The following is a 72,089-nucleotide window of genomic DNA, read 5'->3' as shown; positions in this document are numbered from 1 at the left end:
GTATGTCTCTTGCAGGCTAATCTTGTTGAGCGTTTATCTTAAGAACCCTATGTAATCTTCAATTTTGAACAAATGTCCATTCTCACTCAAGGAAGAACTGGTTAGATTTTAGAAGATAAGGGTCATCAGGTAAATTGTTCATCCCTTGCTCTTTAACTATATAAGAATTTTCTTCAAACAGATTAGATTTTAAAGTTCAAAGGCCAGAATCATTTGGCTGTATCGTTCATCCTTTGCTTATAAAAGTTTCACAAATCACAGAACCATAAAAAAGACCCCAGCCCTTCCTCTATATCTACCACTGTACTTTTAGCAATTTTATCACTTATTGAGACATATAAAGCCAGGCGGTAGTTGCATCCATTTTCCTGTCATCTCTGTGTTTTTCTCTGGGCTGGCCATGCTCTGATCTCCTCTACTGCTGACCTGCTTATCATCATAACATCAGCTTATAGTGCATATACCCCAGGCATTCACTGCCAGATCATTCAGTCTACTTATGATGTCCAGGTGCTTCAAAATGTGTTCTTGTGTTCTTGGTATTGTGTGTTATCTCCTTCCAGCCTGATTATAGAATCAGAGATAGTCAGCTTTATTAGCCAAATCACACAAAAGAGGTTTGACTCCAGTTAGCTTTGCACTCATAGTTCAGGAATTTAACGTCAAATATAATAATGATAAAAAATTGGAAGAAAAATTTCCAAGAAAATATATACAAGCTCTTGTTTGACACTCTAACTTACATACAGTTGCATCTTCTTCCTTGCAAGTAGCAAAATTTTCTTCATGCATGACAATGCACCATCTCGTGCTGCAAAGAATACCTCTGTGTCATTGGCTGTTATGGGCATAAAAGGAGAGAAACTCAGTGTTTGGCCCCATCCTCCCCTGACCTTAACCCTGTTGAGAACCTTTGGAGCATCCTCAAGCTAAAGATCTATGAAGGTGGGAGGCAGTTTCCATCAAAACAGCAGCTCTGGGAGGATATTCTGACATCCTGCAAAGAAATTCAAGCAGAAACTCCAAAAACTCACAAGTTCAATGGATGCAAGAATAGTGAAGGAATATCAAAGAAGGGCACCTATGTTAACATGTAACTTTGCCTGTTAAGATGTTTTTGATTGATAAAGCTTTTGATTTCAGTAAATATGACCTCCTAATGCAGCAAATTCAATGAGTGACCATTTTCAGTTCTTTACAACCTATAAAATCTTTTAAAACTCTGTTTTGCATAATAATGTGGAGCAGTGCATTTTAAGGTTTTGCTTTTAAAACAATAATGGTTATCATTATGAAGTTTGTTCAAAAACATTTGGATTATGCTCTAACGGCTGATGATTTAAAAAATATTCTGACTGACATTTGCATTGATATTTAGGAAGATAAGAGAAAAATGTCATTTGCATAATAATGTGGAAAGCGGTGTATTTCAGGCTGAAGTAGTTTTTAAAGACGGGCTCATTTAAAGTGGAAAAATAAATTAACATAGATTTTTACAGCTGATTTTTGGGGAGCGTACAATGTCCTTAGGACCGTGAGTGTGAGTTACTGCCCACACTGTTAAATAGATATTTTATCATGATAAGCTAATGAACCCCGATCATATCAGTCAGAAGTCCCTTAAACTGACATAATTCCTGGTGTGGATTTGCCAGAAACTGATGACCCCCTTCAGGATGAGACAAGACTCCCTCCTGTTATTGTGTTTTTGCTTTAACCTGCTCACTGTACATTATCTCTTGCTTATCCAACTCACATAGTGTTTTTTAAATGGAAAATGGGATGTTTAATCCCAGCACATTTCATCTTTAAGGTTCATCCAGTGAGAGTGACTTGGCAGCTCCCAAAATACACAGAGTGTCTGGCGCCCATCTGGAGTCCAATATCAGAGAACATCACTACTGACAAACTGCAGATCGGTCTCACAGGGCACTGTGTGTGAGTGGGTGTCATATAGTGTTATTTTATGAAAAAAATCTGTCTTCTCTTGGATTCTAGCTTTCATTTTCTCCAGTGGGAATGATATGTTTCCCTCCCTTCCAATACAACCTTTATCTTCCTCTTAAAATTGCACATAAACAGCGCTCTCTGAAAAGCGGTGGAAATTTCTCTCAATATGCAAAACTGTGTTCACAGGCCCCTTTATGGCTGTCCTGTGATGTATTTTTGAGATATGCAAATATGACATTTCTCCTCTGTGATTGCTCTTCAGTCCTTGCTCTCCCTCCCTTCAGCTCTCTCTTTCTTTTTCTCTCCCAGCCCGCCAGAGGTGAGACATCACCTGTTCAGCTGTTCAAAACATTACAGCAGATTGCAGCATCTGTTTGGTATAACTAAAAATAAATTTACTGTCACTGTCCCTTTTTCATGTGTTAGGCTTCATCTGCCCATTTCCATGAATGCAATATCAACTTCCACATACTATATACATGTGTATCATTAATGGTTTGATATGCAAGGCCCTCTTGTGGTGGGAACAGCCAGTCTTATTCATCCATATTAACATCACATCAAAAGACCAAAGTGCTGCTATTTTTGCCATCAGGTACCATGCTGACCGTGAAGCACGGTGGTGGCAGCATCATGCTTTGGGGATGCTTCTCAGCAGCTGGCCCTGGAAAGCTTGTAAGAATAGAGGGTAAAATGAATATGGCAAAATATGAGATAATCCTGGAGGACAATTTTATTCAGTCTGCAAGAGAACTAGGGGCTTGGGAGAAGATTTATTTTCCAGCAAGGCAATGATCAGTGAAAGCTGCACAGAAATGTTTTAAAGACAACAAGGTTACTGTTCTGGAGTTGCAAAGTCAAAGCCCAGACCTTAATCCAAAAGAAAATTTGTGGCTGGACTTGAACAGAGATGTTCATGTCTGATCCCCTGTTGATTTTTTTTTCCAGATGAACCAGACCCACACTGAATTGTGGCCCTAAAACTGAGGAAAAGACCAAACAGGGACCTCCGTCAACTACACTCCTAGGACCAACGCAGGAGGGAAAAATTTTCAGGGATAGACACCATGACTTACATACTTGGGTGTTAGATAATTAACAATTGTTAATTAAGGATATATTTTGTATTTAAGGGGTGTCATTTCAAGAAAAGCTTGGAAAGAGTCAGTATTGACCATACAGTTGAGAAGACTTTCCTACACAAAAAGCCATACCAGTGTCTAATGAAAAACTAGTTAGTTTTCTCGTCTGGATGTTTTAAAAAATCCAGGAGGAGACCATTAATCCTCTGACTTAAAGACTGCAGTTTCCTAAATGACTGACAAATTGCCCTGTCTTGAACAGTGCAGACTTCTGCTCCATTGTGATAAGAAAAGTGACCAAAAGACTGACTTGTTCAGCCTTTGTCTTCTTCAGCCTTAATAAAGAGAACCATATGGATGTCTGCTTGGGCTTGGACAGAGGGGAAAACAGAATGAGGAAATGAACAGATATAACACAGACACTGGGATGAAAGATTGGAGGAAGTAGAAAAACAAGCCCAAAACAGCAGCAGTGCCGCGGCTGTGTTCCGGCTCGCCTTCCTGAGCTCTCTCTCACACGCACACACATAAATCACAGGCAGGACTGTCCCTGCATGATAGAACCAAATTATTATGGCTAAACACACAAGAATACAGAATGATTAAAGTGTCTGCAGCCTTCTAAGAGGAGATGGAGACATGATTTATTACCCTCTACACTGCAGCAGACTGAAATGTAAAAAAACACTGAATACTTGGTGTTGCCTGGTGGCTCTCTGACTTCTTCAGTGAAAACAGTACAGTAGGAGGACAGTTGTATGGACAGGCGGCGACTGTTTGTGAGTGCTCCTGGGATTTTAATAACATTTACGTCACGCCGCCACACTTCACTCCATCTTCAGAGTTTTCTGTCTCATTCAGAGGTCTGAACAAAGTAGAAAAGTATTGTACTTTTGGAGGACATCAGTCAAATGAAGGCAAACAAGTCAAGATTAAAAGTCAGAAAACAAATGAGTCAAGGAGGACAAAGGCAAAAAAAGAAAATCACTGGAAAAAGCTTCAAGGTTTGGCATTTGGTACAGCGGGACACCAAAACGACACTCTGGGAAGGTGAGAGTAATTATATTCAGGTGAAACTAATCAGGCACGGGGACAGCTAATCAGGCACAGGTGAGGACAATCAGGGCGGGAAACACGCTATGGCAGAAAGTAAAGCCTCAGAGGGGAGATGAGTCAAAAAAATCAAACATGAAATGAGTTAAACATGAAAAAGAGCAGGCCAAGAGATCTAATGAGACTGGTATGTGGACAGGAAGTAACTGTGAGCACAGATAACACTCATGCCATCCATAAAAACTTCACTCAGGCTTCATGGCTCATCAGAAGAGGACTGTTTAATGTAACTCCAGCACATATTGGCAATTTCACAATTTATTAATTTAACAAACAAGCCTCGGTAGTCTATGGAAGAACCATACACAGCTGCAACCGCCTGGCACCTCCTCTTCATGCTAGTCACCAGTCTGGCCACACACTGCTGTGCAACCAATTTGTCGCAAGTCAGGCAATGCGTTTGTTTTGGTCACTCCACCTAAGCTGATCCCACAAGATGGTTAAAACTGATTAAAACTGATAAAACTGGTTATAGAAACATCTGAATTTCGAAAAACCTCTCAAATATCGCTAAAAAGTTTTACACTCTCATGAGGTTTTTCAGATATTTTGATGTAAAATTATATCACAAAAATGCAATGGAAACACTTTTTCTGCATTTACACATCACAGGACGTGACGTACGGTGACCAGTTCACTCCGAGAAACTATGGCGAGGTACGTGAGGACAGAAGACAAGACTTTTCTTAACATCATACTTACACCCTTATACGTGGCTTTTGTCACACGTACGGACTTTGTCTCTGAACTATCAACTATTGCCTTCGTCTTTTGATCAGAATTATGAAGGCAAGTGCTGTAGATGTAATCATAACTGTACTAACACGCAACAGGTTTTGAACATCCAGCTTGCAGTGGAGTCATGCGTGATGAGATTTTACAAGAACTACAAGACTCATGCCCAAAACTCCCTTCAATGGAAACATATTCAAAGCACACTTAGTCGAAATTTAAGAGATATGGCTTCTGATAAACCCCGCGCTGTGGGGGCAAGCGTTGTCATCTCGGAGGACAGAGTTCCCGTCTCAGACTGTGGAGATATGAGATTGTCACTGGTTCCAGAATTTCATCTGGATATCTCTCTACATTGAAATTGTCTCCAATGATGACAAGCCTTGTTTTCCCGTGAGGGAGATGCCGCCCCACACCATCACACTGCTTCCACCAAAACGTTACTCTATTGGTAAAGCAATCAGCATAGCGTTCTCCGCGTCTTCTCCAAACTTTGACCCCACAATCCAAATCGAGGAGAATCAGGAGAGCCACAACCATTTCCTGAGAGGGGCGGAGTCAGGGGCAGAGTCAGACAGCTCAGTAACATTTAAAGCCACAGACACAGAAGCAGCTCATTCTGAAACAGAGGGGTTTTTAGACATGCAAAAATCCAATACTGGAGTATTTTCCAGCAACAAACGTCACAGGCATGTTTTTTTTTTCTGTGGTAAAGCTAACGTTTCAACTTCTGATAAACGTAAATTCCCTTTTCTTCTTCTCCAGGTTTCTCTCAGAACAGGAAATATCCTTAGCTTAAAACAGTCAAGTTTACAAAGTAAAAGCACAACATGGAACAGTTTCTTGACAAAATCCCTTATGTTATGATGTTTTTGACTGGGTCACTTACACATTCAGCTCCTGAAAAGTGTGTAGTAGTCACATAAAGTTGGTGTAATTCCACTTCAGTGAGTGATTTTGTACATGCATTCCTGCATTTCTTAATATAGAACAGTGTTTACATAGTATTTCCCATGATGAGCATTTCTCCTAATTCTAAAGCTGTGTTACAAAGGATATACAACACAATGAGCCTGTTTTAGAAGCTGGTGGCACTGCATGCAATTTAGTTCATCTAATCACCAACAGCAGGTTTTTGAAAGGCTATAAACTCTAACAAAAATCTACTGAATATAAGATAAATTTGTTAAAAACAATCATGCAGGAAATTTAGGAAATAATATTGTTTTAGGATAACTTCAGCCTGACACTCTTTTTTCCTTCATTATTTTTAAAGAGCACACACAGGGCGACATGTAAGCTGATACACGAGTTTTGTCATGAGTGTGTCCATGGGCATACAGTAGCTTCAAATTAATAAGAAAATGTCACTAAAACAGACTAGCTTTAAATGTAGCTTCTACAAGACAGACTTATGGTGAGCTCTGCCAATATTCCCCACAACAAAAAGCACAGAAAGAAAAATTAATACCATGCTGTTATGAGGTACGCCCTGTTAATGCTGTATGAAAGTAATAATGAACAGGTTAAAGTTAGAAAAAAAAGACCTGAGGTCAGGGATATTTCATATCATCTGAATCTCAGCTGGAGTCTTTCATTATTCTAATGAGACCACAGCATGACAACAGGAGCCATCAAAGACAGAAGTCTGGAGTATGTACCTCGACTGTAGACGATAGTATGGTCTCAAAAAGCAGCACAAACACTCATTTTATCCCAGTGGCTTCAAAACTGTGCCTTTAGTCTAATTGAGAAATAGCAGTGTTCACGCTCCTGTAGGTGCTGGGCATTTTTCTCTATCTGTACTCTGGGTGTACTGACGCTCTGCCCTTTTAAGGCTATAAATTGTGATTACTCTTCACACTGCTAATCTGTGAACAAAGCTTTTTCCACATAAATTATCAATAAGTGAAATGTCACAGGACAATAAGAGAAATGGGATCTGGTTAACCCATCGGTGTGGCCTATTGGAGAAACACTCCCTGAGTCGTAAATAATCCATGCATCACTGCAGCTTGTGAAGATTTATGGAACGTTACAATGGCATCAGCTACAGTCATGGATGTGGGACAAACTCAGAGCCATTTTATGCCACTTTAAATCTTAACAGCAACAACATTATTACACTGTAAAATCCTGTATAAAAAACAAGTTTTATACCATTTTTTTCTTCATAAGAGTTTGCTGCTTCCTCTATACTGGTGTAACCAATACACCAGTATAAATGCTAATACACAAATTGTCATGACCACAGGTGCAGTTGCCACCATCACTCACTGCACACAACCTAACACAATTTGAAATTTTGCACCATTCATCATGGGGTTGTCATGATGAGCAGAGATGCAGTGCAGCAGAGCTGGTGGAAGCAGACCTGCTTCGTTGCCGTGCTGGAGCAGAGACAGACCAAACACGTATCAACTGTTTTTGAGGGGTTACTTCTTTAACCGCTGTGAAAAAATAAGAAGAAAATGTCTTCTCTCTTCATATCACCGCTCTCTTAAAGCAACAGGTATCTGCCACTTGATCTTTTTTTGATTGCCCACTGCCGCTCTTCCTCTCTACCTTTGCTTGCAGCAGCTTTGGGTTGATTTAAAAACACATGTCTGTTTATTGTTGCTTCAATAATCTTGTAGCTACAGTACTGAGAAAATAACAGATACTGTATTGTTAAAAGCACGTGGAAAAGTAAAAAAAAGGGAAAAGTATTAAATTATTGAAAATTCTGACAGCCTTGATTAACTGAACATTGCTGCCTCGCCACACAGAATATGTCACTAATTAGGCCTGCATTACCCAGGAGAGGCATCATAACCAGGATGTCCACATCTATGTTACTCATCTTTAAGTAAGAAGAGGCAATCCACGTCACTCTGTGTCTGAGTATATATTAAAGTAGAATGGAAACTAAGTCTGCTGATGCATGTGTGGACTGAGGTACCAAAGAAGAACCTTAAAGGACCTTCGAGCTGAGATGATCTTATCTCATTGCAGCCTCTGCTAAGCTGCTGAGGGATGATGCTTTTTGCAGGCTGCATGCGGGCAAAGGTGCCCAGAGTTCACTTGGATAAGAGTCGAGTCAATCGATCAACTTGCATGAACCAAAGCTCTGCATAACAATTTGGTGGATGTTTATAACATCACTCCCTGCCTGGATTACACAAACATGCCCTACAGGAAACTTCTGAGGAGAATATTTCATGTCCTGTTTACTAACTGAGATTACGGCAACATTTAATTAAATGGTGTAGTACTCTTTACCAGTCTTCCAGCTGTTCAACTTCATGTCACTTCAGCATAAGGAAAAACCTCCTCCTTTTTGACTAAAAATGACTAAATACCACTGAGAAACAGCTACCCCACAGCACAGGTTATCAGGTAAAATTCTATAAGGTAAATTTCAAGAAAATTTCCTGAAGTGAAGTTCTAGAACAGCTTCCGTATTTGGCATTAGGCGGCTCCCAAACTTCCGGTCTGGAGATGGTGATGGAGATGGTGAGTTAAAACAGATTCGATGCAGTTTACTCGCTGTTTACATGAGTTACCCAAGCTGACGGTCAGTGACGACTAAAATTTATCTCAAGATGTACATTGCAGCACACAGCAATGATATCCAGAAGTGCTACCGACCCATTTTTGAAACATAATTTTAGCATGTTTTGATTGCCATAATGTTAAAGAGTCCCATCTCAGCTGCTGAATCTTGTAACTCCTTCAGAATAGTCATAGGTTTCTTTGTGGCCTCTCCCACTAGTCTCCATCTTGCACGCTATTGGCCCAGTTTGTGAGGACGGTTTGATCTAGACAGATTTCTTGGAGTGTTCTTTTGTCTTCATGATGTAATGGTAGCCAAGATACTGATTAACCAGTGATTGAACTTTACAGACACAGGTGTTTCACTACATTCACTACACTCAGGTGATCCCCATTTCTCTAACTGTGAGACTACTAGCACCAATTCAGACCTCTGTTGAGTTAGGTCAGTCACTTTAGAGGGGGTGAATATTTATGCAGTTACTTATTTTACACATTTATGTATAGTTGGCATTTCTTTGTATAAATCTATTTTTCTGGTGGCATTAAAGATGTTTATTTGTCCAATTTTTGCTTTTTAAAAAGCCAGATTATATTGACCATGATTGATTGATAAAATCAATAGACTGTCAAACATCCAAGGGGTTGAATACTTTTAATAGCATTGTAAGTGGCCATTTCCAAAATCTGGATCTGAATGTGAAAAATATTGACACCAGGTGCTGCAAAGACTAACAGATAGATTCTATCTGAAGGCTGTTCCAGTGTTGGAGACATATGTTAAGCTCTGCCTGGTCATTAGTACAGGCTTTAAAAACGCAATGGTACCAGAACTTAGAAAATGTAATAAACAACTTAAAATGCAACTTAATAAATGTTTGACCCAAAAATGAAAAAGTATTTGTTTCATTGAGGGTGAATCCCTTCTGCCACTGAGAGAAAAGTGTTTTTCCTGCTTCTGCTGAATCTCTAGAAGTTCCAGCCATAATCATATCTACAGTTAGGCCTCCAGGAATAAAGTGGATAGAGGATTTAAACTTCTCTTTAGTTGATGAGTCAGTACTTCTACTTTTTTGATTTTTTTTGCCCTGTTTTTGCATGAATGCAAAAGCAGCCTTGATGTCAAGGAGTTAACTCTGATGAATGTAAGATTAGAAATGAGAGACATTTGAAAAGAGTGTTGTGATGTTGACTTCTAGTTCATACCTGCGGCAGAACACACTCTGAACTAAAGAGATCACGGACCAATCAAAGACTCAGCTTTTAGTGCCCAAACAGTGTGTTTCAAGGCAGCGTTTAGAGCAGAATTTACACCTTTGACCGGTGTAATGGTGTGCAGGTGTGAAGAGTTAGCCTTGGGAGACTGTAGAAGGAAGTAAGAGTGCTGTACAAGACAAGATTTGTTTTGTAAAGAGTGCTTAATGGCAGCAGCTGGAGGAACACAGAGTGCTGGCGGCGGCGGCGGCGGCGTGCCACACGCCTGCTTCTGCGCCGGGATTTGCATGTGGCTCCTTCCAAATTCAGACGAAGCAGCACCAGGCAGAATGGATTTAAATAAATAAATAAAGCATCACCCTTGGGTGGAAACACAAATTGCACTTTAGAAGACTTTCATTGTGCAGGCTCACTTGCCTCTGAACAGATCGCCTTGCTATCTTTAATTTTCTTTATGGCAAAAACAGTGCAGAGAGGGGAGCACAAATATCACTTTAGCTGTGGCTTGTGGAGCAATTGTCCTTACAGTGTGTTCTCTATTAGAATATATTACATTTAAAGACGAGCCAATAGCACTGAGGGTGCTCAGGATGATTTCCAGTGCTCTGAAATGTTTATGCATGACCATTTCTGCCCCGCTCCTCCGCTCACCATGTCTGATACCTCGGGAATTCTTTTTGGCATTATCCAATTTTACCCTTCACCTCTCATTAACGTATGGCACTCTGTACATCCAGGAATTCAAACCTCCAATTTGCAGTTGCACTGATGATTTCTCAATTGACTTTCGGATGCACCTGCATAGAAAACACATGCTAATGGGCTTAATGATTATTAATGTGGTGTGTGCATGTGTGACATTCATCCCAGCTCTCACACTGTTAAGTGTTGGATGGATGGGTTTGAAAAGGAGAAGCTAAGACTCTCCCAGGATTCAGTGAGGAGAGTTGAGCGTGATCAAATTGAATTATGAGAGTATATTGGCTATCTCACTGTACAGCCCAGTCTCCCTTTTATCACTGTTACAAGTAATCGAATAATGAAGACTGTGCGGCGGTAAAAAGTGTGCTGACACACCGGCTCCAGATGAAAACCCACTCAAAGAGGATAATAAGCTAAAATACACAGAAAATGTCATTATAGAGCCTTTCCTGAAAGAGTCTGCCAACCCCGGCAACTCAAACATAAGAGACACTTTAAGTGAGACTGTGATGCTAAGTCAGTCAGCGTTTGATTAAATATTGGATTGTCAATAAGCCCGGCTCGTAATAAAACTCAGATATGAGAGAGTAAGTGACATTCACCGCTAATATGATGGATATGATGACCTTTGCTTAATAATATTGTATATTTACTTTAGGATTCACAAATACAGCAGTGCTGTAACTATAGAAAGTGATCCAATAATGAAGTGAATAAATTACAGACACAGCAGGGAAGAAGGGAAGATCTCATATAGTTTTATTTGAACTGTAGAGGGGTCCAAAACAACTCAAATGAAATATTGTAAAGAAAAATGTCATATCTGGGATCAAAAGTAGGAAAACTTAAAGACTTAATCAACCTGAAGCAGGAGTAAAATGATGGGAAAGGTAGATTTGAAATAGGTTCCTGATTAATGATTCACTCACCTTAAGCTGCTCACTGAGCAACTTGTAAAGATGTTAAAGTTGCAATCGGGTTTTTTTTATTCTCGAAATAAGTCGCCGCTTATATAAATATACCTCTGATAGATTATTGGCTGTTTCATATGAAAACAGAAGTTTACATACACTCAACTCAACTTTATTTGTAATGCATCTTTCATGTAGCCCAAAGTGCTTTACAGGAAACAGGCAGACAGCAAAGATAAAAAACAACCAAAAAAAAAAAAAAACAATAGACAGATGAATAGAATAAAACAAAATGAGGAAAGAAATTCAAAAGAGACTAAAATATTAAAAAGCAAGTAAAATACAAAACCATACATTAAACAATGATAACACTAAGTTAAAAATATAAAAGAGCAGTAAACTTACCTCATGTTAAAAGTCAAATAAAAAGATGTGTCTTCAGTTTTCTTTAAAAAACATCAATGGAGATGGTTCATCTAATATCCATTTTTTCTCACTGACATGCATTACTTTCTTCAAAGTCTGGAACAGGCCCAGGTAATGTATATACAATGTTGACCAAACATAAACTTTGCCTGGCAGTCACACATTAGAAAATTAACTCTACAGATATCTATTTTTGGAGATCGGTGCCATCTGTGATCAATTGAGTGCTTGCAGTGCCCACCCCCCGATACTTGCTGCACAGAAACTCTCATCCACCCGTTATTATGCAACCTCTCTTGTCAAACATTAACTTCTACCATTGTTTGGTTTGTGAATTAGTGATAAAACTCCATAATGTTCCTGTGGAGTTCCTGGTTCTGATCAGGAATTAATTAGCAGGAATTAAGAGTGGAGCCTGTCGCAAGCTATTATTTGTCTGAATAATCCTCAAGTATGTGGTGCCAACACGATAGTTTTACTTCTGGGAGCCGTCCCAGACCCACAGTCGTAAATATCAAACACATTTGATATTTACGATTCTAGGTTGTAGTGCCTTTGATGGAGCACCCACAACAACCAAGCAAGCAGACAGGGTAGCATCACCACCCGGATCATACTTTAACTGCTCACAACCATAAACACAACTGTAGCAGCCGGGATTTCATCCTGGGTCTTTCCCATGTTTGTTGCTGCAACTTTAACACATGCCAGGGCAGCCTGTTGTGGACGGACAGCAAGAGAGTATCGACAGACTTCTGTGTTTGTTTTTTCCTGAAGTCAAGTGAACACACAAAGTCGGCGACAGGTGTGTGATCTTGAGTGATCTGATAGTCTGGCTGAGTTGTAAACTGTGTGGTTCAGAGGATTAAAGATAAAAAATAGTTTTAAATTTTCCTCATACCCATGGTCGTCCACGGTTTTGAAATTGTTTCAAATTTAAAAATCATCTAGAGTGTGGTTGGCCCAAGACTCTCAAAGACTCTTGTCTTCCTTCATCTGGATAGCAAGTAGTAGTAGGTAGGACTGAGTCATACGTGACATCGATCACCTCTTTGCCAGGTTAATCAGTTAATCAAGGGGAAAAATCACTTTCTGTAAAGGATAATACCTTTATATTATATACTACTATTAAATAGCCTACTCAAAATGCTCTTTCTTACCAAATTGTAGTATTGTATTAGGATGTGAATACAACCTCATGAATCATCAAAAGCTGAGATTCTGACCTTAATTGTTCAGCAGCATATTGAGATATTTAGGAATCTGTAGCAGTCTCACTGGAACAGATACACATCCAGCTTCCATCACTGATTTTTAGAGTGTAAAAGATTTAGTGATGTATGTGCATCAGTGTGTGGACATGTGCTTGCAACTGTTTGACGTGCAGAGGGCAGCTGCATTTCATATTCCTCCTGTCTCTTTTTTATTAGGTTGTTTACCAGTGGAGCTGAATACTGAGCGGTCGGAGGTACTGAATGAAAAACGGGGGAGGGTGACTTGGGGTTGTGGTGCGTTCAGAGCCATTTTTCAAAATTTGATCCAATTTCTATAATTCTCAAGGCTCCAGTTTTCAAAGGTCCCTCCACTCTCCTTTCCAGTCGGCGTCAGGAAGCTGGAGCACAGAGGCTTATCGAGTAATATAATCAACCAACCACCCACCTACCGCCCATCCCGCCCAAACTGCTACCTCACACACTGGTGTGGGGCCCATTTGCACAATATTGGCACAGCTGCAGCACCCCACCTAGGATGCCTTATGATTATGAAGATGAGGGGAAATGTAGAGCTGCAAGCTGCTAGAAGCTAAAGGGCTAATCTGCCAATGGCATTAAAGTATAATGGAACCAGACAGGAAGCAAACAAAAGCTACATTAAAAACAAAAAACAACATAAGAATTACAGAGATATTTGATACACAAAATACCTGTGGACATCAAGCAATGACAAAGCAACTGAGTGACAATCACAGAGTTCTACATACTGGTTTTCACTATTAATGAACCGTTTTTTATTAACACAACAGAACTGAACTCACAGAAAACATGTTCAGTGGCTGCATGAATTGTATTTTCTGTCAGGAGCACTCTTGTCATACATACCATTTATTTTTATTTGCAAAGTGGATATACAGTTTTACTTGATGTATAAGGTCCTGCTTAAGATTTTCCCTGCTGCAGCATGCTTTGATTTTCCAGGAAGCGCAAGGCTAGAAACCCCCACATGGATGCATGCATTCATGACAGTGCATTAATAACACAATAAACTTAGTTAAAAATTCATTCATCCATAGTAGAATATGAAAATGCAACAAGCTATATGCTATAAAAGAGGAGGCTGGGCTGGAGGAGGTGAAACTGTAGTCTATAAAGGAGGAGGCTGGGCTGGAGGAGGTAGTCTATTAATACAAGCAGGGATTAGTGAGAAGTATGTCACATTTCAATACACCATTGTAGGGTGCAAATTGCTTGGGGGGGGGGGGGGGGTCAGATAATGGCATACTCCTGTTAGCTTATAAAGCACTGAATGGTTTAGGCCCAACATACATCAGAGACCTTCTAGTCTAGTATGAACCATCCAGACCGCTCAGGTCGTCTGGTGCAGGTCTGCTCTGTGTCCCTAGAGTCAGAACTAAACATGGAGAATCAGCCTTCAGTTTCGATGCTCCATATATCTAAAACAAACTCCCAGAAATCATCAGATCTGCAGAAAGTCTGAGCTCTTTTAAATCAAGGTTTAAGACACACCTGTTTACTGCTGCCTTTGATTAAAACACTGTCTCACTTTTTAAATTTTCTATTTTCACTCCAACTCTGCACTGTAACTTTTACTTTAATATCTGTGTTTTTATCCTACATGTTAAAGTGTTTCATTTAAAATGTTTTTTAACGAAACATGTAAAAAACGAAGCATGTGTTTCTTTTTCCCTTTGTCATTGTATCTTAATGTCCTGTGTGAAGCATTTTGAATTGCCTTGTTGCTGAAATGTGCTATACAAATAAACTTGCCTTACCTTAATATAAGGTATATCTAAACAATAAGACTGCAGCATTAAGTACCACCTTATTAGCCTTTGGTTAGGGCATTTCAGTGAATGTCGATGACGTGGCTTGTGTCTACCTGCAACTTGAATGGTTTCTTAAGACAAGGAGCAGCCAACACTGTTGCACTGCAAAGGAGGGCCTTGACATTCTGGAAAGCCTGATGACAAACAGAAGATTATTCAAATTTAACATTTGACCTTAAAAGGTTAGTTAGGGGAGCAAGAGCAGAGGAAAAATTCCTACAAAACTTGTAGTATCCTACTATCCCCCCAAAAATGCATAAGCCCTTTCTTCATTTCAGGAGCAGACAAACGTTCAATAGCTGTCAATTTCGCCTGAACTGGCTGAACTAAACCCTGTCCCACAACATGACCAAGATAAGTGACTGTGGCACGAGCAAACTCACATTTTGCCAGATTAACAGTAAGTTTTGCGGCAGCAAAACGCTCAAAAAGAGAGTGAATACTTTTAACACGGCTGTCCCAACTGTCGCTGTAAATAACCACATCATTCAAGTATACGACACAACCCTCCAAATCCCCACCACCATCTTCATTAAACGCTGGAAAGTGGCAGGAGTGTTTCACAAGCCAAATGGCATAACTTTACATGACTACAGGCCAGATGGAGTGATAAATGAAGAAATTTGTTGTGCTTTTTTAGTTAGTGGCACTTGCCAACAGCCTTTTAGCAGGTTAAATTTGCTCACAAACTTGGCAGCACCCACCACATCAATGCAGTCATCCATCCTGGGGAGGGAAAATTCATCAGGTTTGGTGACTCCATTTACCTTTCGAAAATCTGTGCAAAATCTTGGAGTATTATCAGATTTGGGAACAGGCAAACAGGAGGAAGCCCAACCAGAAAAAGATGGCTCAGCTATGTTGTTTTCTAGCATGTACTTTATTTCACTGTCTAAATACTTGCGCTTATCGACTGAAATGCAATAAAACGCTGCTTGATGGGCTTTACATCCCCTATATCTATGTCATTTTCTATTACATGCCTATGTGAAGGTGTGTCACCGAACAAACTTGGGAGTGACTCAATCAGCTGTGCCAAGTCTTCACTTATAGAGTTATCCAGCAATCCAAGTTATTTAGAGCCTCTGAGTTTTTAAGACGTCCACACAAAAGTGCCGCATCAACAAACCCCCCCATCTGCCCCTACCACTGACTGAGTGGGAGAAACAGTATTGGCAAGTGCAACAGGTTGGACACACTCATAATTGCTGTCAGTTGAGGCATTCTCTTGAGAATAATAATGTTTCAGCAAATTAGCACTGCGAAGCTGTGACTATTTCCTACGTTCTGGCATAGATATTAAGTAGTTTTCATCTGAAATTTGCCTCAACACAGTGTGGGGACCTGTAAACTTTGACTGAAAAGGTGACCCCACAATCAGTAGGAGAGCCAAAACTTGATCCCCCGGCCCGAATTTACTACTCTCAGCATGTTGATCATAAAGTTTTTCATTTTGTCTTGTGCTGTGGTCAAGACACATTGACCACATTGGCATAATCGATCAGGTTTTTAGGAGGCTCACTGTTCTTAAAACTGTCTGTCAGAACTGCCAAGGGACCACGTACAGAGTGTGCAAAAACTAAATCATTTGGACTAAACCCTGTACTCTCCTGAGTGACCTCCCTGGCTGCCAACAACAGCCAAGGCAACCCCTCCTCCCAATCTTTGCCAAGCTCTGTGCAATACACACGCAGCAATGATTTAAGGGTTTGATGGAAACGTTCTAGCGCCCCCTGGCTCTCTGCATGGTATGCTGAGAACTGAGAGTGCTTTACCTGGAGTTGTTTTAACACCTGGGAAAACATATGAGAGGAAAAGTTGGAGCCTAGATCACTCTGGAGAACCCGTACGATGTCAAGAACAGACTTGAACAGGGACAGAGCCTTAACCACAGACTTGGAGGTTATTGACCTTAACGGGTACACAGCTGGGTATCTGGTGGCCTGACACATCACTGTCAGAAGGTACTTGACCTAAAAGGAGGAAGAGAACCAACACAGCCAATGATAATGTGTTCAAAAGGTTCACCAATGGCAGGTATTGGATGCAGTGCAGTTAATAGTTTGGTTTGGTTTACCAGTTACCTGACATGTGTGGCAAGTTCTAATGTACTCTGAGACATCCTTCTTTAACCTAGGCCAAAAGAAGTATCTAAAAATGTGGTCATAAGTCTTTCTGACACCCATATGCTCTGACTGGTCATAACACAACTGCAAAACTAGTTTAGGAAACTTAGCTGGAACAACAATCTGATACACAGGATTTTCAACACAAGCTTCAAAACAGGGTACCCACCTCGTCACCAATAAACCATCGTCCAAGCAGTAGCACTGTGCTTTTTCCTTTGCCTCTGCTTCCCACATCTCCTTCATAGATGAATCTGACTGCTGCTCTGCAATCAATTCTGAAAGGGCAATCAATTCTGAAAGGGAAACAGACAATGGAAAGTTAATCAACTTTACACAAGGACCATCAGTGTCACTCACTTCCTTAAGTTCTCCACCAGTATGAGCCACAGAACGTGTCATGGCACAGGCTGCAAACACTTCCCGGAATTCACGCTCACTGTCTTCAAGTGCACTTTACACCACAGGGATTGGATTCACAATTAGGGCTAGAGGAGAAACATCCGACCACACCCGTCTACCAGTCAACCCATTCCTCAGAATAACATGCACTCCTTCCATTGGTAATGCTGGCTGCATGACAATATACACCCTTCCCCGCACCAGATCTGAAAAAAGATGGATCTTATGAACAGGAGCAGACAAAATACAGCCCCATACCCAATTCTAGCTCCCAATCACCTGTGTCAGACTGGTTTGAAAAGGTAAGAACCGATGCCAGGATATAGGAACCTAATGCACCTGTGTCTCTAAGGATTTTAACCGGCACCTTTTCACCCTCAGCTGTCAACGAAACAAAACCATCTGAAATGAAAGGCAGATATGTTTCGTGACAACGAATAGGGTCAAACTTTATAGCCACTGGAAAGTCTGACGTAACATGCCCAACTGGCGCAGCTAAGGCTACAGACTTAACATTTACTTGTTTGTTTCCTTTTTTAAAGGCAAAGCAGTCAGCTTTAATATGGCCCTTTTATGGCAGAAACAACTGCTTTTTCTGCATCCCATTGTGCTACATTTCCATCCTGCTTAGCTGACCCCGTTCTGGAAAACAGCTGCATAACAGGACTATCCCAATGACCGTCACTGACACGCACAAACCCAAAATCATTGCGGTGAGTCAAAACATATTGATCTGCCAAGGCAGCTGCCTCACCAACAGTCCTCACCTGCTGCTCAGGTAGCAATACGACCAGGTACAGCATTCTTAAACTGCTCCAACACTAAAAGGTGACCCAAATCATCAAATTTTTCTACATCAGAAGCATCACGCCAACGATTAAAAGAATTTACCAAGTCACGAAAAAAGCTCCAGGTAAGACTGCGAGTCACTCTTCCTACTGTTCTTAAACTGCTGACAGTAAGCTTCGGTGGCGATCTCATATGCTTTGAGAACAGCTGATTTAACTGACGAATAACTTAAGCTATCAGTCACAGATAACGCATAGTACGCCTCCTGAGCCCTGCCAGTTAAAACACACTGCAGCATCATAGTACGCTCTGTCTCAGGTCAAGCCCTTGCATCAGTTCTCTCAAAAAAAGAGAGAAAAAAACATGACACACCTGTCGTGGTTCACCTGGTAAAATATCCATTTTGTACAGGTTAGCTTTCAAAATAGATTTTACTGTGTCCTTCGGTCTTTTATCACTGCTCTCTATTTCGTAGTGATTCGCAATCTTCAACAGCTGTTCTTCGGTGAAGCCTTCTAAAAATACGTCTGACAGAGACTCAAAAAAAACTCCTCAACTCGAGTCATTACACCACAGCAGACCCACAGAAGGAGAAGCACTAAACACACCAGCTCTAATACGGCCAACAGGAGCGCCCCCTCTATCTGCCTGACCGAGACACTAACTAACTCAACCCTCTCTTCATGGAGTTACTCACTCCAGGTACTGATGCACTAGAGACTGCTGGTATGGATAAAGCAACTAGCAATGCTAGCAACCCCCCAAAACTACGGACATGGTCCTACTTCTTTCTCCCCAACACTACTAAAAAAAAAACAAACCAGTGAAACCCAAAGGGGTAACACTGGTATGCTTAGCAAGAGGAATATAGCGTTAGCTACTCAAACTCAAAATTTACACCGAAATGTGTCAACACTCACCTTCCACGGCCAACAAAACTTGCAAATCCACTGCTCCAGTTCTGCTTCATCAGACACAAACTTTCTCCTCACCCAGGTGCCTCCGTGACCTAATTCACATCTGATAGGCACATATCGATCACTCAGGCGATCCCCGCAACTGCCCACCCTCAATGATACACCACCTACGTCACCTCAAACCAGCCAGACTGCCAAGGGAAACCCTCCGCAACACGAGCACCTGGCTGCACCTGAACAGAAAAGAAACACAGGATTAAACACATATAGACACCAAATTTAAATTACAATTTGACAAGCCCCACGGCTGGCTCGAAGCCATTGACACATAACGGGAGGAGGAACAGATAAATAATATGACAATAATATTAAAGAAAGTCAAGTGTTGCCAAAGCAACCTAACAAAAGTATAACTAAGGTGGGGAGCGGGGGCCAATGAGGAGCAGGGTCCCTCAGCCTCTCCTTCCTAGCTCCCACCGGAGGCACTGACGAGCCTGCTTTTATACACTGGGCCCAGGTGTTCTCAATCCGCATTCTTATCCCCGATTGCCCGCCAGACCACACCCACTGGTTCCTGAAAACAAAAAAAACATACCACAGCCAGCAAACAGGCAACCAGTAGGATCGTCACATTTTCCATTTGAGTGCCAGTTACCTTTACTCTATCCTTGTCATTATTTAATACACATTTTAAAAGCCCAACTGGTACCAAATGAAGAGCCGTTTGAGAGCCAAACAACCTGCTCCACTGAGCTGAGCTAAATGATCTAGATCTTTTAAGCGACCGATTCCCCTTCACATTAAGTGAGACTGGACAGACTTCAGCTGAGAAACTACAGGCAAGATCAGAGTTTAATGTGATAAATGATGACAAAACTGTACTGAAAAAAACTGGACTGTTTGTAGAGAAGCATTGTGTGACACTGCATGCCCAGGCTTTTAACAGATGGGTTTTTATTCACATCTGCTGCCATTTCTCTGAGTTTTCCATTACTTCTTCAACATTTGCCTGAAATTTTCTGTACTTTTGGGACACAAAAGTAGCTTAAGAATTAAGGATGTTTTCATTTTCACATTTTGAGCACTTGGCATAGTCATAAACAGCTCAAGTCATGGCCTTTTCGGTAATGTTTCTCTATGCAGAAGTCACCCCCCCCCCCCAGTCTCATCCAGCTTGATAACTTTCAGTTCACTTGTAGAACAGATTTCATCACATCATTAATAACACGAAGTTTATGAAAAAAGGCCTCACTGGAGGGGGGATTCCACCTACAGTTTGGATGTTTGTGATCTTATGAAAGCCTACAGAACATTTAAGACAGTGGAGATATTTTCTATCCGTATCCAGCTTCATCAGGAGACCCTCTCTCTCATCATGGACTCTCAACACACAGCCTTGTGTTATATCTACCAACAGATGCACATTGCATATTCTCTCTGTGTGTCTTACTGTGAACTTTTGCTCACTCCCTGGAAAATATCTCATGCAGTCTTGTCAATGTGTTCAGCTCTTTCATAACATTATGAAAATAAATAGTTTCTTCATATTTCAACATACATTTATGGTTTATTATATGAATATTCCTTGGCTCTGGGAGTACTTTGATGTAATTTTATAATGCATGTTATAAGACACAAAACAATTTGTTTCTCTGTTAACGTACTTTGCAATAAATCTGGTCCTGATACTGTGAATGTTTTACCCTTTAATTGATTTTATAACATTTCTTTCACCTTTTCTCTGAGTTGCTTGGAGTGTTCTTTTGTCTTCATGGTGTAATGGTAACCAGGAATACTGATAACCATTGGCTAGACCTCCCAGACACAGGTGTCTTTATACTCCAATCCCTTGTGACACATTTTAATAAAAGACAAGTGGAATGAGTAGTTAAAAGCGTTAAAATTTTTAGTAATGCAAAAGTTCTGTATTCTCAGTATGTAGCGCAGTAATCTCGCAAGTTTTAAAAGTAACGTAACCCAACACTTGGAATACCATACCAGAGGAAAGTGAGGAGAAAAGGCACTGCTGTGAGATGGTGTCCAGGTTGAAAACTATCAACAGAAGGAGAGAATAGAGACTGTGTTGTAATTATCATCATAAGATCATTATTTGTTATCAAAATCTGTCAAACCCCAGGATGCCAGCATTACATCAGATCTTTTGCCTTGGTAAGGCACATTCAATTTCCTCTGGCTGCAGTAGAATAACTCCTGGAAAAGCCTGTCTGCACACCAGGCTCCATGGATTACAAAGACTGCTGAGGCTCGTTCTGCCCCAGGGGGTCCACTATCACAGGAAACCTAGGGAGTCTCAGCAGGAGCCTGCAGGCTCAATGATCAACACACTGGGAGCTCACCTGTCACATGGCTCTGTCTGCTTCTGAGTCTTTTGGTGTATACATGTGGGGTTGTGTTTGTGAGTGTCATGTGTTACTCTCTTTAGCTCTACTGAGAGTTTAGCAGTTTGAATATTCATTTTTAAAGTTTCATAACCATTCAGGCGTCTCTGTTCATCAGTATAATGGCAGAGCAACCTGTGTTAGCATCTCTAAGACCTACTTCACACAAGTTTAGCCATGTCAGGTCAAAATGTGTTTTCACCCTGGAAGGAGTTTCAGTAACATAAAATACTATTTGCATGTGTATGAAAGGCAAAAAGAAAAACACAGAAACACAAACTGAGGACAATTCTGGCTTATATGGCTTAAGAATGGGATGTCACTTAAGTTCATATCTAAGTCAAGGAAGGTGAGCAAATACTTTTGGTAATATAGTGTAGCACTGAGTCTGTGTGAGTAGGGCTCAATCATAATTGCACGCCTGGACATTGTAATTTTACTTCATTCAACTGCTCAATACTCTACTGGATGAGGCCAGGGCCTGCCTGCACAGTGGTGGCAGCATCATGCTGTGGAGATGCTTCTTAGCAGCTGGCTAAGAGAGCAGCAGCTTGGGAGATGATTTATTTTCCAACAAGAGAATGACCCAAAGCATACAGAAGAAACTACATGGTTTAAAGAAAGAAATGGTTAGTTAGAAATGGTTTAAAGACAACAAGGTGAACATTCTGGAGTGGCTCATGGGTTTCTAAATTTCTGTCTGATCCTGCAGCAGCTAAAAGTAAAAACCCCCCCTACTGTCTCCTGATTCGTCATTAACTACCTAGAGCTCACACATGGATCACATGAGTAATTCAAGAGTGCCTTTATCCCCCAGGTCTGGAGAAATTAAAATAATAGAGCCAGTGTTTGGATCTTTATAGATAACTCAACCCAACAAATTAGATTGAGAAGTATAACTGCTGCTGATTGTGAAACTTGTTTGCCAGTCACTGGGTTAGCGGCCAGCCATCAGACAGAAATGTTAGTAATATTGTACTTAATATGGTGCTCAAAGGGCACTAAGTGGGATAATCAGCTCATAAAGATAATTATTGCATTAAAGAATAATAAACACAATGAGCAGAAATGGTAAGAGGCTGAATAGTTTATGTGAAGCTGTTTAGCTAATGACAGAATAGGAAGTGGATGTGATTCTCCACTGTTGCTGATGATGCTTTCCCTGATGTGTGATGAACGTCGATATTTTCTTCTAATGCTTTTATAATCTGCTGGTAAGACATTACACAGCACTACAATAAAATGCTTCTCCAGCTTCTCCTGAGGAATATAAATCAGACAAACCAGTTGTATTCTTTTGAATCAATATTTGGCATTAAACATAAAAACAGAGATAAATATATATCACATCAACAGCTTTCTCTGTGAGTTTCCCAATTAACACCCAATTAATCTATTTGTGCTTTAAAACAGTAGTCCTTAAAAAGAGGGTTGGAGTCCAAAAGTGGGCCATAGAGTTATTTCAGTGGGTCAAGAACATGTCTAGAAAAAAAAGTGGCAAATAGTGTATGAAAAGTTACTTGCCGACATACATCCATATATTTCATTTTAACCTGTTTTGTTCTGACAGCAGGTAAGTTTGTTTTATCTCAATTTATTTTCTCAATATTTTGGAAAGCAGTGCAGGGTTTCTAACGTGATAATTTTGTATTATTGGAAGGTTAAGGATTTACAAAGGATAACATTTTTCCTCATGATGATTTAAAAGCACAAGATAATCATCTGCATGCACCAACAAATGAAATGTTGCACAAAAACAGGCGTCATTATTTTGCTTAAACTTTTGATCATGGCTTTCACCATCTATGTATTATTTGTCATTGATTAGGTTATAATACTTTGTGTATCAAATTTTTTAAATCACATTTTATTGTCACATATTGATGTAAAAAATTAAAGTCCACCACTGCTCTTAAATGTCCCATTAGACTTTGAAAAACTTAAGTTGAAAGTCATCTTCACCGTGTGTTATGAAAGGTCACATATTATGCAAAAAACATTTTTTCAGGCTTCTCTGTTAAAAACGTGCCACTGGTCTGTCAACAATCCCCCCCAAGAATCAGAACCCCCCCCCCCAGTTTTCTTATCTGTGATTACTTACAAGAAAATCTAAGAACACTCCATAGCACTCTTATGAACTTGAGTGCTGATATGACAGGATGAAATGTTTAATTTTGCACTCATCTCCACTTAAATATGCAAGATTCAGAGTTACACAATATGATAGGATTTTTAAAAATTATTTTACTGCATTTTTTTTCTCTCAATTCAACACATTTTTAATTCAATATACATACATACACTACTGAAATGTGGTCAAGTATTAACTTTACCTGCAAAATGTGTAAATTCAGAAAAAAAACCCCATAGCAAGTAAGTGGAAGTTTTAACATTTAACACTTAGTTGAAACGGTAAAACCTGGCATAAACTTGGCTTTTAAATGTGTTTAAATGATGCCCCTCTGGCAGATTTTAGAATTCATACTCCAAAAGAAAATACCCCTCACCCATTTAACTTAAAAAAAAATCCTTTTAAATGCATCCTTCCCTTATTTTACAGCATTATGCATGCCTTTTCTGACTAAGGCACTGTCTGAACCAGTGATTGCATGTAATAAATGTTTATGTTGCATATATTTAATACTTACTACTGATACTTAAATATAATTAAAGCTCTCTCTTTTGTTTTCATCTGAACATTTTAAGTATTTCAAAATATTGTGATTGTAAAATTTGTTACATTTGCAAATTACCAACATTTTGCTCTCTACATCTCATTCCTGTGCACCTTTTGTGTTTGCACACTGTCTTGCAGTCTCATGTCCTTATATGGACATAAAGGGGCGTTTCCTCTATGCTAACTAGAAGAAACATGTACAGGCTTCCAGCTTATGATCACCTGGCATCAATTTAAGAACACAGGAGGTGTTCGATTCAGCAGTTTAAGAAAGTGTCATGAATCCCAGGTAGGTTTCTCTTATGCAGATATTGGTGAAGGAGGCCCTTTTTCCACAGGCAGAGTAGTTTCTGAAAAGTTTTTTCATTTTTATTTTCATGCTGATTAGTGCATAATACAATCTGTACGGCTCATTATATAGGTTGTTGCAGATGACTTCATGTCACAGTGAAGAATTCTTGAGGGTGGCAGGAGGTAATTTCTGCATTGAGAGGCACCATCAAAATGCCATTCTCTCTCCCCATATTTCCTGTAACTACTTAGCTGTCCTATCAAAATAAAGGCACAAATCCCCCTCTACCACTACCACCATCAGGATGCATTATTGCCAGCTGCGCTGAGGTTTCTCTGCTGCATGTGTCCTACCATTGCCGATAAATATATTTTTCCACATAGTTTAGTTGCTATCTGGTTGCATTAGAGTTGTAAAGAGGCATTTATTCTGTTAAATATTTGCTCCCAGACATGAATAGTGATCATCTCCATGCAAAAATGATGCTTTTGTTAGTGTGAAATAAGCCTCAGGTCATGGAGAGGATTGGTTATTTTAGTGCAGGACTTGCTGTGATTGCAGTGTTGAGTGAAGCTTATGAAGGTCAGTGGCCCCATCTAGCCTCTGTCCCTGCCTAATGGCTCCTCTGTAGGCCCCGCTGCTCTGCCTCTGGCTCCAACAAGAGCTTCACACTGTAGCACTTTGCTTTCATCAGCAGAAAAAGCATGGTTACTGCCTGTTTGAGACAAGGCAGGTCAGGGGTCGCAAAATTCAGCAGATAGGGGTAACACAATCAATAGTGCAGCAAACAGTTTGAAAAACATGATACAGGGAAACAGAAATGATGGAGGAGAATTGAAAAAGGGTATTATTTTTTTTTTTTTCATTTTGCTTTTTCTGTTTCTGCCCTAAGCTGGTTAGAATTAAGACTTTTGTGTGGGTGGATGATATGACATTATGCATCATTGTGATGATTTTTGTTGCAAGTTGATTTCAAAAATGATGGTAGTATCCAAATTTATATTACATTTCTCTTTTAGTTGAGCACATCCATTATCTTAAATATATCCAAAGGTTTTCACACAAAACTACCCAAAAAATTACATTTTCACTTATTCATGTGGACATGTTTCAATACTAGCCTATTTGTCATAACATACTAATAGTAATCTTTCCATATAAGAAACACTGGCAGAACAACAAACAACAACTGGTTGCATCTGGTTTGATATGAAACATTCAGTTGTGATCCATTTCATGGCTAAACTAGAAAAGCATTCAGACAGCGCAGACCTCAGCCATCAGCCCTATCTCCCAGTAATGAAGAATCCTTTAAAAACATTCCTGGATCCAGACGGTGATCCAGATCATTCCCAAAATTTAATTCGCCAATTACTCCCTCCCCGGTGAGGTGGAGACACGGTGAGGCAAAGCACTGGCTTCACCACGTGTGGACTGTCATGGCGGAAGCACCCAAGGTCTCACCGGATGACTGGAGGTCATGGCAGAGAGTGTATATTCCTCTATTCCTCCCAGCATAATGAGTATTCTCGCTACAATTTGCCATCTCTCTCTCTGTTATGCTCTGACTCGTCTCCTCGACCGGGCGTGTGTCTTTCAAACTCTATAAAATCCAAAACTTTGAATAGAAACACACCAAAAACATGCTGCTGGGATTGAAGTAACTCATGTTCACCATCTCCTGGTGTAAAGTGGTAACAGCGCAGACCTCCGCCATTATCCCTATATCCCAATAGTATAGAATCCTTTAAAAAATTCCTGGATCCAGACGGTGATGCAGATCAGTCCCAAAATCTAATCAGTTCTTCCTTATGTCATTTCTGACATTTCCTGAAAATTTCATGAAAATCCGTCCGCGACTTTTTGAGTTATGTTGCTAACAAACGAACAAACCCACCCAGTCACAAAACCTCCTTGGTGGAGGTAATAATAAGATCTAAGTCGCATAAACAAGCTATTTATAGAAAATATACCTTCAGAATGGAATTGTCCTGATCACCAGAGAGTTTGGGCATGAATTTTACAGTCAAAACTCAGTGCCGTTTTGCTCTTTCCTGCAAATTTTTCAGATTTTAACAGCTTACACTGTTTCTTACACATTTTGCCACTTTTTATCTGCCTGTTTTGACCATTTAAGTAGACTTCGCAACTTTCTACAATTTTATTTTGCTTTTGTTAACCCATTCTTGCCCATTTTAACCAATTTGTGCCATTTTAAAAGCATTTTTACCACTTTTAACCCATTTTATTCTGTTAAAAAAAGGTGTTTACATATTGAAGAAGGCTATATACTTATGCATAGATAAATTAATAAATTATTTGTTGTGTTGATAAAGGTGTTCGTTATTCAGGTAAACAAAAAGTCAAATATGGCTATCGCAACTAATGTTACAATGGACCATGATTTTCCTGACTTCCATAGGCCCCCCCATTTGGCTGGGCCCCAGAATGCTCTCCCCTTAATGCTCCCCTTCCGGTCTTGTTTATTCTGTTAATTTATCCAGAGTAATTAAGTTAAACTGAGCTTAAGCAAAAGAAAGTTGCTAAATCAAGTGCATTGTCATTTATTATTGATTTTAATTCAAATGTAATACTGCATTTGTAGTGTTTTGTGGTTTCTCCATCAAATCCAAATGTTGATTTTTGTCAATGTTTTGCATATTTACTTGGACATAAGTATGGTCCCCCCGAAATTGTCATTCAGACCAGCCCTTGATCAGCATCACAGAGCTGCACATTTATCCTGACCAACAACAGCCTCCGAGGTCTAAGCACTCTGAGCATTTTCACTATGTTTTTATCAATATCTTTGTCATTTTACATCGTAGAGATGTGGTTCAAATACTTTCGTGAATGGGAGAATCTCATCTTTCACTTCCTCCCTCACTTGCCAACCCATGTGATTCACAGCCGGAGTTACAGGCCCAATAAGAATGACCAATGGGCACAACTCACCATTGGTTGAATCCTTTGTCTGTCAACTTTTCTGGTAACACTTTCTATGAACCGACCTCTTATAATGCATTATAACAACATTTATAATGCATTATAAATGTATTCATAATGCATTATAACAGCTGTTATAAGTCATTATAAGCAGTCATAACAACTCATAACAGTGTTTATAAGCAGTGATAATAAGCTGTTATGAAGGAATGATTTATAATGCATTATAAGTTAATGTGTAAAAAAGGAGAGCATCTTTAATTCCTGGGTTTCATAATGCGTTGTAACTCCCCCAACTTTTTCCAGTTATAGATGTTCGTAGAAAACTGATTCAGTGCATTTTAAGAAGTTATGATTTCTATGACTCTCATATTGAATAATGAGTTCTTAATACTTGTAACATGCTATAGCATGACTTTGGTGGCTGTAAGAAAAGTGACAGCACTGTGTGAGGTTATTACTAATTATAAGACCTTTTGACACATTTATAACAACCTATTAGCAGTATTTGGTGACTGTAAGTAAAGTGTAAAATTAAAATAAGTCATAAACAAACAATTGCTTTATAGATTGATAGTTTATTGTCATTGCATGGCAAAACAATGAAATTTCATTTGGAAGTCTCCTCTGTAGCAGCAAACAATATTAAAAAAAATAGATAAATAGCTAGTTAGGAACACAAATTGCAGCCCCAGAGGTCCACAAGTCAGGTGTCCGGTCCTCTGTATATATGGTAAGGCCTACTAGCTCAGCTATCTAGTCCGGAGTCTACTAGCTCCACGGCTAGGTCGGGAATGTTCTTGTGCAGCCAGCTCTCTGTTATTATCAAGACACAGTCGGCCAAGCAGTGGTAAAAAATCCACATCCTTATATCGTCCATCTAGTTGGAGAGAGAGTGTGCATTTGCGAGAAAGATGTGGTACGGCAGGTTTGTGTAGCTGCTCTTAGCCTAGCCTGCAGCCCGGCTCGTTTGCCCCGCCTCCTCCCCACCTGGCTGTAGGTGTTGAGCTGCCCTGCGTCACTAATGCCAGCCTCACACCAGAGGACTTTGCTAAAACTCTTAAAAGACTCTAAAAAGACTGATACCTGAGATCCTCTCACATCTAAAGACAATTTGCTGGCAAACTGTTGAGCTTTTAGTCTCAGACTAAGATTTTGCAAAGACTGGTGGTCACTAACTACAAGGATAGAATACAATTCCTTTGAGATTAATTCCCATCATGCATCTGTTGGATATTCACAATATTTTATTTTAGCAGGGAACACGATGCAGAAGGAGATTGAGATCGCCTTTGGGTTAATATCTCTTATAATCCGATGTTTTTAAATTATGTACTCTGAGCAAAAATGAACGTAAAATTAAACACCGAAGCAACTTTGCAAGTTATTGCTACATCCAGGGAACTTTCCCGGAAACACTGCAGAATAATGATACCGTATGAGAATGCGAGTCATCTCACCACAGAAACAAACTGGTCAGGCTTTTACTTTGAAAATTTCAGTGGCGGTTGACCGAACCTGTCATGTCAGCCTGTCATGTCAGTGACTTGACAGACAAACACATAGGTGCAGAGCTCTGACTGAAGCTCTGAGCAGAAAAGTATTTCAATCTCAGGAGTTCCAGCGTTAATTTTGGCAGCTATTTTTAATTTTAGTTTTAGTCTTTAACTGAAATGCATTTTAGTTTTAGTTACATTTTAGTCATTTCTGTCCTTTTAAGTTTTAGTCCGGTTTTAGACAAAAACTCAAAACATTTTAGTCTAATTTTAGTCCATAAAAAGTCCTCACATTTTAGTCTTTACTTTTACCTAGCCGTGGAGCTAGGGTTCAATATGATGTCGGTCCACCTTTTTGCAGCTATAACAGCTTCAACTCTTCTGGGAAGGCTTTCCACAAGGTTTAGGAGTGTGTTTATGGGAATTTTTGAACATTCTTCCAGAAGCATATTTGTGAGGTCACACACTGGTGTTCGACAAGAAGGCCTGGCTCTCAGTCTCCACTCTGATTAAACCCAAAGGTGTTCTATTGGGGTTGAGGTCAGGACTCTGTGTAGGCCGATCAAGTTCATCCACACCAGACTCTCTCATCCATGTCTTTATGGACCTTGCTTTGTGCACTGGTGTTAGTCATGTTAGAACAGGAATGGGCCATCCCCAAACTGTTCCGACGTAGTTGGGAGCATGTAATTGTTCAAATCTCTTGGTATGCTGAAGAATTTAGAGTTCCATTCACTGGAACTAAGGGGCCAACTCAGCTCCTGAAAAACAAACCCCCACCATAATCCCCCCTCCACCAAACTTTACACTTGGCACAATGCAGTCAGGCAAGTACCGTTCTCCTGGCAACCACCAAACCCAGACTTGTCCATCAGATTGCCAGATGGAGAAGCGCAATTTGTCACCCCAGAGAACTTGTCTCCCTGGTCTAGAGTCCAGTGGAGACGTGCTTTACACCCTGCATCCAATGCTTCACATTGCACTTGGTGATGTATGGCTTGGATGCAGCTGCTTGGCCATGGAAACCCATTTCATGAAGCTCTCGATGCATGAAGCCTCTGAGCACTATGTGCCTCAGCATCCCCTAACCCTTTTTTTACGTGGCCCACCACTTTGTGGCTGAGTTGCTGTCATTCTCAATCGCTTCCACTTTGTTATAATACCACTGACAGTCAACTGTGGAATACTTCGGAGCGAGGAAATTTCACAACTGGACTTGTTGCACAGGTGGCATCCTATCACAGTACCACGCTGGAATTCACCGAGCTCCTGAGAGCGACCCATTCTTTCATAAATGTTTGTAGAAACAGTCTGCATGCCTAGGTGCTTGATTTTATACACCTGTGGCCATGGAAGTGATTGGAACACCTGATTTCAATTATTTTGATGGGTGAGTGAATATTTTTGGCAATATAGTGTATGATTTCAGCCAAAGGTGACTCTACTAAATACTGACTTGAAGGGGTTGAATATTCATGCAGTGCCTTATTTTACATTACATATTTTATTTAATTGGCGTTACTTTGTAGAAATCAGTTTTCACTTTGACATTAAAGAGTTTTTTTGTTTTGATTTTTTTGTCAAGAAGCCAATGATTGATTTACAAAACCAAAAAAAGGGTAAAATATCCAGTGGGTTGTATACTTTTAATAGCCTCTGCATAGTCTAAACCTGGGACACTGAAACCAGTCATGGTTCCAACCCACATTTCTCCTCACACTGGTAGGAGTGCTAAGGGGAGGACTGGCCCCAAATTCTGAGTCCTCAGCTCTGTTCTCTAGAGAGAGAGAAAACTGTCTGCCTCATTAACTGCTAAACGCTCCACAATGTTCAACCAGCCTGTCTTTGCTGCTGTACAGGTACAGAACATTGGTTTTATCACAGGTTATTGTTAAAAAGCAGCTGCCTGACTGACCAGAGACAATGAAGTATTGGGCTGTAAATCCAGAACAATGAGTTGAATATTCTATGAAGCTGCAGTCCAAATGCTGCAGCAAATATGAGCAGTGTTTGCATATTGAAAAGAATGATTTCAAGGATATGTGGGGGAATTTTCACAGAAATGTCTGTTTGTCATAGATGTTGTATATTTTGTTAGTAATCACATTAGCTTAAATTTGCCACAAATTAACAAGTTGATCCTTTATTTCAGATGTCCAACTAGTGTAAGATCTTTGCCAGAGACAGGGGGTGCCTTACAGGGATTACACCACAGGGCTTTTTTCTTTTTATGTATCCAGAGACCCTCATCTTTTAACACTGTGTTAAGCATGTAGAGAAAAACCATTTAAAGAGACACTTTGGTGTGGTTCATGCCAACCATAAATAATCATAGTAAGTATATCTCATGAATCTCTGCATATATGAAGAAAACATTCAAGATGGACCCTGTTAAAGGTCACATATTATGGAACATACACTTTTTCTGGCTTTTCTAATAAAAATATGTGCCCCTGACCTGTCCACAATCCCCCCAAAAATCAGAAAGATGCCCCTGCCCCCTTCTCCAATTTCAGAAAATGTGCTCTAAAACAAGCACTTCTAAGTTTTTCCCCTCATGATGTCATATGGGGAGTTAGCCCTGCCCACAGGTTCGGTTGGTGTAATCAGAGGCGGAGTCAGACAGCTCATTAACATTTAAAGCCACAGACACAGAAGCAGCTTGTTCTGAGCAGGGCTGAAACAGAGGGGCTTTGAGACATGCAAAAATCCAATACTGGAGTGTTCTTCCAGCAGCAAACTTCACAGGCATGTTTTTGGAACCTCTAAGACCAATATAAACTTGTCTTATAAGGTTAAAATATGTGGCCTTTAATATCCTTGGAAGGTGTGATTCACAAAATGCAAAGATGTCATTTCTGTTCCTGAATCTGGTTCATGTCCTTGGTTTAAAATTTAGCCTAAGTCACCTGGTCCGTCTCCTTTAAATGCTCCTTCTCTACCTGCGTGAGTGTTTAACAAGGTGGGTCTCTAAACATAAAATGAAAAAACAGGGAAATAAACTAAGTTAATTAACACAGAGATCCTGTTCGCTGTATGTGGTCATTATGTCCACTCCATTGTTCCACTCCACATGAAGTTCCTTGTAGCATGTTCATCCTAACATGCTTCACACTACAGGAAAATTTGGCAAGAAAATTTCTAGAGCCCCCTGATAGTAAGGCCTTTTCTGACTTTGGTTGAAGGGGGATATTGGGCCTGAAATCAGCCAGTGACTGACACAAAATGATTACAGTGTCTAAACAAAGAATTCACCCCCTTGGATGTTTCACCCTTTTATTGATTTTATAAATCAATCATCGTCAAAATAATTTTGCTTTTCACAGAAAACACTGCCCATCCACACAGCACTGAGTCATATGGATAGGTCTCAATCGGGCACAAACATCTTAACACTAAAATTTTACTCCGTTCTTCTTTGCAAAATTTCTCAAGCCCTGCCAGATTGCTCAGGGATCAGGCACAAACAGCCCTTTTCAAGTGCAGCCACAGATTCTCTATTGGACTGAGGTCTTGGCTTTGATTTTATCACTGCAGAACATTCACCTTATTGTCCCTAAAGACCCTGTAAAGTGAAATCCATTATTTGTGTCTTAACAATATGTTGGAATATGGTTGCTGTAAAAATGTGAAAACACTGAGATCTACAAGTGATTGGATTTTGGATTTAGACCATTAGGAAGTTTTTCACCTCTTTCCTGGCTGGATTTCATGTGGACAGGGCAAATATGTGGGCTTATGATGTCACGAACCCACAGTGGGCAATGACCACGCCCCTCTAACACTACAGTATAAAATCAAAGAGCAGTTCATCTCAGTACAGTCTGTTGTTAGCTGATGTCACTGCCTTTATTGAAAGTTAACAGTTATTAAATGTTTTTTTTCTGTTCATTGTGAGGTACATTTGCCAAATCTACCAGCCACAGTGGTCTATGGATCATTTAAAGTATCATAAAAGAGATTTGTGCCAGAAAGCAGACTTTGTCTCTTCTTCTAAGGTCAACAAAGGGTCAAGAGGCGTGAGTGCTTTCCTCAAGTCAGATTGTAGCATTTTTTTTTTTATTTGAGAGGAACGGATTTCTCCTGAGTGGGGGTGGCTTCAGCTCATTCAACAGACCTGCCCACTCCATCCGAGGGCAGATTTTACTGCCTCATTTTTCATGATTTTGAAGCTTAATTTTATAAACCTAGAGATATTATATGTGGCTGACATCTGACCTGGGGGTTCACAACACAGTGACCTATACAACATAACCTAAATACAGATATATTTTCACTTTAAAGGGTCTTTAAACCATTTCTGTGTAGCTGTCGCTGTATGCTTCGAATTCACAAGCCACTGAAGCAACAGTGGAAGCAGTTTGGGGTTAAACGTCTTGCCCAAAGACACATTGGCATGTGACTGCAGGGGCTGGAGATCAAACTCACGACCTTTTGGTTAAGAGATGACTGACTCTAGCGCTGACTCTCACAGCTTACTTCATAGGTCCATTCAGAGTACATTGACTATGATACTGAATATAATGACTAGATGACCTTTAGACTGAGATATTATTCAAAACGACATCATTCAAATGACATTTTTCTATTTTAATGTACTCATGTGTTATGTTTATTATCTCAAAAACATAAATAAAACTATACAAAACACCGGAGCATGTAACTCTCTCAGGTATGCAAAGATCGTGCTCGGGGTCACAATGCATTTGCAGAGCCACAGTTGCACAGTCCAGCAGCCAGTGGATAGTCTAATGTCCCCACTGACAGCCACTCTCTGTGAAGACAACTGAAGAATGATGTCTCCAATCGAGCACCAAATTGGAAACAGAGCGGGAGAGAATATTGAAGCCGTTGCCTGGATGGTGACACATTGATTCTGTACAGTGTGGAGGCAAAAGAGACAGCTCTCTCCGAGTCTCTGTCCCCATGGAGAGACAAGGGAACTTCTATGCTGTCCCATTGGAAATCAATATGTGTTTATTATCCCACGTGGAATGTGAGGTTGTTTTAATATTGCAAACTGCATGGGGGCTGTGGGGATATGATGTATTTAATTCAGTACTGAGACTACACAATTTTGTTATACAAAATATAGTTATGCTGTCATAACAGTTCTTACTGCCTAAAGTGGCCATTATTGTGGGCTCTGGCAGGACAATATTCACATTTTCTTAGCCAGAAATTATCAGATGATTTTGGAATAAACATTTGTGCGGCATGGACGATAATAATGGATATAGAGTTTAAGTTGTTGTGAAGTTGAAAAGTACAACATGAATAAAGATCTGATGAGTAAATTTCCTTGACAGAGATCATTGTTGCCCTGAGTTTTAGATCAGAATGTCAACATGCTTGCTAAGATTTTCACTTTTCTTTTGTTTTTTTGGTCATCTAGAGAGTTTTATTTATTGTCTGTTATTACTATATATAAAAAGTCATTTTCCTATCTGTAATCCTTGAAACTGACATTGCTTAAAGCATGTCTGTGAGACTTTTCTGCTGCTTTTATCTGCTTGCTTCCTTTTTTCCTCTTTCTTTATGGAAAAAAATCATAAAATTATTCAACTATAGCAGTGTCAATGATTATGCTTTAAAAAATACAAAAAATGGAAGGATGGAGCTGTTGAATAAAGGTCTTAATTTCTTCAGATTTACAACATCTACTCTGGAATTTCAAGAATGCCTGGCACAACGTCATTCAATTAATATACTTTTCCGACTTTGATGATTAACCTTATTTTAATAACCATTCAAGGTAGACTTACCACAGGCTATGTGAGTATGATCACGTACAATGCACAAACTTGTAATTTATCAACCTTATTTGAAGTCACTGATGATCACTCAACAGTCACAGAATCACTCTGATGATCACTCAACAGTCACAGAGTCACTCTGATGACCACTCAAAAGTCACAGAGTGGCTCTGATGACCACTCAAAAGTCACAGAGTGGCTCTGATGACCACTCAACAGTCACAGAGTGGCTCTGATGACCACTCAGCAACCACAGAGTCACTCTGATGACCACTCAACAGTCACAGAATCACTCTGATGACCACTCAACAGTCACAGAGTCACTCTGATGACCACTCAACAGTCACAGAATCACTCTGATGACCACTCAACAGTCACAGAGTCACTCTGATGACCACTCAACAGTCACAGAGTCACTCTGATGACCACTCAGCAACCACAGAGTCACTCTGATGACCACTCAACAGTCACAGTGTCACTCTTATGACCACTCAACAGTCAGTGGGTAACTCTGATGACCACTCAGCAGTCACAGAGTCACTCTGATGACCACTCAACAGTCACAGTCACTCTGATGACCACTCAACAGTCAAAGAGTAACTCTGCTGACCACTCAACAGTCACAGGGTTAGAAAGAAATATGCTGTAATTTAATTCTTGCACAGTGTGCACAGGATTATTGCTCGAGGTACCACTGGCCAAAATCTATGAATCTTTTTTGTGATGCCTCAATTCATAACCAATATTATCTTAAGGCATTTCCCAAAGACAGAGGGTCGAGACAGTACTTTTTCTTTTAGTATGTATAAAGACCTAATAATATTCTACCATTCTGTCAGCACTAAGCAACATTTATCAAAGTTATAGGGACAAGGAAAAGAACCAGATTCATGTTGAAACGCCATCTGACAGAGCTGTTGGGGTTGTGAATGGATAAAGAGGAATGCGGAAAAACAGAGCTAGGAGATGCTTGTAAAAAGATGGAGATGCAAAAAGTACTGGTAGAGGAATTGAGAGATAAAGAAACAGAGAAGGAGATGCAGAAAAACTATCATATTACACTCAGACCGTTGCACAGACCAGGCCTGGAACTTTTACTGTAAGTTATGAATTCTCACATATTAGATCTGACCTCATCATGGTGTGTTTTATTACCTATTATTTGAAATTTAGGTTGTAAAAAGAGGTTCCCTGTTGTGTTCTTAAAGCTGATTTTGCCTTCCTTTTATTTGTTCCTTTCAAGCTTAATTAGTAATCTCATTTTGAGACTGCCAATTTCAGCTGATATTATGAAGCATCAGCAGCTTAAGCTCCTAAAAACCTTGTGGCAGTGTCAGTCAAAGCCTGTGTCAGTCAGAACTGGTCTGAAAGCCTGTCCTGTCAAAACCAATGAGTATGCTTTGACAGTAACTTACGGATTCGATCAAATAAAGAGGGGAAGTGTGCCGCCATCGCTTTCCATATTCAGCAGCATAGAATGTAGTTTCTGTGGCAGGCATTCGAGCAAACAGGTCAGTCCCACATCATTAGTTATTCAGCACAGTGTCAAAGCACATAAAATTCACATTCTGCAACACGCCGCAATTCATGAATGTCTGTGATATTCAACCGAATATATTTGCATAATATCACAACGACATTCTTCCTACAGCTGTTGTCAGCAAATGATGGATCGCTAAAATGCATGTCGACATGGAGAAATACATTTTGAAAAGAGCATTTTGGAGTTGGTGTTTTTCCACGTCTCTCTGGTGCCATCTTCAGAACATCTCCACTGAACTCAAACATCAAACCTGATGTGAGTGAAGCCTGCAAACGTACTGTACATGTCTTCAAGGATGCCTGGCACAACTGCCAATCCCCCAATCACCAAGGGCCATGTCCGCATCCTGACATTTCTGACATTCCCTTTGTGTCGCCTTTTAGGATAGGCTGCTTTTAGTATGTAACGCACTTAAACTCACACACCCAGACACACATAAAGGCATGTATGCTGTCACTGAGAGAAAACTGGAAAGGACAAAATGAGAAATCAAAATGTCAAGCTGGAGGGTCACTGTGAAACATGACAGGGAATACTGTCTCCTTAGCACAGAGGGGCAGCGGTGCAGCGATTTTAATAAATGGGTTTTTCGACCCTGCAGAAATATTCATTCTCAGACAAGATGACATTTTATCTCCCTGCCGGTTGCTGCGACACAAATGACATTTGATGACATTACTGTTCTCTATTTAAATGTTTCAATTTCAAACGTGCAGGGTTAAATTACCAACCTGAATACCAACTGTGCATCAGCAATGATGGCTTACTCCAGGAGCTCCGCTTAGTCTACTTTTCCTATGTGTGGGTGTTTCTGCTCTTCCCTGTCTTGGGAAGCTATCATCGACATATCAACTCAGACTTCAAACTAATATTGCTGATTGGAGGTGGCAGGGGATATTGGGGAAGACACCATCTGACACTCACCTCACACCTCACAGAAACTGCATTGCAGTGCCCTCATCCTTGTGTAGCGCTGACCGATGGCCATAGGCGCTTGCTGGATTCCTTTATGACAACTAGTGTTGTAGTACTCGGGGCAGGTCTTGGTATTGAGACAGGTCCCAAGACCACATTTTGAATGTCTTGATCTTGTCTCGGACTCGAAAGCATTTTTACTCGGTCTTGTCTCAGACTGGCTGGACTCTGGAATTTCCATCAAGATCAGTTGAACCCCGCACTGATCTGCTATTCTTAGACTTCATTAATGTGGTAATAAGGAGAAGAACTTGCTACAACAACAAATAGCTATACCTGCTAAAACCTGGACATCAGTCCATCTTCTTTCTTGTTGAAAATGCCTCTGAACACTTACTTGAGGCCTCATTCACCTGACAAATCTAGATTAACATCTCATTTTCAGATATTTAAAATAATTAATGACTTGTAAGTGGCTTTTAAATACAAACAATAATTTATTTTTCACAAGAAGTTAGTTGAACAAATTTATTAAGATCTGAGATTTTTTCATGTTGTGCTTTGAAAGAGTTGCAGACACCTTGTTTTTATCTGTCAAATTTATTTAAAAGAAAACTAAAATTTATGAGAGAACGCTCTTTAACTGTTCAACCTTGTCACGTTTTGTTTTTTTTGTTTTTTCATTTTATAGTCTTGGTCTTTTCTCGGTATCGGTCTTGACTCGGTCGCGACCTCCAAAAGTCTTGGTCTTGACTTGGTCTCGGGCAAGTTTTGGTATCAGATACCACTTTCCTACTAAAATTAGCGTGTAAAAGCGGGTTTTTAAACGCAGGTAAACCCGCTAACAACCGGCAAGTGACTTCTTTCCCATTGCCAGCAGACCTGGGTCTGATCGCCAACAGACGAGCTGCGTGGCAGTTTTGTTTTTTTTTTCCTCTGGTGCGTCAAGCTGATGTTCTCCACAGATCAATAGAAGCTCTCTGATCTCGCTGTCTTGCCAGTGCTGTGCCTCTTGCAAATATAAACCTCACAGGCTGAGTCCAAAAAACAACAATGCTCGTCCCTCAGCTGCCGGCGTCCTTTTGTTGCCCCAAGTTAGGGGCGTGATATTATGACTTTGGCACGATACGCCAAAGTCATCCCATGTTCAACCGAGTGTGACGTTCCCACTGGAGCTGATCAGAGGTGTGCCTTCTCCCACATCTGGCATTTCTGTCAGTAGTCAGTGTCAGTGTTCGATTTCCAGGTCAGTACCCATCAAAGATACTATGCAAAATATGCAGAATACCTGGTCCAGTTTGGATCTGATTGCAAAGTATTCATGCAAGAATAAAACGACCTCCAACTGCGCTATCTTGGTGTCTTTATCTGACTTCAAGAAATCTGATTAATGAGCATTTCTGTCAGACTAATTTTGAAAGTGTAGTTTCAGTCTTCTTTTTCTGACTGCACTAAGTATTCTGCCATTAAAAGTGTCATTAAATGGTCTGATAACATTCTAGGTGGCTGATTTAGTTCAGTTTCCTTCACTATATCTCTTAATTTTGTTTAGGACTCACAGTTTGAGTGGCACTCACTCAACAATACACAGAAATTTCTTGTCATAAAGTCTGCTTTTGTCTGAAAAATATGTCTGCAGTGACTAAAGAGCTCATTTCAGCAACCTATTCCCATACTTAGCCCGACCACATTGTTTGTGCCCATATCACATTTGACAGGCTTGTTTTTCTTTTTTTTTTGTCCTTCCTCGTTCTTGTTAATAACAATATGACTTGTATCCGTGGCACCATACAGGATGTCAGTTCACTGTTATTTCCTGAGCAGCAAGCAGGACTGATAAACGGCGGTGGTTTGCTGAGCGTTTGACAGTTTGCTTATTTTCCTTTGGCTCAGAGGGCCCCTCATCAGCTAATTTCAACATGGCAGCCTCAGAAGCACAAGTCTTTGGGGAAATGTCATTTTTAATTAAATCCCAGGTCCTTTAAGATAAGCAGTTAGGCGTTAATTTCACCCCGGGCATGACGTTGTCAGGAGCCCAGGAGCATGACGTATGTCTGTCAAGATTAATCATTATGCAGAAACTGCCCTGTGCCCCCTCCCACCCCACTCCAGCAATCAAAAGAAGCCCCTTATTGCACAGCTAAGAAAAAAAAATACACAATTAAATAAAAAAGTTTTCTGAATGAGTCCAATTAACAGTCTCTGGGTATATTGAGCATGGTTCTCATGACATTATAGATATTTCCTTCAAAATTTTTGTCACACATTTTCAGAAAATAAAGGAGACATACATGAAATAAATAAAAATTCTAAAGTAAAGCAAACGTGGTAGACTGAAATTACACTTGGCACCAACCAAATGATTGGTTGTTGAGCATAAGAAATCATTTCTTATTTTATTGTGTTATTTGACTAAGAGCTGACCAGCACCTGCCTGTATTATATGAATTCCATCATCACAGCTCAATGGCACAGAGCTCTATAGAAAATAACATCAGACAATATTTGTCATATTTACAGTGCTTATAAAAAGTATTCACCTGCTTGGGTGTTTAGCCTTTTGTTGATTTTATAAATCAATCATGGTCAATATAATTTGGCATTTTTGACCAAAAAAAAGACAAAAATCTCCCTTAATGTCAAAGTGAAACAGATTTTTACAAAGTAATGTCAATTAAAAAAAACAAAAAAACATGTAATGTAAAATAAGTGACCGCATAAATATTCACGCCCTTTAACTCAGTATTTAGTAGAGTCACCTTGGCTGCAATCACATCACTGAGTCTGTGTGGATAGGTCTCAGTCAGGCTCAAACATCTGCACACTGCAATTTTACTCCATCTCTTTACAAAACTGCCCAAGCTCTGTCAGGTTGCAAGTCCAGCCACAACTTCTCTATTGGATGAGGTCTGGGCTTTGAATCAGCCACTCCAGAATATTCACCTTGTTGTCTTTAAAACACTTCTGTGTCAGTTTCTCTGTATGCTTTGGCTCATTGTCTAGCTGAAAAATAGATCTTCTCCCAAGCTGTAGTTCTCTTGCAGACTGAATAAGATTTTCCTCCAGGATTTTCCCATATTTTGCCACATTCATTTTACCCTCTACCTTTGCAATCCTTCCAGGTCCAGCTGCCAAGGAGCAATCTCCACAGCATGATGTTTCCACCACTGTGCTTTACAGTGGGGATGGTGTGTTTGTGGTGATGTGCAGTGTTTGGTATATTATGGCCAAAAAGCACCATTTTGGTCCCATCAGACCAAAGAACTTTCTCACCTGATCGTGGAGTCTCCCACATGCCTTTTGGTGAACTCTAGTCTTGAATAAGTTTTCTCCAGTGGTGACTTTCTCTTTGCCACTCTCCCATAAAGCTTTGACTGGTGAAGAAACTGGCCAACAGTTGTTGTCTACAGAGTCTCTCCCATCTCAGCTGCTGAAGCTTGGAACTCTTCAGAGTAGTCATAGGTGTCTTGGTGGCCTCTCTCACCAGTCTCCCTTTTGCACGGTAAGTCAGTTGTGTGTGTTTGTGAGGACGGCCTGATCTAGGCAGATCTACACATTTGCCATATTCTTTTCATTACCTGATGATGGATTTAACTGCACAGTGTAACTTATATGAATAAAATACGAGCCCTCAACAGGGGAAATAGTTTGTTTGGACTACAATGTGGTGTATTTTACAAAATGAAGAACATATGCACACCACGGGTCTTATATCAAGTCTTGTACCACAAATACTGATATTTAAAATCCCCTTTATTTTATCTTTCAACAAACAGACCCACAGTTTAATGATTTAAAAATTCTATATAGATCAGCCCAGAACGTGAAAGAGGTGGAAAAAGTGGAAGAGTAATGCACTCTAGAAAATGTACATTTACTTTGGTTAAAATTGGCCCAGTATCTACTCAAGTAAAAGTAAAGTTTTTAATTGTAGCTATTGAGGAATTAGTAAAATTAGATCTTTAGTTATCAATAACATGATAATATCTCCAGTTAGTAGACTCATGCTTAGACCTCCTTGTTTTGACTTTTAATGTTTATTATTTTAACTAAGTACTTGATGCGTTTTGAAATGTAGAAAAGTGCAATAGAATTCCCACAAAATATTTCACAAGTAAAAGAACAATTACTGATATCAGTACCTGAAAATTGTGCCTAGTTTGATTACAGCAGTTACTCTCAGCCCCTCGAGCTACTATTAGCCTGAAATGTAGATGGTGCAACCCGGGGTCCTCTCCATGGGAATTTGATGGACATACTGTCTGTATCTGCATTTGAATGCACATCATGGTACCTTTTTTACATTATAAATGGTCATTTTGATTGCTAGAATAATTTTGATGTGCCCTGCCACACAATTTGAGGACCACTGGCCTAGATATAGTCTAGTTTTTTGTTGCCAACATTCGGCTCCATGTATTGTGTCTATTTGTTTGGCTGTCCCTTTACACATTTCACCTAAGTAATTCCTGATCCATTTTTTTGCTACACAGTGCACACCAGCTTCGGCATTTTCCGCCTGTTTCCGCCATTGCTTCGTGTTGCATCTTCACACTGCCTCCATTTTGCTCTCATGTGTATACGTGCGTGCGCAGTGTCGATGTAAAGTGGAGAGACAACAAGGCTGAAAGCGGATACACAGAGAAATTTCTTCAGAAATGGACGGGTAATATTCTACCAGCGATTATGATTTTGTATTGTGTGTCTGTTATTTCGGTAAAGTGGTGCATTTGGGTATAAATGCGTCGTTTTACGGGGAAGCTAAAGAGGAGTTGTACGCTTCTGTTAACGGGTTTCCATAGCCACGCGCTCTTTCATCAAGGAAGTGCCTAACGTTAGCATGCTAGCGCAACTTAGCGAATGGCTATTAATCACAGTAGATCTATTTTTTCTTGTCTGTTATGAAAATATTTCGAATAAGACGACGTCTCAGGGAGACGTGTTTATTATGCATCATAATTTAATATTTGTAGTTTGCAACAGGGTGCTATAGAAGGGGCTAGTTAACTTTAGCAACCGTTATGCTAACTAATGTAACGTTACAGTAAGGTGAGTCCTTTGTGTTGAGCTAACTGGCTACAACTGACCATACGTGTCCGTCAAATCAAGTGTTTTTTTTACAACAGACATTAGATGCTCCCGGGTTTACATAATTATGGTTCAGTATCGCCAAAACAAAAACGTACTTTATAATGAAAGTCACCCCTGTGCTAAATGATATCCCTTTTGTATTGCGCATCTTTAGGTTAAAACACTTCATCTGCAGGCTATAAGATGGACATGAAGTACACTGGGTTTTTCATTTAGATACTGTGTTTTTGGGTTTACAGTGCATTAGATGTGCATGGGATAAACGCATTTTTAAGATTAGATGAATCATGAGTTAGCCCTTCGGGTAACAGGCGGTTGGAAAAGCATTAACATCGTAAATATATGCATAATATTCATGTTGATCACTTCAAAAAAGGATAACATTCAAATAGCCACACACTAATACTAAACAATTTCATAACCCTACCAACATCACAGTATGTCCTTGGGAAATATTCAAATTGAAAAGGCTGTTTTTGTGATAAAGATCTGTGACAGCCAAGCATTATAATAATGAGTTTAGGTAGTGCAGACTTCTGGCTGGAGCTGTCACTTTGCCAGATTTTTGAATTTCAATAAAATTAGGGGTGGACAATATGGAAAATTTTATGTCACAATATTTTAGTTGAAGGCTAATTTGTAAGTTACAAGGTTAATCAAGTATTAATGTAAGTAAGTATGAGTATTTAACATTTTTGTCCCAATTCTGGATATATATTAGGGAGTCAATTTGTACTTTTTCCACCACTTTAGAATTATGATTTGTGTATCCTCTTTTTTGTGTCTAATGTATTTTAGTGTTCATCAGGCACATTCTACCACAGTGAAATTTATTTTACAACATGTTAACCATAAGAGATGAGATTAATTTCTGTGACATGATTTTATTTTTAGTGCGGTCTAAATTTTTATTCACCAAGGGGTTGGTAAAACGTTTATTAAAGAGCATGAAGTGGGGAGGTGACAGTGTTAACTGCCTGCTGCACATTGAGAACGGGAGGAGAGAGATAGCGCTTCAAACAGCATATATGTAAATAAAAGCTTTGAGTTCAATGATTACAGTGTCTACAGCATTTTTGAATAACGACAGAGGTCTGAACTTCGTGGACATAACCACCACCCTTGCAAAAAGGACTGGAGTTTAAAAGTTTCACTCATTATGCCATTATCCTGACTGATAATCCTCATATGGAGGGGTAAGAGATGTCAAACACAGAGGGAGCATACTAATATTGGCTGTAGTTATTATAACATCAGGATCAGTTCTGCCTCTGCTTCACTCACATCAGCTGACTGAACTGTGTCTCATCTCCACTGTTTCACTCTCAGCGGATCATTAGGGGTCTCTTGAGATTGCCAAAAAAATGTGCAATCTTTGTCCATACTATCACGTACGATTCTATTAAATATCGAACATACAAATACCTGTTGCAATACCATGGTAATAAAAGAGAGATCTCCAGGGTGCCAAATCTGGTTAATTTAGTTATTGTTCATTTCCAACCTGCTCGTAAGAAAGTGTGATAGTGTATTGTTGTTTTTTGTTTTAAAATAAAGGAGATAATGTAGTGCCTATTTATAAACATTTACTAAATTTAAACTTAGTACGTATTTAAGTCATTTTTAGATTTTAAATATCACTGTGAAGCCCTCTGACAGCGACTCTGACACACAAACACGTATTAGGAGGAAAAGAAAATGAGTGAAGGCAGTTAGAAGGAGCGACTCGTTTCTTCACAAACTTTACTAATAAACTCACCACATAGTACCTTAAATGTCAACTATTTCTAATGATGCTGAAAGATAGTGTGTAGCCAACACAGCAAGCCCCAACTGTATAACTTCTGATTAAACGAAAGCTCGCCATGTCAAGCTACTGTGATGGACAGCTGTGCACTCACAAAGCTGAAACATAAACAATCAGCACATTTATGCTGTTGACAGACTGTACATTAAGAAACTCAAGGACAAAATGCTATTGTGGGCATCTGCTCAACTAGGATTGGCCTTGTGTAGTTGAGCGTCTGTTGGAGCTTCAATGCTGATGTGGCTGCTACATACGATGGCAGCAGTGTCACCTGCAGCCTACATGCAGAAGACACAGAGTCTGCCTGCACAGCGCTCAGTTCTCAGTTTTATGACTGCTGATGGTGTTTTTATACAGACTTGAATGTGAATTACTCACAGGAGAAATTATGTTTGAGCTGTTGTTATCATAAGAGGCGGGCTAGTAAGTTCTGATATCATGCCATCACTGAAGACACATTTTTAATGCATAGTAAGGATGCATGTTGTAAAGTGCAGTATGCCAATTGTCCAAAACAGATTGTTAACATGAAACGTAAACAGGTCCTCTGTCTGCAACAGACACTAAAGCACATGTGTGAATTTTAATGAGATGCTAAAGGCATCTTACAAAACTTGTTTGCAGACTGGTGAATGACAGATACCGGTGTAGTCACTGATGGAGGGTGGAGCACAGCAGGCAGAAGGGGAGCTCTAAAGGTGCATCAAACAGAAGCCGGCACCTTCTTGCACATTGGCTAGATCATAACAGCTGTGAAACATTCGAAAATTTTGTGGCATTTCCCTGAATCACTGCCTTGTTTGTAACTAGCTGTGCTCATTCTTCACATAAGCTCAAAACTCTAATAACCACCACTATTTTTTCGTCTTTCTCTCCCTGCCCTTGGCAGTGTTAGGTTAAAATTATGTGTTTTTCTTATCTAACTTTAAAAATGAGTAGCAAATTGTGACAACCACAGTGCACAGTATGAATAAAAAACACTGTAGAGTTTTGTAAATGTTTTTTTTTATACATTTCTGTGTTCATTCACTTACATTGTTTTCAGATGTGTGATGTAGCATGATAAAAAAGTCAGATGGTATCCAGATAAGGTGCTTCTACATTTGATGTACTTTTTTTTTTACTTGTAAAACCCTCATGTAACCATATGAAATGGTTGTCTTTCAGCATCAGTGATGTTGCAGTTGGCGTGAAGGTGAGTTCACTGCTTTGATTTTACTTATTTACTACAGATTGAACATAAATATTGTTAATGTCTGTTGAATGATACAACAACATGAGAAAAAAAATCTTTGACATCATTGAAACACAGTTGCATGCACAGTTGTTTGGACTGTAGAAAGAAAAAAGTGCCTTTTTTGGGATGTCAACAACTACAAACCTAAAATAAATAGTTTAAAGCAGTGGTTCCCAGTCTTTTTCTGCTAGGTTCCCGTTTGCTGATGAAAATTATTTCATGTGTCCCCCATGCAATCCATCAACATATACATCAGCATAAACATATATTCATATCCTCACAACAAATGTTAAAGGGGTAGGTAGGAAAAAGGAGTGTGGAGCTCTTCATTAACTGTCTTTTACATGAGAAGCTGAAGGCGAGATATAAACCATGATTTGTTCTTGTCTTTGTTTAGTAGTTGTGACAGGACAGCTGGTGTAGATACATAACTAAACCTACATTTTCCTGGAAGTCTTCTCACAAAATTTGCCATGCTTTTCAAATCAGTGCAAAACAGCACTCATTTTTTTTTTGGGTGGCACCGTGGTGCTTACTTAAAGATAAGAGTATGAAGAATTTTCTGCACTGAAATCATGTTTGCAGCTAATGAGACTTGAGACAAAGTTTAGGGGATTTTTTTTATCATGGCTGCTTTGAGCTGTTTATGATGTTTGACCTGCATCAGCAGCAAACGAATTGAAGTAGATGTTTATAAGCCAACAGTCAAAGGTACTGCATTTTAGCTTTATTTAAATCCCAATTTGGATCTGTACTAAATGGATGGCAGTCCAATTCTAGAATTAAACAACAGCGCACACGGTGTGTTTCTCTCAGCAGAGTACACCGTAGCATTAACCACAGGAGATCAGCTCAGTTACCTCATCATTCATCAGTCACATATTTGGTTGGTTTCCAATCACTCTGTTTCAATCTGTGTGACTATATTTTAGGCCTTAACCCACTGAGCCTGACGCCGTCGTGTATGACAAAAATAGACACTTGTTATTCAAAGTTAAATTACTTTTGAACCATAAATCTTAGCTGCTTACTTTTTCCTCTGAAAGCCCCCATTCTGCCATTCTAATGAAGTTATCCAAGCCGTTATAGCGCTTACACAACATTTTCTAGCAGAACTTGGGAGAATTTCTGGAGTCTTTAAAGATTCAATCCACACCAGTAACTTCGATATTAAACATGTTTTTCCATTCTTTAATTGCTCCGGTCGCTAGGGGCCAATTCCATTTGCCATATTGTCTGTTCATATCCCAGAATGCATTGTGACTAGGCTGTGACATTTACTGGCTGGTTATTTTGTTGCCACATTATGCTTTGCCAAACGGCACATGTGCAAAATCTTAAAACTTGAGGAGAGAGCCTGAATGACTCATAATGGAGAAAAGGAGACACAGAGAAGAGGCTGTGACGAGGCCCTCTTTGTCACTGCATACAAGCACTGCTTTGAATAATGACTCAAATTCTTAAAGCAGAAGGACCTTTTTTTTTGTAAAAATGTGAATATTTTGAAGACTTTATGTCACAGAATGTTTTTTTTTTTTCACCTTTTGATCCCAAAGAGATGGGAGAACAAGTTCGTGCACAAAGCCCCTTTGCAATTATTGTTTACTGTGTGTAATACATAAAAATCTTTGAGATTTATTTTTTGTTAGTTTTCTTCTTTTGTCTTTATAGTCTCATAACTTTTTTTAAAATAAGATTTTTATTGCTGCAGTAAACATCTTCCTAAAGCCAAGGTTGTCCTGAAAAAAATGTTCACAGCTTGACTGTGGACCACAGGGTTGATGTTTTACAAGCTTTTTAAGATAAAAAGTCCAGGGGAGACAAGGTGGTTTAAAAATAAAATATAACTACAATTTAGGGCTGCTTGATTGAGGAAAAGCACAGTCACATTTTTGTAAATTGTTTTGAGATTGTGATTATCAAACACAGTTTCTCATTGACTTTAGCAAAACCTGCATCACATGATTGAATCACTTAACCACTCTTGAAACTTTGAAAAACTAGCAATAAATGAAAATTGTGTATAACAAATCATAAATTTAAAGAATAATGACATAGAATCACAATGAACACAGAAAAGAAACACTGTCATGGCCAAAATAATACGTAAAGCACTAAAACATTTACCACAACAAAAACAGTGTAGCATGCAATGCTGCACAGTAATTATTTCATCATGATTATTTTGATTTCGTGATCATGGGAAGCCAAAATTGCGATCTAAACCCCCAGAAACCCCATGGATTGCCAGGCACTACTACTACTATTCTAAAAATAAATATAACATTCCAAGTTCTTAGGATAATCCTTGAAATACTTTCATTTGTGAATTTGTTTCAAACTTCCATAACTTGAACAGAAATATATTGGGCTTGTGTCCCTACTGATCACCAAACCTGTTTTTTTGTGTGTGTACGCACTTTGTTGTTCCTGTTACCTAACCTGATTTGTTTAGTGCCAGCTGCATTTCTGTCTGCACAAAACCAAGTTAGTCCTCTCTCAATAGAAAACAGAGCAGTCATAAAATACTGATTTTTCTGATATGGCTTGTCACTTCCATCCTGTATATTTTATTAATTTTTCAGTGTCATTGACAAAACAGCAAGGGCTGCCAGCTGTTGTGAGAAAAATCTCTTCATGGATTCCTGCACCTTCTGTGTGCTCACATTTTGGCCCTATTCAGACAACTTTATTACCCTTAAAATTTATTTATGTCTTAGCGCTGAAGCAAGACTTGCAACATCTAGTTTATAGTAACCATAAAGAATGTCAATGACGAAAGAACAATTGGTTTAAATTCAGCTAGACAGAAACAAGAAGGGTGTATGAAGCTCTTATAAAGTTGTGTGGGTAATAGGTCCCTAGTCAGGTTCCTCTTCATCCCATCAGTCAGCTTTAAGAGCAGAGGGAGCCTGTCAGCTCCAGCAAGTCTCCTGGGACCTTGTGTAGCTTGGGATAAAATGACAAATCTTGACATCTTAAATTCAGTTAGATTAAGCCTACACCAGGAGAGGAGGAGCCAGACCTTTCCTCTGCTGTTTTATGTCCCTTTGCACCAACTCCTCTGTCTTCTTTTTGGCTGACTGCTGAGGTCAGCCCCACAGATGGCTCTGTCTGTGTCTGAGTTAGTGAGTGATGCTACTTTCACTCTCAGAGTCATACCATACAGAGTTGGGTTTACTTGTACTGAAAGCCATCGGCAGTCTCCACTGTGGTAAATAGAGCCATACATACAGAGTTGCGCTATGGGCGGGGTTTACTTGTACTGAAAGCCCTCGAATGCAGGGCTCGACAGTGCGAGTGTTTCACTTGCATTTGCGCCTGAAAATAGGTGTGTGCGAACTGTAGATAATATCTAGGGGCACATGTGGGCATAAGAAAATCAGCCGAAGGAGAGATCCACCCAGGCGGGCCTCACTTTGAGCATTTTTTTCTTCTCTGTCTTTCTGTACATTAGACTGGTTTGTGTATGATTAAAATGATCAAAGTATGTATATACAACGCTGTCTAAACATAAACTTTGCCTGGTCTTCACACCTTAGTAAATTAACCCTCAAGATATCCTTTTTTTGGAGATCGGTGTCATCCGTGATTAATTATGTGCGCACAGTGTCGGCTTTCTCTCTCTCTCTCTCTCTTTCTCTCTCTCTCTCTCTCTCTCTCTCTCACACACACAGAAACTCTGATTACATCTTCCCCATAATTTCACCTCCTGTTCTGCATCCTCTCTTGTCAAACATCACTTTCTACTATTGTTTAGTTTATTTATGATAAAACTCATAAATAAACTTTATGATAAAACTCCGTAGAGTTGCCGTGCTGGTTCAGATCGAACTTCCTCACGCAAATCAGCCGTTTTGATTTCAGGTTGTGGTTGAAGAAAATAATGAGTATGATTTATGGTGTTTCAATAAAAGAAAGGCTACTGCTGCTAACACTGAAGCAGAGACACAGTGAGGAAGAGAAAGTAGCAAAATGTATGTGCTGCTGTCTGTGAGGGAAGGAGAGGGATGCAGGGGTGTGTGTGTGGGGGGGGGCAAGAGCAAGGAGATAGCTAATAAAGTAGGATTAATGTTATGATGAAAATAAGGTACCTCAAGTGATGACCATTATTTCTAAATAAAAAACAGATGGGGAAAAAAAATTATTGCAACAAGGAATATGATCATTAAAAGCATTAATCATTTTTGTGATTTTCTTTCCAACAAAGCTAGTTTTGGTCAATGTCACAGGTCTGTGGTAGTTTCTGGCATGTTATCCTTGATAAGGACTTAATAACAACTAAGAATTGTGTCTTTGCAACTATCTCAGGCTTTATAGAAAAAAACTTTTTATTTTTTATTATTGTAGTGATATATTTTCCTAGTTTTTTCAGGTAATTTTATATAAATAATGTTAAATGACTATGTCTGGGGGAGGCGGGTCAGTAGTGTTGGGGGTCCTCATACCAGAGTCTGCTAAGAGTCAGCATCCATGACCGTTTTAAGCACAGGGACAGAAGTGTATCTAAGTTAATTATTATTATTATTCAGAGAATGTTTCAGGATAGATGGAGCTCTTGTACCCACGATTACTCAAGATAGCCTAAAAATCAGTAACATTAAAGACAAAGTTAAATTGCAATACTTTTCCAAAACTTGATGATTTTACCTTTCTGTACATTTTTTATACAAATTCATTAAATAATTTTGCTTTTAAATGTCTATTTGCATCACATTTATTATGGAAAAAAAAACCATTCAGTTTTCAGAAATGGCTGCCTCCACTGCTGGAAATACCTCAAATATAGCTTTAGCAATGAGTCCATTTTACTAGAACTGGACCACATCTCTGTATGAAAAAAAGAATAAAAACAGCCCTTAAAGCTTTTCATGTTGGGAAAGATGTTTTCACTCTTCTGCTTACCTGCTTTGGCATGAGTATGTGATTGGGAATGGTTACTTGTTGTGTGAATGCTTGTATAGAATTGGCTGCGAGTGGAAAGATAAGCTCAGAATTGGCCACAGCTGAACTTTTGTCAAAACTGGACATTCTTTATAAAAACAAGCACAGGAAGCAACACTAAAAGCTTTCCGTGACAGAAAAGATGTTTTAACTCTACTACTGGTCTGTTTCAGTATGGGCCTCCGATCATTGCAGTGGGCTTCTCCGCTATATCCAGGACTTGCTGCCGTATTAGCCGTTAGCTTGGATGTTGCTGTAGGAACGCCAGTTTACTGGGGCTACAAGAACTGGGCCACATTTCTTGTTAAAAGTAGAGCAGAGAGCCATACACATTTTTTTTTTTCTTGGCAGAGAAGATGTTTTGCACGTCTCCTGTAGTGATGTATCCCCTCCCTGCACAAAGTAACGCTAAATTCCATATAAATAAGGACGGTACCAGGTTGTGTAACATAGCTTTTATACAAAACATTATGTAAAATTTAGTCATTCTTTCAGTTTTATGGTTTATTTATTGTCCCCCATGCTTCATTTAGAGTTTGATTTATTTAAGAAATGTTTTGAAAAAGCAGTGTTATTTATTTTATTAGCTTTCCCAGATGTATGTCAAATATATTCATGCAATGGATATGAGCCAATCTGATGTGTCAGGCTAGCTGTTTCCTGCCGACAGGACTATATGTTTTAAACTTTTGGGATCCTTCATTTCTTAACCCACAGACATAAGGGATAGCACAATTACACACCACAACAAAAAAATCATTGTGCAAGGAAACACAATTCATTCAGGCATTTCAACAGGCATCCCAGATAGTTGTGGTCAGGCATATACTACGTTTTAACCTAGTCTTGTTGTATCTTTAAACACCTTTCAGAGAGTATTTTTGTCTGTCTTAAAAAAATGAAAGTATTTCCCACCATCATTTCACAGCTTTTCCTGACGTCTTGCGTTTGTCCTTTTTCCACAGAGAGGATCAGACGAGCTGAGTATGTACAACAGTCCCAACTCTGGCATGAGCAGTATCAGTGGTGAGTTCGTTCCGACCACCCCTGAATAGGGAGGGGATGACAGAACTTGCATGAGGCTGCTCAATCAGCAGAAATAGTCCAGATTAAAAAAAAGTCATAGGATCAGTCGTTTATTTCCAAGTCTGTGTAAGTTGAATCATTTTCTTGTAGGAGCTATTTAGTGTCTGAATAGCATCACGCTCCACAGTAGGTGGGCACCCACACACCACAGCATGTGACTGGAACAGACATGGTGGGTACCTCTGCATTTGAATGCCTCCTCACTGTTAAGATAAACTCAGAAACATCTCAAAGAAGTCTCCAGAATCATGGTAGACAAAGAACTGCTCCAAAGAAAATACAAAGTTAACTATTAGACATAGGCTAGTAGCAATGTTTAATGCATACACAAAGCTTTTGAAGTTCCAGTCTGCTTGTGTAATAAAACATCCCCATCTTTGCTACTGTCACCCAAGGGTCCTGCCACATAAAGTCAAGGTCAAGACTCCCAGACTCAGCCTCTCTTTAAGTAGATCAACAGTACTTTTCTTAGTTAATCTGAAATAAACATCCCTGCAAAGACAAATGGAAGGCTCTTCAATGCAGATTTACCACACAAGGATTGGTAACACCATGCCTTTTTTCTAATGATAAATGATAGGTGTTTTTGTGAGCCGGTAACAACAACCAAAAATGACCCACACCTGATGGCCGATACCGACAAGATAACTGATAATTTAATTTTTATGATTGTTGATTTTCAGGGGATGCACACTTGCACATAAGTTTGGTGTAGTCTGTGGTGAAACTTTTGTTACTGGTGCTGTCAAATGAATGTGAGGAAACCACATCAAACAGAGCAGGCAGCGATATGTCTAAGAACTAATGGCAGATCGTGAGACTGTGAGGTAATGTAATAACAGCTTTAATAACAGCATGAGTCTGAATCTTCAACAAGGTTGTTCAGGTAGTGTCACACCTTTTTTAATAAAGTTGAATAAAGCAGCTGTTTTAAGACATATTGAATCTAATTTGCTATGTGCTAGCCATCATGTGTGGTCAAATCCAAAAAACTGGTTGCAGTAACTGTCAACAGGCGTTCAGGAGGAATTTCAAAATAAAAGCGTAGCTTTAAGGTGATAGTGTGGATTGATGTTTTCTTCTATTGATCTGATTGGATAATTAATTAACGAATGCAAAGATATGCATCAATGAATCGTAACACCCCTACTAGTTCAGTGATCACAGTACGTAACTGCTTTACTTGAATCTTAGTTCTAATATTGTTTTCTGCTACTCTTTCAAGACAAACAACAATGGAAGTCATCTCTGATTGTGTGTTAAAATTCCTATATCATTATTTACATTAAAAAAAAGGTCTTTTGTTGTCTTAGTCATAAACCTATTCATCTGCCTGTATTTCTCTGTGCCAGATGTCAGCTACAGTCCAAAACAGAATGCTATGGAAAAAACAAGCCCCTCTGTTAAAATAACAGACATATTCTTAATTACCTTGCATACAATGCAGCTTTAAGGTCACTTGTCTGGTTAACCCAAATAATCCAGGAGTACAACATGTAGAATAGTTTCTATATGTTGCAAATTATGAAATATTTCAGGTCATATCCTTTCAAATTCGTGTGGCCATCATTATTTGGATTTGCACTGTTAATTGATAACCATGTGAATATTTTAGATGGGACTTCAAATGGCAGCGACAGCAAAAAGCTGAGGGTGGAAGAAGCCCCACCATCCCGCGTGCTCCACATCAGAAAACTGCCCAATGAAGCCTCAGAAACTGAAGTCATTGCTCTTGGTCTGCCTTTTGGTAAAGTGACCAATATTCTCACCCTTAAGGGGAAGAACCAGGTGAGTGGAGAAATCCAAGGTACATCTGTATGTAAAGCACCAACCAAACAAATGTTAAAGAGTAACCAAAGCCCCCAGACTCTCTGCTGAGACACATCTACCCTGTAGTTTGGAAAAATGCCTTTAGAACTTTATAGATGGGTTTGGGGGAGGGGGGATAAGCCACGCCCACTCATGTCTTTCTGTCACCATCAGCAACAACATTATTCAGTCTGTGCTGCTTTTTAGGTTTGATCATTAACCATAATGGCATAACCTTTCAAGATAGACTTACTACAAGCTTCACACTGGTCATGTGATATGTGAGTAGGATGGTGAAAGCAGTTTATTTCTTCTAGAATGTGGTTAAAATGCTTTTTTAATGTTTATTTTTTTTTTTTTTTAACTGGAAGACTGGGTTCACACTGGACAATTATAAGCCTGATTAGCCTAACCCCACCTCGATCATTGTAGGTAGTGCTGCATAATTTTGTAATAATGTAAAATTGTGTTCATACTGGACAATATTACGATTTGCAATGACGGTATAATACAATAGTAATATTCTGAGGCTTCTTGCTTGGTCATAAAGGAAAATACTGTGAATAAGGATAGTTTTTAAGTATTTTTTCTCTGGTCAAAACATACAAATATAAAGTAGCATTAAATAATAAAAAAGACAAAGTTTCTATAGGACGACATTCCAAATAACTTAATATTTCCCAAAAAATACATTTTACTTTTTTGAAAACAAAGTTACTTTTGCAAGTGCAATAGTCACACTGTTGTGAACTTTTAAGACCTTTTTCTGCAGGCATTTTTGTAAACCTGTGGCCTTTTATGTGATTATGTAGTTGCATAGCCTGAAAACATGGTTGTGATTAGATTTCTTGTACAGCACTAATTGCAGGGAACACGATTTGAGGTTTTGTCACAACCACCTGTTTGTCCAAATAATCTTTGTGTGTATTGTCAAAACAACTACTGTTTGTCCTGTTTGTCCAAATAATCTTTGTGTGTATTGTCAAAACAACTACTGTTTGTCCTGTTTGTCCAAATAATCTTTGTGTGTATTGTCAAAACAACTACTTCACACCTGGACAGCCAACGCAGTTATCTTTGATATTGGTGTTTTCTGTCTGAAGTCACATTTGATCACGAATTTCTGTGAGATATTGTGACTGTGAAATCACTGCTATAAATGGTGTCTGGTTCTGCAGTCTCACCAAACTGTCTAGTGTGCAACTGAATGAATATAGTGTTAAAAATCATTTGAACATGGTCCATTTGTCTGTGGTCTCCCACATTCAAAAATGGATCAGAATTTGAAAATGGTCCCATGTTTAGCCAGCCTTAAACAACAAGTTTCTCATGAGCACTTTAAACTCCCTCTCAGTTTATATTTTTCTGCACCGGGATCACGCTCACAGCTCAATACAAAAGCTTATGTCTGTCTGATGATACAAGTATTTTTCCTGTCAAGTACAGTTGGTTTGTTATTTTCAACACAATGTCAATGTGTCAGCCAGTCTTCATTGATCAGCAGCTGACTCATCTCTCATCTGTGTTGATCTAATGAACCCTTGTTTTCACCATATTTACAAAATGGCTCTTATGACCTTAATAATAAAAGTTACATTATTAGTCCTTTTTATTTGAAGAGTAGTTGAATTAAATGTTTAGTTGAGTTAATCTCCAGTGACGGAAGTGGTGAGATGTTTGCCTAAACGTGTTTTTCTCCTCTCTTTTGCCCAGGCGTTCCTAGAGATGGGTACAGAAGAAGCTGCCATCACTATGGTTAATTACTACACCACTGTAACACCTCACGTCCGCAATGTCCCTGTTTTTATTCAGTACTCTAATCACAAGGAGCTAAAAACTGATGCTGGCAATCAGGTAAGTGAAGCCAGACTAATAGACCATTGGATAGGGAATTTCTGCAAAGAGCCTGCAGGTTTTCAGTTTAAACAAACACAACAACCATTCTTTTTTATGAGGTAGCACACGACTGCAGAAAAGCTTCTTGTGCAAAACGACTCATTCCTGACCCTTGTTAGTTCGAGGAGAGACAGAGTGGTTTATTTTGCTGCCTAATTTTTTGGAATTCAGATGGAAATTAAAGATAAATAATTGATTGAGTGGTAGAAATAATGTTTTTTATATCTAAAACAATCGGGCTACCTGGTTACCCATAAAGCTATTTAGCAAGGTCATGCATTAATTCTCTTTAACAGCACTTTTAATGGGTCAGTATCTTGTTTGTTCTGTGCTGTTGATAACATTGTGATCTGAGCAGAAGATTGTGTTTGGTTATAGCGGACCCAGGCGGTGCTTCAGGCAGTGTCAGCAGTCCAGTCTGGTGGGTCACCAAGCTCAGATGTGCAGGAGGCTCTCGCTGCAGCCTCAAGCCCTGTCCTGCGGATCATTATTGACAACATGTTTTACCCTGTTACACTGGATGTATTGCAACAGGTGGGCAGCTTTTTTCTTTCCATAATGCCATGGAATGCTGTAGTAATGCTGTTTGTACTAATACTCGTGTTTATTTCCTTGTTGACAGATTTTCTCAAAGTTTGGCACAGTCATGAAGATAATCACATTCACAAAGAACAATCAGTTCCAGGCACTTCTGCAGTTTAGTGATCCAGTTAATGCTCAGCAGGCCAAACTGGTAAGAGGTGGTTCACCCACAGAAACCTCATTTAAATCATATTTAGAGCTATTTTCTGATTGTCACAATTGTTTTGTTAGTTCTATGCAATGCCATAGTGGTCGAACTTTAAGTACGATGATTTCCCCTGTCAGGCACTTGATGGCCAGAACATCTACAATTCCTGTTGCACACTTCGTATTGACTTTTCCAAGCTGGTCAACCTAAATGTCAAGTACAACAACGATAAGAGTCGTGACTACACGCGACCTGAACTGCCTGCTGGTGACGGCCAACCCAGCATCGACCCATCAGTGGCTGCGGCCTTCAGCAAAGACTCCAACTCCCTCCTCGGTAAGATCCCAGGTAGATCACACTTTTCTTTTTCTTCCATACATTTCAAGTTGTTATTTGTGACCTCTAGCTAAATAATTTTAACTAGGGGTGAATATTGTTAAAAAAAAAGGTGCCCTTATACTAAATCTAGCATATATATAGTGGTGAGACTGTTTTTTTAAGAATCTAGATGGGTTGCAGCTGGCATCCCAGTTCAGTGTTGTAATGTTGTTCAGTCAAAGTGCTGCTCTCCATGCCATGATTTTTTTGTCCTCCTCCTGTCAGGAGCCCTGAACCCCCTGAGTGCAGCAGCGGCAGCAGCTGCTGCTGCAGGGAGGGTGGCCTTAGGTGCGGGTCCCGGGTCTGGTGGTGTTCTGCTGGTCAGCAACCTTAATGAGGAGGTCAGTAACACAACCAGGCACATGCACCACTCAGGTGGACCATCTAAGACTTAAAATTCATCTCTCTTACCCACTACTCCCATCCCTTTTTATTTTCATTTACATTTTATTATTATGGTTTGTTCTTTTGTTTTGTTCTTGTTTTTGTTTTTTTTGGGTTTGTCCCTCATGCTGTTATTTCCATCTTCATTGTCATGATTAGTACATGCAGGGACTCTTTTCACATGACTCTAACATCATAACCTTAATTTGGCATATTGACATTACAACACATCTGTGATCTTGTACAATTGAGTTATTCTTTCTTAGATGTGAGTAATGTCAAATCTTAAAAAAACAAAAAAAAGTTATACCAAAGTTTTGGTCACCCATACTTCAGCTGAACATTCTTTTTTCTGTTATTTTTGAGAAGATTTTATTACATTTTTAACTTCAAACAGATGGATTGGTTCTATTCCTACAGTGGTCACATTTCTGTGATGTCACATTCATGGGTGGATGCTCATATTCTGTTATCATGTCGTACTGTAACAGGTTGTAATTCACGGAGATTCTGTCAGCTGTTTTCTCTTATCACTTCCTGAATGAAATAAGAACTACATGGCCAATGAGACTGAAAATCAAGAAAAACACTGCATCATATTTTGTGGTTTAAACTGGGGATGCACGATATTACAGGCATATCAGTGTCAGCAGATACTAACATTTCTGCTGATATTTACAGCCAATGTATCATCTGTGATATCAGCCTTTAATATTTGTCAAATATGTATACCAGTGTACCATTAGGCATAGGTGGTTGCCAGGGGTGCCACACAACCAAGAAGGCCCACTGTGAGTGCTTTCAGACAGACACAGTTCTATCTCTGGTTCTGGTTCTGTTCTGGAGTCTCAGAACCTTGGTGCTTTCTGGCGAACCAGCCTGTGTTCACACCAGTTTAAGAGGAACCAAAATGGCAGGACATAATGGACATGTATCACCATGTCCAGCTCCACTTTTGCCCAAGTCTTTCCTGCTGTCCCGTTATTCCTTCTTCAGTTTCTTGAGTTAATTTATTATTTGGTCTGGGGTTCAGGTGATCCCAGCCTTCATTGTCTCTTCCACGAGTTCGGCATGTAACCTGCTTCTCCTTTTACTACTCTCCAGCTTCACCTGGAATTCTTTCGATGCTCAGATCACTACCAAACATTTTGTCTCCCCAGCAGACCACGTTTTCTCTATTTCTGCTCGTCTTCACAACCTAGAATGTGATACACCCACTAATATCACAGTTCCCAAGCAAGAACCAACTAATTTTGGTTCCAGCTGAGAACAAACTTTTCAGATTCAGAACCAGTTTTTTCTTGGTTTGAACACGCCTGCCGGTTCCGAAAGGTTCAGGAACCGGCGCAGAACCCTGGCTGTCTAAAAGGCCTCTGTGAGCCCTGAACATTTTTAATTATTATTTTTTGACTTTTTATACCTGTGTTTATAAAGGAGGACAGTGGATAGAGGAAATACAAGGATGAGGGAGCTGGGGAGAGACATGCTGGAAAGTAGCTACTGGCTGGATTTGAACCTGGGCCACCTTTGTTCACTGGGCACACTGTAAACCACTAGGCCATCTTCACCTCTGCTCCAAACATTTAAAATTAAGCCCCACACATAAAAACAACTACCAGACTGTCTACTCCCTCACTCCTCAGCTCTGTTTGACTTAGACTCTCTGCACTGGAACACTTGTATTTTTAACAATAAAAAAAGTGTTTATATACCAGTATCAATATACGGTATTGGCTAAAATGACCAGATCTTATAAGTCACACTAAGGAGTTGACATCCCAGCCATGGACTATTAACAGAGTATGCTGTGGCAGTAGCTGCTAGCATTAGCATCATAATGGTAGCAACATAAATTCAATATCATGCATCCCTAGTTACAACATGTTTGATTACCCTTTAGCTTCCATTACGTCACAAATACATAACCCCAAATTTCCATATACAGCGTGCACGCTGCGGAATGCCGGCTAATCATACTGCGGAGCACTTCGCTTCTTCCCTAGTCTATTTCCATAGCCGGCGCTTCAGACCGGCAGCGACGCGTGCCTGAAGCGCCACTCTGCTCCGCTTCGTTTCAAATATGCTGCAGGTCTATTTTCAGTGCTGGCCACTGCCAAACCTCGCAAATTCACTGTCGTTCAGATAGCACCAACCATGGAAGTCACAAGCGTAGAACATCCAGTTCTTTCAAAATAAAATACAATGCACGTGCTCCCGATCGTAAATATCACTGTATCAACAGTTTGTCTCATCCTGCAGTGAGAGCAAAGGGTCACCGAGAGGTCAGTAGGTTACAGACCTACAACGACGCCATTGACGGGGAAAAGTTAACTTTTGGGGATATTTACCCAACAAATTTTGCATAAAACCACACATCCTTCAAGTCAACATTAACCTTTTAACTTCTTAATGTATTCATTCAATGGCGGAAGCAATAATATCATGGACTTATACCGGAAAGGATGATAAATTAACCCCAAAAGGTAAAATAGTCTGCCGTTGACATACTATTCCTGCATGAACTTTTCCCGTGATCTCTTCCTGCTGCTCAGGACTGCGTGCTGCAGTGCTGTGCGCTAGACTTGCTTCCAGTTGGTGAGGTCGCTCTCCTTTGGTCGGAGCAAACTTGCGGCGCTTCGGTGTGCAGCGCACACACTGTATATGGAAATTGTAGGTTACATTCATCAACTTTCAATTTAATTTCACCCAATAACAGCTGGGTTAGCCACCCATGACCTGGAAGGGATGAGCGGTGTAGATAATGGGCAGATGGATGGAACGTACTATTTAGCAGTTAGGTTTAAAATGAGCATGGCCAGGTAAGCTAAAAAAAAAAAGGCGTCTAAGAATTAAAAGTATTTACATCTGCTGCAGATAATAATGTGCAGCATTACATATACTATGAAGCCCCACAGTAATTTCTACTACAATTTTCACACCATCAGTTCAATTTAGTGCCCAATTTTCCCATCCAGAGGTGAGCTGATGAATGTAGCACAATCCCAATAAGGATTAGAAAATAATACATAACCTGCATTGAGGCTTATACCCAGGATGTTGAGACAACGATAACATTTTTGAAAGATGTGAAAGATCACAGATGTAGGGTTTTAAATGGTTTTTCATCTTGTACTCTTCTGAACACACACTAGATGCCATGACCGAACCGTGAGACCACATACCTGCCTGCTATAGTAACAGTGTTGGTATCCATTGTCCTTTTTGTTTTTGTAGGTTCTCAGTCGTCGGGTTCATGGTTATCCTAAGCTTGTTCTAAAAGGGCCAACTTAACCAAGTCCAGTTTGCCTGAGAATCCTTAAGAAATCCAGTTTCTCCTTTTGATCAAGCTTTGGATTATCCTTGTTGGGCTTTTTCAATCCTAAAGTGATAAAATGGAAACAGATATCCAGTTCCCACATTTATATAGCAGTACAACGTGACAACAATATTCAAGTTTTCCACCTATTAGCCTGACATCTCATAAACATGACCACCATGGGGATGTGGTCTGTTGTATGTTAGCAGTTCAATTGGCATTATCCCTACAAGTCAACAATGAATTGTCATAGGTGTAACAGACATTGCACTCTGACAACCCAAACCTTTGTTATATTGATGGACCAGCTTAGTTGAAATTCCAGTTAGTTTTGATTTAGGACAGAGCAGTTTGTCTAACCTTTTCTTTGCTGTATATTCTAGTGTCCTTTAAATGCCCAGGGCCTTGCTGTTGTTTTTTTTTCTCCTTTTGGTCAAGACACATTATGTCCCTGTAAAAGAGAGGGGGTTTGCGGTCTTTGTCACAACACCAGAGCTCTCCCTGTTTTCACCCTACAATGTTCTGCCCTTCTCTTCTCTTGTCAGACTGTATCTAACTCAGCTAACTGTCTCTCTTCTGTTTTTCTCTAAGCTCTCCTCACCTATCCTCAGCTCATATGAAAGCTCATATGAAATCATTCTGTGGTTTTCCTAACCTGTTTCTCAGTCCTGGGATCAAACACCTGCCTCTCTGAAACGCTTGCTAGCTGTCTTTTCTCCCTCTGTGTTTTTTGCTCTATGACTTAAAAGCATCTACTTTGTCTTACCTAATGTCTCTGTCTCTCTTTCCTCATCAGTCTGTTATCTCTGGCTGTAAATGAATGTGTCGTAGCAGAGCCTTTGACCCTGTTTACATTTTGAATCGGCGTTCGTGCTGGGTAATCAGATACCAAGTTAATTGGACTTTAGTACACACTAGGACTGAACGATGTATCGTGTTTCTATCAAGTTGGTGATGTGCACATGCGCAATAGTCACATTGTACAGACCTGCAATATTCAGGTGACCTGCTGCACGTCACACTGCCCTTTCTGTACTTTAGGATTTTAGCCAAAATTGCATGTTTTTTGTTTCCGTGACAAATGAGCTTTAAAGTCTGCCTGAAATCATCATCAGAAGTCGGAGAAATTAGCTCTGTAGGCAGACATTAAGTTATGTGAGGTCCATCCTAGGAGAGTTGATTCCCACTGTAAATGGCACCTCATCACCGTGCTCACTTATAAACGGACTGCTCACAGCATGGCCGTGCCACTTGTTTATTTTAGAGCTTCAATGTGTGTTCTGTGTAGGGATTGGGATCGAAACTTCTCTATATTTTTCTAATACCCGAAAATCAATAACTTTATAGCTTTTGATACTATTAGGTCTCACAGTCTCTGTGACGTAACTTTAAGATATAACAGGAGTAAAATACAGCAGTTCCTTCAAGAGGAACATGAACTAAAAGCACATCAGTATTGTGCATCACATTAAACCAGAATGTGTTACTTTCAACTGCCGGCTTGAGGAAAAAAAACGCAGCGTGCAAGTCACATGCAATCATATCCACCTGAGCTGGGAGTAATAGGCACTCATAAAACTCTCTTCAGCTGCTTCAGGACAGTTTTCTTCTTCAACTGCTCAGATCAATGCTGAAAAGTGCTCCAAACCTTTTGTAGAAAGTCCTGTTGGTTATAAGTTTGAATCCACTGTAGATATCGGTAGCTTTGCTTTTGCATAGCTTTTGACGAGAAACTTCAATAAATACAGCTGTGAATATGAAGAATGTGTTCGTATTTGAGGGATATAAAATAGATGCAGCAGACTGAGTCTTTTTAACTCAATCACTAGTCAGCTATCGATAGGGGTATCAATATCGATACAAATTAACAATTCCCATCCCTAGTTCTGTGGCTTGAAAGTCCCAACAGATCGTCTGTGAACATTTTTTCAACCATCAGTTGCACTCGTGGGCCTGATTATGTTGGTCAAACTTAGCTTTGAATGTCTTTAGAAATGGTTGATGACATTAAAGGAGAATATGGCGAGTGTATAAGTCTAACCCAGTCTTAGTCAGCCTGCTCTGTCTCCTCCTCCCTCTGTGTCATTGTACCAGAGCTGCAATTATAAGTAATCCAAAAGATTAGTTTCATGGCAAAAATATCACAGCAAACAGAAAAATGAACCACATGACAACCTTTTCACAAAATGAGCTTAACAGGGCTTGTGGTACAAAAATCGTGTCGTCATGAATAAATTGTCTTCATAATTTATGAGATAGTTAACTTCTAAGTAAATATCTAATGATACCAACAGCATGCCGATAATATCATGCAATCCAAATATCTAACCATGAGCTAAGAGGCTTGTGGTGCATCTTAAACAGCTTTCTTCACCGTTTTGTCATGAGCATGCTTTCCAAGGGGCCAGTGTTTAACTTTTTAGTAAATACACCTTGTTGGTCACTTGGAAAATAGTGACTGGCAAACCTGGACGGACACACAGCTACAGTACACTTTGTTTATTTGCAGAATTCTGCAGATAACATCAGTTAACCAGGTTATCTTGAAAGTGTGCAAGTACTCATGAGCGTCTACACTATACTATTCCAGTGTAGATGAAGGCATCCTAGACCACCTCCATATGCAGTCTTTTAGATTCTGTAGATCATGTTCTTGTCATTTCCCATTGAGGTGTGTTCACACCTAGCCTTATGGATTACCACTTGGTATCTGAATGTTCAGCATGTATGCTAATGCATGATGTAAACAGGGTCTTTGACAGTATCTCAACCATTTAACCTGAACCACTAATGTTAAGATACTGTGCTTAAGCTTTCTTTTAGTCTTTTGGACTTGTGTGAACGCCACATTTTACAGAAGTGGCCTTCATAACAACTCCAGCATGCTTAATGTTTCTGCTTAACAGTTTTTAACTGCATGTTCTTTTAACTATTTTTCCCCCTCAGCTCACATTTGTATTATCATTTTCCCCTGCTGAAAGATTGTAGATCTTCAGATTTTCTACCTGCTGCATGTTGTTTTTATCCCATGGTTATGAATTTATATTGCTGATTTTTATTATGATTTTGACATGAATGTACCTTTTACCCCATGCTTGTCCAGGGTGAAAGACATTTTAGCACAAGTTATTTGCTGTATTTTGACTAAAGAAAACATTGATCCAAACCATTATCTCTGACCAAACTACCTGCATTATTCCAGTGTACTGACCTATATTTTATTTTTTGTCCCTCCCCCTCCTCACTTTTATTTTTTAAACTTTCCCCAATTTGCATTTGCCTCCCTATTCATCACCCCCATCTCTCTCTCTCTACCCCCACCCCTCCTTTCCCCTCCATTCTTCGTGCCTCCCCCTCCACTCCATGTGCTGGTGGGGGACTTTTAACCCCTCAAACCATCCTCTTTCCTTCACCTTCCACTCCCATATTAACCACCCTCCACCCCTCAAAAATCCCCTCCATGACTCCTCCGCCGCCTGCTCCCCTCCTCCATGACCCACCACCTCCATCACTCTCCGGGGGGAAAACAAAAACCACCATTCCTCCTACCTACCTCCGCTCTGGATCGATCTGTCCATCTCTACCTCCGCTCCGCTCCGACTCTTCTACCTCTCTACCTGTCTCACGCTGCTTGTTGCTCTTCTCTCCCTCTAAAGATGGTTACGCCCCAAAGTCTGTTTACCCTCTTCGGTATGTTATCGTTAGCTCTCTCTCTCTCTCTCTCTCTCTCTCTCTCTCTCTCTCTCTCTCTCTCTCTCTCTCTATCTATCTATCTATCTCCTCTCTCTCCCTCTCTCACTTTATCTCTCTCATTCTTTTATTTCTTATACCTTCTCTTTTGGTTTAGTTTTTGTTCTCTATCTAAGACAGTTGTTATTATTACTATTATCTTTACTATTATTATGTGTAATATTATTGTGTACATTCTTTCCCTTTGTGAATTGGTTTAGATTAATGTTAATGTCAGTATCATAGACTTCCTACATGGTAATCTATTAATGGAAGGTTAAACCATTTTTGTTGCATGCTTTATTTTTTTATAGCCATCTGAAACAGCTTGATAACTTATCTTATCTTTGGAGGGTGTTTCTTCTCTCTTCTTCTACTCTCTTCACACCTCTCTCACTCTGAAATTCTATTGTAAATTTCTTGTGTGTTCTCTACTTTCTCTCTTCTTTGTTTCTTGTCCTTATATATCCATGTCTTTAGTGCTAACTTTGTGTTTTTCTAACTGTCTGCTTTCTCTCCACCTCACCTCTTCCTCTCCTGCCTGTGGCTCTAACGCAGGAGTTTATGGCGATGTCCAGAGGGTGAAAATTCTGTACAATAAGAAAGACAGCGCTCTTATTCAGATGTCGGACGCCAACCAGGCACAGCTAGGTAAGCACATGCCATGACCATCCAATTCCTTTCATCCTTAATGATAGTGGTTATATGTGTCAGACAAGGTTGTCTGGAGGAGGAGCCTTAAGCCATGTTAAGATGAAAATTCTCAACTGTAAATGGAAAACTTGTTCTTCTCTTAAAGATGTTCAGTTTTCAGCCAACACCTTTTAATAAAAACAGCTTGCAGATCCACAGAATTGGATTAGGGATTGCGTTGGTTTAGATTGAGATCAGCAGATATTGACCTTATGGGCAAAATAATGTGGCTTGAACAGATATCAGTAGCAGATGTTTATCTGTTGTGTCCAGTATCTAATGTACCTGGCTGCTCAAAGAACAGATCTTTTATTTGGTAGAATAACTCTGATCTGTTTTGATGGTCCAAAACGAGAGAAAATGTTTGCACACTGGGAGACTTTTAGTACGGCCCTGTTAAAAAGCCCAAGCCACGCAGGGATGAGGTGTCAAGCTCCGCCCACCCCTCTTTCATTGATTAAAGGTCAAATGTCTTACCCCTTTAAGACAAGTTTATTTTAGTCTCAGAGGTCCCCAAAACATCCTTGTGAAGTTTGTTGCTGAAAAACACTCCCGTATTGGATTTATGCATGTCTAAAAACCCCTTTGTTTCAGCTCTGCTCAGAATGAGCTGTTTCTGTGTCTGTGACTTTCAGTGTTACTTAGCTGTCTGACTCCACCTCTGACCCTACCTACCTGAAAGTTGAACTGCAACTGTGAAGTCACTCCTTATCACTATTTTTCACAATGTGATGTTTTCATGATGCTTTACTTAAAATCATTCTTCAAGTCAAACTCATACATAACCTCTTTACCATTGAACTTTCTTTCCCAAAGCAATGAGCCACTTGAATGGTCAAAAGATGTACGGGAAGATCATCCGGGTGACACTGTCCAAGCACCAGACAGTGGCGCTGCCTCGTGATGGCCTGGATGATCAGGGCCTCACCAAGGATTATGCTAACTCACCACTTCATCGCTTTAAGAAACCTGGCTCTAAGAACTTCCAGAACATCTTCCCACCATCTGCCACCCTCCACCTCTCCAATATCCAGTAAGTATCTTGGAATCAGCTCAGTCTCTGTCACTTGTCTTATTATTTAGTGCTGGTGAAGGCTCTGATGTGCCAAGAAACAACCTGAAACAAGTCTGGGGATTGCTGCTGAGCTGAACTGCAATAAGAGCAGTGTTTAACTTGTGCTTGAGCCACAATGTTAGGAATTTTAAAGGAGCAAAGACGTAACCTTTCAACTGTTTTGGTATGGAGGTATTGCCTTTGGGAGTAGTTTCCAACTTCTGGGGCTTATAGCCATTATATATTAAGATATGCATCAAAGGATTTCAGGGCCAGGGCTACAACTGACAACATTTTTGAGACTGTTTGATATCATGTTCTTTAAAGTATACAATATCTGTAAATTTTTGCATCCCATGCCACATAAAGAACCAAAGTTGTGAAAGAAAAATCAGGTAACAGTCGTATTGTCAATCCTAAAGCTGCTGATAGTGAAAGAAAGAAAAAGAGAACACAGCAGTGGGTGATCAAGTAAAAACACATAAATAACTGCACACAAACACACAAGAAGGCTGTCTAATGCTGCTGAAGTCGCATTACGTCCCACCTGCTGTGTCTCTTTCCTCCATCATTCACTATAGCTTCTACGCTGCTGCCTGCTCCATTCATGGATCAGCAAATAGCACATGTTAATGTTGGTGTGTGTTAAGGGCAGATAGAGAACAGAGGAAACAGTGATGTCTCTTGGTCTCTGTAAGTTCTTTTTGATGTTTCTTCCTGCAGACTGACTGCACAAACACTGAGGCTTACAAAAGGGCATCATTTTTTAGGGGGAAAAATGCTAAATACCATTCATTTTGCCTATTTTTCTATTAACAGGTTGATAATCAAGTGCTTGTATTTACTAATTCATTTTAGCAAGAATTCAGTTTATTAAGTTATTGTGATTGTAGTTTAAATCTAAAACTTTAGGTAACATATTTTCCTTCAGTTTATATTGGTCTCAGAGGTCCCCAAAACATGCCTGTGAAGTTTGTTGCTGAAAAAAACACTCTAGTATTGGGTTTTTGCTTGTCTAAAACACCCTCTGTTTCAGCCCTGGTCAGAACGAGCGGTTTCTGTGTCTGTGGCTTTAAATGTTACTCAGCTGTCTGACTGCCTCTGACCCTGCCCCTTTCAGGAAGTGGATGTGGGTCTCCTGATTCTTCTCTCAGCTGGCAGCCAAGAGGAGGATCAGGAGAGGAGGGCAAAACTTTCTTCCAAGCGGGGAGGGCCAACCGCACCTGGGGGCGGTGCTAACTCCTCACGACATCATGAGGGAAAAATCTGAGAACGGCTTGTTTTAGCACACATTTTCTGAAAGGTGGAGAAGGAGGGTTGGGTTTTGATTCTTTTGGGGGATTGTGGACAGGCCAGGGGCACATACCTTTGCTAGAAAAGCCTGAAAGGTGTATTTTCCATAATATGTGGTTTGTGCCGGTTGTGCCATTCTAATGTATCTATCCACACCCTCATAGCTCTTACACATTTTCTAGCAAGCCTGAAACTTGAGTGATTTTCTGGGGGTTTTAAAGATTAACTCCACACAGTTAACTCTGTTTATAATCCATTTTTTGGTTGTTCCCCCAGCTAGCAGGTTAGCCCACCACTGCGTGGTCTGTTTGTATCCAATGACAGACTGTTCCATTGTCACGTCATGATATGACTTGGAAACTACAGAACAGAGCCTGAATGATTCATAATGGAGAGAAAGAGACATAGGGAGACGATGATTTGTCCCTCAGTTACTGCAGACAGGAACTGCTTTAAATAATACCACAAATTCTCAAAAGCACAAGGAGTTTTTTTATGTGAATGTTTTAAAGACTTTTTGTCACAGAATCATTTTCTTTTTCTACTTTTTGGTCCTAAAGAGATGGAAGAAGTTTGTGCAAGAAAAGCCTTGGTCATTTATATTTACTGTGTGTAATACATAGAAATCGTTGTGTTTTGATTTCCATTTAGTTTTTGTTTTTTGTCTTCATAGTTCACTGACATATTCTTAAAGCCCAGGTTGTCCTGAAAAAAAGGTTGCTTAGAGCTTGACTGTGCTCCACAGGGTTGATGTTCGACAAGCTTTTTCAGACAAAAAAAAAAGTCCATATGAGACACAAGGGTTAAAAAATAGCATAGGTCTCAGAGGGTTAAAATAGACACAGGGAAATTTAAAGTCTTAACCTTGTCATCCTGAGGGGCCCAGTATCGGGGGCAGCCCCTCCTTCTCCTGAACGACACATAGAGCGGTCTCAGTGTGCATGGATATGGTCATATGACACGCCGTTTTAATCCCAGAAACCTTGGCTTGGCATTTCATTTCACAGGAGATATTTATTCTAAAGGTGATTTTTTTTTTTTTTTTTTTTTTTTTTTTTTTTCTTCAGGGGGACAAAATAAATCTTTCATTTCTGCTATGTTCCATCTTTATTTACTCAGTCCCAGTAACTTCTACAGGAATTTTTTTAACATCTGCTGAAATCTTTAAAGAATTACCTTTACATTGATGCCAGGCTTATTCATGTAGATCTTGTGGTTGCAGAGAAATATTCAATAGTATTTAAGTATGTCATTTTCTTGCTTGAACACTGGAGAAGGGAGTAGGGATGAAAGAGTTAAGTGTTTTTTCAAAGCTAACTTTTCTAGCATAATAATGATGATTTTAAAGGCGATTTAAGCACTCCCTCCATAAAAAGTATGGTAAGAAAAACCAAACATTTCTATGTGACTTTAACCTCTGTACTTTCTTTTTATAGACAAGATGTGTCAGAAGAAGATCTGCGGCTGCTCTTCTCCAATGCTGGAGGCACTGTGAAAGCATTCAAGTTTTTCCAGTACGTGGATCCATCTTTAATTACATGGAAATAACAAACAGCAATGACAAAACATCACTTAGTCCATTTTTTGAAAAATTTTCTTTTTTTTTCCATCAAATTATGTTTTCTGCGCTAGTAACCAATATGTGAAATATTTGCAGGGATCGTAAAATGGCTCTGATTCAGATGTCTACGGTGGAGGAGGCCATCCAGGCCTTAATTGACCTTCACAACTACAACATGGGAGCCAACCAGCACCTGCGAGTCTCCTTCTCCAAGTCCACCATTTAAGAGTGTGATCCTCAAACTGCTGACGGTAACACGGTTCACCGTTTGGAGCCGGCTGTCTGCAGCCCATCACACTTGTCTGGACACTGTGGGGCACATTGATTGAATCAGTTTTGTTATTGGGGTTTTTTTGTTAATCCTGTCATTCCTTGAGACTGAAACCTTTGACTTGCATCCTTTTTTAAAGAGAACAATTCAGTACACTGCAGATACTGGATCCTCCCAGCTCTTCTTTACTGTACCTCTGTATTTTTATGTCTAGCAAAAAAAGATTGAATATGATTGATTGTCCGCCATATGAATATTTGATGTACATCAGTGTTTTTTTTTCTTGATTTAGTTGAACAGATACATTAATGTGCCTTACTTGTCATTACAAACCATTTTTACAGCTGGACTTGTTTGTCAACTATCCTCCTATGCTTTTGAGGCACATTGGTACTGGATAATTTTGAAGGATAGGGAGAGTGCGAGCTATTTTTTAGACTTAATTAAGTTTGGAAGCTCTTCTGCAGACCAGGCGCAGCTTTTTAGTTTCCTTTCAGGGTTATAGATTCATAACATTTTCTTGTTTCAGTTCAAAAGATGATGCTCTTACAGCAACATGTTTGACTTTTACAGCAGCCTCTTTCAGGCAGATTAACTTGAATTCCATTATTCCACGAGTATTTTCAGTTGAAGATTGTTCTCCAGTTTTGAAGTCAAATAGCGTCACATATCACAGTGTGGCCAAGTATTTCTTTGTCTGTGTTTTCAGAGCCTTCAGTGCTTTTTTTCCATAGCAGTGAGGTGTAATTGTCAGTGACAATGGTTTTCTAAGCATGTATAGTTATGATAGGATCTTACATCGGACAGTGTTGCATGCTGTGGAAGCAGTTAGAAGATGAATCCACTGTGATTTCATTGTCATGTGACAGTTTACTCGAGAGGGCTACTCAGTTGGACCAAAGTTTCTGTGCCTTTAGAGTTCATTTGATTCATTTACTACAAGCATTTGAATAGGCTGAGATGTTTCTTTTCAGATAAAAAACAAAATGCAACGATATTTAGAGTTTTGCCCGCTTTTTTAAATGCCCAACAGGACCTCTGGTGTTTGCTCAGAAATAATAGTTCTGTATATTTTTTCTTCCAAGTCCAATTTTATACAGTTCAAAATGTAAGGATTTGGTATAGTTTTGAAGAGGCACAATTAAAGGATGAATTATTTTCTAACAAGGAGAGGTGCGACTTGGTTCCTGCTTTTTAAGTTTTCCCTCTCATGGTCTCTCTCGTGTATTCTGCATTACGTCTGTAGCATGCCTAATAAAACTATCTGTAGCTCTGCAATCACCTCCTCTGTCTCTCTTCTTCTCCGCTCTGTCTGCTCCGCTCACTTCTGAAACCATCTTCAGTCCCAGGGTGGGAAGGAAGCCCAAATTCATTTTGGAGCCACTTTAAACAAGCGCTAATAAGCCAGATTGAGCCCTCTGATGTTACTAATTCACAAGACAAGAAGTACGTTTTGCTGATGCGCTTCCCACCCTGCCAACTGACACAATCTATATCTTTGATGTCTTGCTCTTCTCTCCTCTGGTAGTTGCCTATTTTCTAATCAGTCTCTAGGGCCTCTGCTATCTGCTAACAACCTATCTGATCTATCTTCTTGTTCTCACACCTTTATCAATTACATAAATGGCCTCAGTTGTCATGTTTCCAAGCTTTCTGTATTTTACACTGCTGCCAGCTTCGGAGCCTATGTGGGTAACGTGACAGGCACGAGCGTAGATAATGAGATATGTTTAGCCAATTAAAGCCACAATGTGGAACTGCAGCTTGCCAGGGTGGGAAACTACATAGTTGTTGTCTCTTCGCATATGAAACTCATTCAGTCCTGCATTTAAGGACATTCTTTAACTTTTTTTTTTTTTTTTTACTGCCCTGCAGTAGAAACAAAGCTATTATTTGAGTCAAAGAGCAGCTTATCTTAATACCATTAAATCTGAAAATAAATGATAGCCTATTAATTTTTCTATCACAGCCAAAAGCTTATTTTATGGTGAGGCCAAGATTTAACAGAAGTCCTTGTACTCATAACCTGCTATTGCTTCTCTGAAAAATCCATTTAAGAAAGGTCATAGTCAGACAATGCTCTTGTTTTTTACATTTACCCAGCCTTTGCTCTCCTGTGTTATTAAGGACACTGAGGTCACATTCCTTGTTCTTCTTACATCAAAATTTGTGAATTTCTGAATCCTGGAGACTAACCTGCTCTTAGCTACGTGGACCCATGATGACTGGCGCATGAAAGCAATGTGTCACAAAATGCCGTAAACGTGTGGTAGAGGCAGTGCAACCTCCTATTTCAACAGACAGTGACCGTGCCAGCATCCACTGGCGAATCATACTGCGGAGCACATCGCTCCATCTCTAGTCTATCAGAGCATTTCCACAGCCGGCGCGTGCCTGGAGCACCAGTCCGCTCCGTTTGAGATACGCTGCAAGTCTGAGCATACCTGTGGCACTTTGGCGCGCGGCGCACTTGACATATGTGGAAATTGCAGGACTGCAGGTAACAGTCAATTCAACAGCAGGTAACGGAGGCTGCAACATCTGAAAGTTTTAAAGTCCCTGAAAAGTAATAAGAAATCTGTACTTAGGTTTCTTGTATGACAGGCATTTATGTGATGAACCACCAGGCCAAATTTAAGTCATGAAAAACAACTTTTAAGTTTATAAAGTTACACTTATAGTCATACAAATGTGGCTGTAATATCTGCTCTAGGATGCTGTGGGCGTGTTGGTTAAAAGTGACTAATTCAGTCTGTTTTTCCAAGCTGAAGACTTACTGTATTTGAACATGTATTAATGAGGTGAATTGTCCAGCTTTATATTTAAAGAACCTGTGAGGTAAGCACACAGTATATTCATGTTCTCAGTGAAAGAGGGCGTCCACGGATTGACCCAGAGGGTAAGTTAGTCAAACTTGCACCTTCTAGGAGACAGCAGATTAAGTGCAACTCCTCTGGTTTGTCATAGTAACCCTAACTCTGAAAAGAACTCTTCAAAGGCTTAAAAAAAACCCATTTTGCATTTAGGAAAAGAATGAACAGCACATATTGTCCTTTGAGTTTCACACTGACCTCAAACAGCAGTTTCTTTGGTCAAAAAGCGAGTAGGGCAGGATTTTCTGAGATCTGGATTATTAGCTTGGCAGGACCTTGGCTGAGCTGCTGATTGCAAAGTTGGATTCTGGGTAATTTAGGTGCCACATTTCCAAAAGACAGAGGTATGTGATGATTTTTTTTTTTCCTTTCATAAGTCTAAAGCACCGTAGGAATGAGATTATTGTGGGGACAGCTTTTAGGTGAACATTTTTTAAAAATCAGACTTTTTTTTTCCTCAGCATGTGGGAACAGCTGCAAATTTGTAAGGCAATCAAATATAACTAAACGCTAAACTTAGTAACAGAGGAAGTTTATTATGTCTGCTGACAAATGGCCTGTACTGCATGACTTAGGTTTAATAATAAAGACAGAAAATAACAAGGACTTATTTATTCAGTAGCCTGTCTTATAAATGTGTTTTATAACTGAGTAGATTAGACCTTCATCAAGACTGTTGTTTGAAATAATTCTGCTAAAATAAGTCATTAATTTAACAAACAAAACATGGCAATATGTGCTCAAGTTAGATTAAAAAAACAACATTCCTTTATTCAGTTTCAACACCCTATTTTGTTTTAAATACAAAATCTTACATACAGGTGCATCTCAATAAATTAGAAAATCATCCAAAAAAAGATTTTTTTCAGTAATTCAATTCAAAAAGTGAAAACTTCATATGGATTAATTTCACACAGGCTGATATACTTCAAGTGTTTATTTCTTCTAAT

General features: G+C 39.6%; 1 protein-coding gene across 5 annotated transcripts; it reads left to right on the top strand.

Moving 5' to 3' along the window:
• Positions 1-41,527: 41,527 nt before the first annotated feature.
• LOC121527734 (polypyrimidine tract-binding protein 2-like) lies at positions 41,528-69,544 on the top strand. 5 transcript variants are annotated; one of them, XM_041814768.1, is made up of 14 exons: positions 41,528-41,653; positions 45,053-45,080; positions 51,032-51,050; positions 52,768-52,940; positions 54,675-54,815; positions 55,236-55,391; positions 55,480-55,590; positions 55,725-55,935; positions 56,191-56,306; positions 63,322-63,355; positions 63,953-64,045; positions 64,904-65,120; positions 67,871-67,948; positions 68,092-69,544. In XM_041814768.1, the coding sequence occupies exons 1-14, from the start codon at positions 41,646-41,648 to the stop codon at positions 68,219-68,221; spliced, it is 1,515 nt and encodes a 504-aa protein (XP_041670702.1). In that variant the 5' UTR covers positions 41,528-41,645; the 3' UTR covers positions 68,222-69,544. The 5 variants fall into 5 exon arrangements, with proteins under 5 accessions (XP_041670702.1, XP_041670701.1, XP_041670699.1 ...); XM_041814767.1 differs by having other exon boundaries at positions 51,032-51,092; positions 55,725-55,923; XM_041814765.1 differs by having other exon boundaries at positions 51,032-51,092.
• Positions 69,545-72,089: the final 2,545 nt, after the last annotated feature.

Source organism: Cheilinus undulatus, linkage group 19, assembly GCF_018320785.1.
Source record: "Cheilinus undulatus linkage group 19, ASM1832078v1, whole genome shotgun sequence".
Classification (NCBI taxonomy): domain Eukaryota; kingdom Metazoa; phylum Chordata; class Actinopteri; order Labriformes; family Labridae; genus Cheilinus; species Cheilinus undulatus.
This window is presented reverse-complemented; position numbering and strand designations above follow the sequence as displayed.

What these genes read in the sequence shown, in the direction of transcription:
- LOC121527734 (XM_041814764.1), top strand. Translation starts at nt 52,665, where the DNA reads ATGTTGCAAATTATGAAATATTTCAGGTCATATCCTTTCAAATTCGTG. An exon ending in AAACTGATGCTGGCAATCAG is followed by an intron (nt 54,816 to 55,235) that starts GTAAGTGAAGCC and finishes GTTTGGTTATAG; the next exon opens with CGGACCCAGGCGGTGCTTCA. An exon ending in ATGCTCAGCAGGCCAAACTG is followed by an intron (nt 55,591 to 55,724) that starts GTAAGAGGTGGT and finishes TTCCCCTGTCAG; the next exon opens with GCACTTGATGGCCAGAACAT.